At 33.6% G+C, this 72089-nt stretch overlaps 3 protein-coding genes and 1 long non-coding RNA gene across 5 annotated transcripts in view; all 4 read right to left on the reverse strand.

The window, feature by feature from the left end:
* Window positions 1–13612: 13612 nt before the first annotated feature.
* On the reverse strand, window positions 13613–17576 carry LOC133203228 (probable serine/threonine-protein kinase pats1). The gene is made up of 3 exons (XM_061339053.1): window positions 17284–17576; window positions 15850–15983; window positions 13613–14941 (listed from the first exon to the last, which is right to left on the reverse strand). The coding sequence occupies exons 1-3, from the start codon at window positions 17513–17515 to the stop codon at window positions 14090–14092; spliced, it is 1218 nt and encodes a 405-aa protein (XP_061195037.1). The 5' UTR covers window positions 17516–17576; the 3' UTR covers window positions 13613–14089.
* A 106-nt stretch (window positions 17577–17682) lies between these two features.
* On the reverse strand, window positions 17683–50536 carry LOC133203248 (uncharacterized). The gene is made up of 3 exons (XM_061339067.1): window positions 50438–50536; window positions 44368–44853; window positions 17683–18011 (listed from the first exon to the last, which is right to left on the reverse strand). The coding sequence occupies exons 2-3, from the start codon at window positions 44618–44620 to the stop codon at window positions 17683–17685; spliced, it is 582 nt and encodes a 193-aa protein (XP_061195051.1). The 5' UTR covers window positions 44621–44853; window positions 50438–50536.
* On the reverse strand, window positions 29346–31506 carry LOC133203304 (uncharacterized). 2 transcript variants are annotated; one of them, XR_009723385.1, is made up of 3 exons: window positions 31438–31506; window positions 29577–29692; window positions 29346–29431 (listed from the first exon to the last, which is right to left on the reverse strand). It is a non-coding gene; the product is annotated as an uncharacterized LOC133203304 (long non-coding RNA). The 2 variants fall into 2 exon arrangements; XR_009723386.1 differs by having other exon boundaries at window positions 29557–29692.
* Window positions 50537–71208: 20672 nt separating the features above from the next.
* Window positions 71209–72089, reverse strand: part of LOC133203249 (uncharacterized) — a 1935-nt gene continuing 1054 nt past the window's right edge. The window contains exons 2-4 of the mRNA XM_061339069.1: window positions 71725–71829; window positions 71561–71627; window positions 71209–71473 (exon numbers count right to left, since the gene is read on the reverse strand). Of these exons, the coding sequence (XP_061195053.1) occupies window positions 71209–71473; window positions 71561–71627; window positions 71725–71829 (437 nt within the window). The remainder of the gene's footprint in view (window positions 71474–71560; window positions 71628–71724; window positions 71830–72089) is intronic.

Below are 72089 nucleotides of genomic sequence, written 5' to 3' on the forward strand. Positions count from 1 at the left end.
AGCTATTGAAAAACAAGTTGTTGAAACAAGGATATCAACAGTCTCTTTTGAAGTCAACATTCCAAAAATTCTATAGTCGATACGACCCTTTTGTCAGCAATTACTATCTATTATTAAGTCGCATGCTGACCGACGTTTTTCATACTAATTGATATGCTATCATTTATACACTTAATTATCTACGGATCTTTCCATTTGCCCGATTATGACAAGGAGCACGCGACGGATGTGACCGGCTGACAAGGGGATGCTTACTCCTCCATGGCACCTGATCCCACCTCTGATGCCTCTAGAGGTCTGTGCTTGCTCCCCTCCCAATTTGAATTGAATATAAAAGACTTCTGAGCTTTATTTCTGTTCGTTATCTCCATATTTCATCCACTAATGTCCCTATGGCTTATTAATATTCTTTATCCATATGACCTCTAGTTTAATATAATAATGAATACATAAATGTTCCCGCTGTTTTGCAAATGTAAAATTTAATGATTTATACACAGATATCCTTTATTATATTTTGATCATTTATACACACAATGTCCCCTGAATTGTGTAGTGATGATTCAAACGCACATGTCCACGACTGATAAGCGTTCCACTCCTGTGTTAGATATATATACACTTTAAATTATAAAACATTCAAGTGCCTATTGAGACAGCGACCCTAATCACTGATGAGAACGGTTGTATTTAGTGAATAAAAGACACAGAAGAATTTTTTTTTTAAAGTCCCCGTTAAGATACAATAAATCAAGTACTGGTGTAGGAATGTCAATGAGGTCCCCGTTTGTGTTGTAAAAAGTACTTGGCTTAAAACTTCAGATATCAATATATTCTCATTATATTTGTCATCAAGGTTATATGATAACTAGTGTTTCTGGTCAGAAGTCGATGAAATAAAGTAAAGAAGATCCCACTTTAACACAGTCTTTAACCCCTGTGTCCGTTTCGCACGCTTCGCATGATTGTGTGTGTGTGGGGGGGGGGGGGGGGGGTGGGGGTGGGGGTGGGGGGTTAAACGACTTGTTACATCATAGCAAGACGATACATCAGCGATGTCTAAATAGTTCATATTTATACAGTACTTAATAAAAGAATACAAATGATTGCCTCACGCCATTTCAGGTTTTTTGCCTATTAAGTTATCCCTTGTAGGTTCGTTGTAGGTTTGATGTTAATAGGACCTAAACATTATTTACAAATTTTCTACCATGATAAGGAAATTGACTGTTCTTTCAAGCGGAAATGTATAATTTCTTATTTACAAATCTTAAGTCACGCGGGAAGAGAATTTCTATCAGAGACAGATATTTCATCATACAGGTTTGTCTATTTTATATCCAAATACACTTTTCAGATATTCGTATATAAAATTCCGGGTTCATATATAGCTAAGGATGTTTTCCTGAATGACAACCGCAACGTAATCAACTGGGTTTTAAAAAGAAAAAAAATCTTTTTACAATGTGTAATATATTTTCATTTCACTATATATTCAATATAAACTTTTCATAATTAAACGCATTAATACGGATATTCTAGAGTCGATAGGTATTTTTTCTAAATGATAACGTTTAAGTTCACTACGGTGTAGAAATGAAAAGTCATGAGAACGGCTCTTACGATTTTTTAACGTAATAATCACATTTCAATTATTGTTTAATTTACGTTTCAGTACGCTTATGAAAAGTTGTAAAAACAGCTCTAATGTATTTATGTGCATTTTTCGGTTATTGGAAGAAAAAGACACAGTATTCTTGCGTAATATTCTCTCTTGATAGAGTGTACGTAATACATCAATGTAACATTATGTTTGAATAGATTGTAGTTGCTTAGCGTAGTTTAGTATGTTACATAAGGGATCGAGATTCAAAAAAAAAAAAAAAAAGATAAGCATACTTGTTATCAAAAAGGTTTGTTTTTTTTTTTTTGATTATGCAATATGCTGTTTTTTTAATTATTCGCAAAATATCGATTATGCAATCTTTAATGTACGAGGGTTTTCCATAAAATTTGTGGACAAATGCTATCATTTTTAAAATAAATTCCGCACTGCCAAAAGTGTATGTATTTTAAAAAGAAATTTAAAACATGTAAATCTGTACTTTTTTAAATAAGCATGGCGTCAATTTAAATTTGCAAGGAAATCACCCTTGGCTATTTGAACCCGGTTTTTATATACTGTTTATTACGTAACTGCCGTCAAAAGGATATTACTCTTAAAGAACAGCAAGGGCTACAGAATTTATTTATAGAGAACGATTTTAATAATGTCTGGGAAGACGTATAAACATATAATGTGTACATTTATCCTAATAAGTCCTTCTCAGATTGACATTTATTACTTATAGTGGCCTCAGTTAATAAAAAAAAAACCTTTACAAATATTCAGTAAAAATTGATATTTTATTTAACATGTATTAACAACCAGAGATAAAAGAATGTTTGCGTTTCAGATTTCTGCTATTCAACTAATTGAAATACCTTCTAAAATAGTCCCTAAACATTGATACAATTGGATACGTATTAAAATGTAAACTAAAGATAAAGGACTGTTTGCGTTTCAGATTTCTGTTATTCAACTATATCACGATGCATCGGAATGCATCACATACCTCGATTCTCAGAAGCAATTTACGTAGGACTGTGTCGTGAAGTAGGGTGTCCTATGCAGAAGTAAAGTTCAGGAGGGAAAAGATGGACACTGAGGAGATGGTCAATAAATCTGTGTACATCATGCGGGGATTGGACAGAATGACGAGTGGGAGTAGGCGTGAGGGATTCAGACTACCTACTTCAGATATAGATTACATGCATTGGTAAACATACCAGAAGGTTATTTGTTATCTCTCACAGATCAGTTTCTACCGTGTCCCACAGCTCACCATGATTCTGATGGAGTGTGAGGACTTACGACCAGGATTGCCATACTTAATCTAATGACTCCATCAACTAGTCAACAAATCAGATCCTCCTGTATAATGAGAAATAACGAAGTTTATATATCAAGTATATTATTTCGAGAGAACCATTTGCGTTTATTCCACGGCTGGGCCTTTCCTTTCCCTCATGGACCTTGTTCTACGGTTATCCTACAACAAGAAAAAGAATTAGACAATGCATATTGTTTACAGTCACAGCAATGGCCGACAGACAGTCTACCATGGATACAAAGATGTCGACAACAATCTTGGCCACGAAAATGTTGTATCGGATATATTAAGCGAAGGATTCCATGTTGTTGCCATCGGTAGCACACCTGAAAATGGAGAAGAATGGAGAATCTCATTCTCACAAGCGGAACAACAAATTTGTTATTCAATGAATCACTGTCAGTTTTTATGTTATGGTCTCTTTAAAAGTTTTCTTAAAGAAGTAATTAATTTTCAGAACAGTACACCAGTTCTTTCTTCATATTTCATAAAAACAATTCTATTTTGGGTAATTCAGAATAAAAATTTTTTGACTTGGACACCAGATAACTTGTTGCCTTGTTTTGGGGAATGCTTTAAACTTTTGATACACTGGGTACACATTGGAGAACGTCCAAACCTTTTTTTATTCCTCAGAACTATATGTTTCGACTGAGAGTCATTGGTTGTGTCCAAATCTCATTGTTCAGTAACCTGTATGATTTGTTTTGTAAGGGGATATCATGTTTCTTTTTAAGTCAAACCTTGAGACCTTACCTCAGTAAAGCCATATTAAACAGAACATTGCTGTTCTGCAGACTGTCGCCTCTGTACAGTGATGTACAGAGAAGAGCAGTATCATATCTAGCAATGAGTTAGATAGTAGCTTTTTAAATGAATTTGACTCTGACGGAAGTATTTTTTTGTGTTGAGGAGTTCTACACTTTCATGAAACAAATAGAAAGTGTTATGAGGGAAAGGTTGACACAATATAAAGTTGCTGTATCACAGAATATGACATAAGTGGTGTTACGGGGCATTACCAACTTGATACAGAGATTTATATGTCCGAATCAAAATCATAATAAGTTATATTACAAAGCATCTACTATAGTATTTGTATTGCTAAAACTGTCATGTTCGTTAGGAACCGTGTCAGACATTCTGCACCTTGCTATGTACTTGTACAGAACATGTAGATATGAACATTCACTCAATTGTTTATATACAGCAGAGTAGAATACAATTGGCTTATAATATACATACTGCTGCAGTTAATGAAGATGTGTACAGACACTACATGTTTGGGATATCTTTAGGTAACAAATTCAGAACTCAAGTAACATGTATTAGGTTACAATGTGTGTACAATTACATTGATGAACTAGTTTTAGAGCAGAATATAAGTAAGAAGAATGGCATTTTTATAGTATATATCCCACCTGTAGTGATGTTACACATGTTGTTAATACTGAATTACTACAGACGTGGTGACTCAGTCAGATCTCGGCAATCTCTGCAGGATCTACAGACTCTGATGTTCTGTGATGACGGAGTTTTTATTCTCAATTATCTAAGAGATATATCATGGCAAATAATTGGAATTTGCCAGCAAATCTGTGGAGACGTCTTAGCGTCTTTAGAGGCTTATCAAAATTCGTTACAACAAAAACCATATCACAAGATTCAGGAAGCGACAATGATAAAAATGAACACACCTCATGTATGAGATGATGTAATTTATTTCTATGTCAGTGTAACTGTTTCCAGATCATAATTCATTTTCTAGAAGGACCTGTGTAATCATCCATTGATTGTTATTTATTATTTCTATCTTCTATTTTCAATTGGTTACATTGCTAATATTTGTATGCTCTAGTACATGTTGATGTATCACCGATATCGTACGTTATTTTATGTAAGTAAAGTTGTTTCTAAGTTTCCTTTTTAAAACAGATAGTTCATTTTAACTTGTCTTACGATAATGTACAAGACGGAGAAATAAAGAACGGTTCATAGTGTCTCATGTATCAACGCCCATCTTTCTTGAATGTCTGTCATAGATATTTTTTGTTGTTAATAGTTGAAAAATATTTAAATATTAAACATTAATTTAGGTTACCTGTGTCACCTAGGTGACATATTGCGACTTATTTATTTTATCTTTTATTTTTGTGTCATTGTGCATCGTTTTTATCGTATGGATCGTAAACTTTCAAATATTTTTTTTCCATCACTGAACAAATACTACTCAAAAAATTGGTATAGAGCAAGCATTGTAAAAGGGGCACAAATTGTGAATGTTTTGGTCTCTGCCTCCCAGGGGCCTAAGGGGTGGTGAAAAAACCATCCAAAAAAAATTTCTGCAATCTTGGACAATCTTCTTCTTATTCCTGGACATCATGCTGCTAAATTATTAGCATGGTTATGATAAGCAAATGAACCCTCTACCAAATTGTAAAAATCATGACCTCTGGGTCCAGGGCTCAGAATCCAAAGTTGGGCTTTTATGGTCAAATCATAGTCTCTGGGTTCAGTGTTAAGACGCCAAAGTACGGCTTAGTTTACAAAAATGCAATTTATCTGGAATACAAATATTTTTCTTTACACATGTTTACCTAACAGTCAAACTGATTGCCTGATTGTAATGAGTACTCAACCTTTTACCAAAATTGTGAAATTCATGACCACTGTGTTCTTCATTTGTAAAACATATTGTGTGATGCCTATGAGTGGACACCTTTTAGCCAAAAAAAAAAAAAAAAAAAAAAAAAAAAAAAAAAGAATTGACTTTATATCAATAACGTACATGTAAATGGAGGCCCATTTTTAAGAATATACCAATATCAACAGTGACAATTTTTGCAATATCAGTGCTGCTGAAATATGATTAACAAACTGTCCTATTTATGCTTAACAATACTAAACAATAAACAACCAACCAACTTTAGTGTAGATATAAACTTCGCTTTGAAATTGGATATGAAAAACTTTCTACTGCATTTTCGTACATGTATTATTATAGCTATTCCAGATTCAAGATGTATATACATTCATTTTAGAATTTGTGATATTTTCAGAGAAAAAGCAAGTATTTGTTAGGCAAACAAAACATTTTATTGATAGAAAAAGGCCAGTGAGAAATTGTGAATAACATGTTAAGCAACAGCAATAAGCAATACAAAGTATCTGGATCCGTGCCAAGAAAATCCATACAAGCAGTAAAGTATGACGTGTACAAAGGTTCTAAAATTATTATTACAATGTGATAAATATTTTCAATAAAGAGAATCTTCTGTATCATTTTAAAGAATAAGCATTCAAATCTATTCCATTCTTGCATTTTAAAAGGGGAGATTTTGTATAAGATCGATATGTAGATGTTTACAAAAAAGATAATAAAAAATAAAATACGCCATTCACCAAACTTTTAAGCAAATTAGGATGAGAATCTTTTATGTGGCCTAATAATAAATTTTTTTCTGAAGCAAAAACATTCGACAATCATCAGATTTTCTATTCAGCTAAAATATCCAATGGTAAATATGGTGATGTAATTAATTTCTTATTCAATGTAACTGCTTACAGATCATATCATTTTCTTAGACACTGTGTAATTTTCCATTTATATTAATTATTTCTGTCTTTTGTTATCTTTGCTTGCATTGTTAATATTTCCATGCTCTTGTACATGTTGATCTTCTATCACTAATGTTATACATGATTTTTATTTCATGCAAGTGGTGATGTTTTCTATATATTGTTTTTTGGATAAAAATAAACTATTGATTTTATCTTGTCTTGTGGTGATACACAAGATGGAGAATGAAGGGACGGTTCTGACTTCATAGTGTCTGTGGCGGTACATATTGTCGTTTTGTACATATTGTCGTCGGCGACAATATGTACCTACCCTCACTGCACATATTGTCGTCCATCGGTACTTATTGTCGCCGGCGACAATATGTACCGAGACGAGCCTTATTTTTCTCCTGCATAATGGACGACAAAATGTACAGTCAAGCACCAGCACATATTGTCGTCGGCGACAATACGTACAGTCAATGTCGGTATATATTGTCGTCGATATATTGTTTTGACGAATATTTACTTGAGAAAAGAAAGAGAGATTGACAAACACACACACAAAAGCTCGAAGGGAGACAGACAGCATTCCTCGCAATACTGTAGGGAGAAAATTTTTTGGTAAGAAAATTGTGTCCAGGATTGATGTACACCACTATGATATGTCAAAATACCGTTATTCTTAAAATATCTGATAATTTGGCCTTTCCCTTTTTCTTGTAGTATGTACTTGGAGATTAAATACATGTATTAGTTTTTTTGTTCAGTAGTAATGATTATTTGGAAATTATTTTTTTGGGTTATTCTTAAATACAATCATGTGCCGATATAATTGGTGTAGGGGTTGAGACCACCTGAACTGGAATTCAAGTCAGCTTTTCTGATCACATTCTGTCTGACCGTCCCTCTGTCTGTAAACTTTTCACGATTTCAGCTTCTTCTCAAGAACTATTGGGCCAATTTCAAGCAAACTTGCCACAAAGCATCCGTGGATAAAGGGAATTCAAGTTTGTTCAAATGAAGGGTCATGCCCTCTTTCAAGAATACTAGTTAAGAATTAGTAAAAATTTTGACATCTTTTAAAATTTTCTCAAGAACCACTGTGTCAGAAAAGTTGAAACTTATGTGAAAGTTTCATCATGAAGTGTAAATTCAGGTTTATTCAGATCATGTCCCTCGGGGGAAGGTTGTGGCTACAGTAGGTGATCAAAGTTTTTCATAGAATATTTAGAAGAAAAAAAATCTTTCATTTTTTTCAAGAAGTACTGGGTCAGAAGAGATGATACTTATGTGAAAGTTTCATATATAGCGTTAGTTCAGTTTTGCGGTGCTGGCTTGAAAAAGATCCCTCTCTGCTTAATGACCCTGAGTGCCAAGTATAGGTCTAAATTTGAAGCCCTCCACCGGCAAGTGGTGACGTCTACTTACGAATGAAAAAATTCTCGAGAGTGACATTATAACAACAAAGAAACAAACAAAAACAAAATCAATTTTGTTCACATCATGACCCCATGGCCAGGAGTAGGGTAGAACCACAGTGGGCGATTAGTTTTACTTAAAAATATATGGGGGAAATTACTCTTATCAAAAACGGCAAAGCAATGATTAGTCATATTTATATGGATTGATTGATTGATTATTATTGTTTAACGCCGAGTCGGTAATATTTCAACCATATTTCGGCGATCAAATTAAGTGTATATGACCATTTTTGAAGTTTTTGGTTTCTCTGGTCATATTTATATGTATATAGATCATTGCCGTGCATTGTCATGCGACGTGTTTTGATGGACGACAATATGCGTAGTTAGGGTAAATGTGTATGTACACAATGTCACGCCGGCGACAATATGAACAGGACGACAAAATGAACCATCACAATCACGCTGCATGGAGTAGCATGAGACACGTCGGTGTGGTTCACACACCAATTACATTCACAAAACTACTAAAAAACAACAAAAGAAATCTTTAAGCAACAATGTATGTGGGGCGACAATATGTACAGTGAGGATGAGGCACATAATGTCGCCAGCGACAATATGTACATCGCGGGTATGTTAAGGCAGTACACAGATCATATTTCGGCGAATTTAGACTTTTTTCGTTAAATGTAACATTAATAAATCGGAAAAGCCATAGATAAAACATTTACTATTATTATCCATTGTATAGACGTCATTGAGTCAGAGGCTAAAGAAGCACTCCACTACGACGTCATCACGTGATGTCTATAAATAGAAAAATTACCTTAATGAAAAAGTGAAAAGTTCAACACTACCCCGGGGATAATTCATTTCTTTTTGTGAAAATAATTATGTAAAAACATCACTGGACCATGAAAAGTGCTGCTAGAATCCTACTCTCCAAACACAGAAAAAATTATTCCAAAGTTTTGCGTGAAACCTTACCAAAATTTTTACATTTTACACATACGATCAAGGAATTGGCATCAATTTATGTTAACCACACGATTCTAGCAGCACTTTCCAAGTACTTAAGAATACAAGCTTTCGATACAAACAAAAATTATGTTTCACAGTATGCGGCGTAGTGTTGAACTTTTGCATCTTTGTTGTTATAGAGCGACAGAGGAAAGGCTGATCGGGATTTCAAAGCACTGCGTCTGTTCATTATAAGAAAACATGATAAGAATATATCAGCGTACCTGATTCTTAATCTTTAACTCCTTATGAATCACACATAATATTCAATAAATATGCTTTAAAACTCCCATTTCATATATTTGTTTACATGATTTCTCGTCACATTTCATTTTCACTCGGCAAATATTTGATCAATAGTTATGACGTCATGGGTTTGGTATTTAACCCCCGTGATAAATACTTAGATATTTATACCACCCAAGAACGACAAGATTTAGTTTATATTATGTTATTGAATGATTCCGTTTATTTCTTGGATCTGAAATTAAACTTTAAATATAGATATTAAGAAATCATTATTTCTAAAGATCACGTCATACAGCTTACTATGACGTCACACTGTAAAGGCAAGTAGGATATCTCTGGGTGTAGCCTTAACATACCCGCGATGTGTAACTTTTCAGCCGGCGACAATATGTACCAATGGACGACAATATGTGCAGTGAGGGTAGGTACATATCGTCGCCGACGACAATATATACAAAACGACAATATGTACCGTCACATAGTGTCTCATGTCTCAAGATGGCAATATAAATGTTATGTGAAATTGTTTGCATAGATCAATTTGGTCAAATATTATCATAGCCAAGTGGTTAAAGTATCGGTTTTGTGAACCGCAAATCACATCCCTACAAAGGAAAGAGAGCGGAAACTTATTTTTTTCCCCATTTTTTCTAAGTTCAAGAGGGATAACTCTTCAAAAATCATAAGACCACGACAATTCAAATTGACCTTTATGTTTTGGTAAAATACCTGCATAAGCAAAATATCAACCTTATACATACACCCCTACAAAAGCTAAAGAGCGGAAACTGAAAAATTCTTATTTTTTCTACGTTTTGAGAGGGATAACTCTGTCAAAATTTATCAGACCATGACCAAATTCAAACTTGACCTCAAACTTGACTTGCATACTTCTATGATGTATTCATATGTCAAATTTGAGTTGAATGTGTGCATCTGTTGCCGAGGTAATGAAAGGAAAGTCAATGATGACGGAATGAAGGATTTGCAGAGTGAGGGAATGACGGAACAAGGTAAAACTATATGTACTATCCATTTTATGGGGGGGGGTTAAAAATATATAAATAATTAACGTTCAGTTAAGGTTACTTGAGCCATTCCAGTGACCTATTCCGATCTTTTTTCGTGATTGTGTGTCGTTCTGTCGATCGTAAATTTTCAAATATTCTCAATTTTTTTCCACCACTGCATCAACAAAAATTGGTAAAGAGCATTCATCGTAAAGGGGGACAAAATTTGCGAGTTTCATGTTTTCTTTCTCCCTTGGGCCTAATGGTCGGGGACAAAACCATCTAAAATTAATGCAATCTTTAACAATCTTCTTCTTCATTTCTGGACTTTAAACCCTCTACCAAAATTGTGAATTTCATGGCCTCTGGCAAAGACTCAAATGTGGGGCTTTTTTGGTTAAATCATAGTCTATGGGTTTAGCCCTAAAGTGGGGCTAAGTTGGTAAAAATGCATTATATCTTTTAAAAAATCGTTCTCTTCAGACATTCTAATATAGCCGTCATACTGACTGCATGATTGTAATGAGTACTCAATCTTTTTATAAAAATTGTGAAATCCATGACCAGTGTGTTCATCGTTTGTAAAGGACTTCTAGTGGAAAAACAGATTTAATGATGACTGTGAGCGTATACCTTTTCGTCAGAATGAATGGTTTTTGTATCAAAAACGTACATGTACATGTAAATATAGCATTTTTAAAAAAAGCGTTATACTAATATCAACATTAACAAATTTTGTAATATCAGTGCTGCCAAAATATGACTGAAAAACTGTTGACTGGGTGCTAAACAATAAACAATCAATCAATATCAGTCCTTTTGCTTTTAAATATGGAAAACTTTCTATTGCATTTACATACATGTAATATTATATCTTCCTATATTACATCTCCCTACTGGTGGGAAGAAATGAGGTAGAGACAGACAACAAGACCACCTAATACAGGGGGGGGGGGGGGGTCTTGAAAATAGTGCTTTGTTATAAATGAAGTATGAACTAGATTTTCCAGGCAACAATATGTAATGGTACACATTGTCATTCTGTACATATTATCGTCGGTGACAATGTACATCTATACCCTCATTGCATATAAAGTCCTCCATTGCCACCTGAAAAAATATACTCTACATTTTGTCAACACCAACAATATGTTCATACCCTCACTGACCGTTCACGGTAGCTCAGTCGGTAGAGCGCTCGCTCCGTGATCGGGAGGTCGTGAGTTCGAATCTCGGCCGCGACAGACCTAAGTCGATAAAAAATAGGTAGCAACTGTTCCTTCGCCATGCGCTCGGCACTTTGAAGTGAAAGTTGCGGGTCCTTCGGATAAGACCTTAAAAACCGAGGCCCCGTGTCACGGCAGGCGTTGGCACGATAAAGATCCCTCACTGCTCAATGGCCCTGAGTGCCGAGTAAAGGTCAGAATTTGAAGCCCTTCACCGGTATATGGTGACGTCTCTATATGAGTGAAAAATTCTCGAATGGGACGTAAAACAATATACAATCAATCAATCAATCATACCCTCACTGCACCTATTGAGGCCCCTTTTTGCTAAAGGAGTGTTTACTTTTTGTTTTGTAAATATAACTGATGTGTAAATAGTACAGTCTTGTAATGTATGTATATTTTATGAATAACACAAGTGCAATATTGAGTTTCTTCTTGTATATTACAAAATGTAATAAGCTCGCAAGTTAGCACGAAAATGATATTCAACACCATTTCACAATCATTCAGTAAAACAAAGTCGCAAAGCAAATAAAATATTATTGATGATGGTTATGACGATTTGAAATTGCATGTTCACTTAAAGATAAATCAATGCTTTTTGAAAGAATAATTGTCATTTTTTGAGTTCGAATGAAGCAGCTTCAATAAAATGCTAAATTTTAAAATTGATCATTTAGAGATGGAGATTTGGAAATGGAGAATCGTGCAATTAGATATAAAAAATAACGAGACTCACAAAATTTAGCACGATCTTCCACCTTAACCGATAAGCGCAGTAATAAATTAGCACATATAATTAACAAAAATAATATGTATTAGGTGTTATCAGGCATTGACGTGTATATGTCTAAGTGGACAAGTGAAATACGATGTTTACGAACAGTTCTCAAGCTCAAAATTTAATTGAAACAATACAAATTGGGAGCAGCTCAGACATGGTGCTCTTAATTCATTGGAGGTGGGATAAGGTGCCATGGAGAAGTAAGTATCCCCTGTCGACCAGTCACACTCGCCTTGTGGTCCTTGTCATTATCGGTTAAAAGGAAAAAATCCATAGACAAATGTGAAAATAATGGCACAACAGTTTGCATGAGGACTAACACAAACATTTCGATTGAGAGATAGGACTAAAACTTATGTAATCTATCGTATTTCTGAATTATGCGCAAGGCTAATCCTGATCGGTTGAATAGTGTAACTAAGCCTAATAAACCTATTTAGTCCAGTGGTGTGCAAGAGTAACCAAAATCTGTCAAAAAATTTTTAACCCTTAATTTTTGGATTTTGAAAGTCTGACAGCGACCTATTTTGACGATATAAAATTGTTTTCCCAGCATCATCAAACATATAAGTCCATCAGACTTTAGTATGACCATCGCACTTTTGCGTCATGCATATAGACGAGGTCGTTTTTGCATATTTTATTTAGCCCTTACATTTGTACATGTACATTTCTATGTAAAATGTACAACATATGAGGAAATTTTTGTCGAAACGTTGCCGTATCCCAATAATTAAGAAACGTCTCGTGCAAAAAGTGGATTTTATTCATTTATTCAAAAAGACGTGCAAAATGTAGAATGTTATTCTAAATACACATGTACATCTATTCAGACTGACACAAAATACTTAGCAAGCTTTAATCGACAAGTTTCATTTGCGCTTAAAATAAATTAAACTTGTAATTGTACAATGATCACAAAATGTCACAGAAATAATATACAAAGTGAAAAATTAATATAATGAACATATTACAGACATTTAGATCCATTGAGTTAATAGGTCATGAAAAATAATATTGGTGAGACACAAATCAATATCCAAATGATCCTGGTCATTTATTTAAAAAAAACTTGTCAAGAAAACGTGGTTGACTGATAAGTAAACATTTTAATATTTTAGGACTTTAGAGTTTAAAAAAACCCAGAGCTATTTAATTGCTAATCATATTTAATGACATTGTAATAGGAAAATGTACACAAATGTTGAATTCATAATTCTGCTTGAGTAAATAAAGTTATAATACAGAATATAGATGAATGATCCTGACACTCCATAAAATTATATACATTATTTTGAATTTCAACTATTGCAATATCCTTACAAATCCAAAAAAATATTAAATATAACGACTTTCATCTTAGTTAAGCTTGCTCAAATGAGATGAAAACTGGGCTGAAATACATACACATAAGGGTATATAACAAAAACCGTAAAAAATGTATCTTGATCAAGCAGGTTTTGTACCAAATTGAATAATCATTATATTACCTTTTTTGCAAACAAAAAAGAAATGACACCTTTCTAGACCCAGAATTGCAGTATCCTTTGTTTGTCAAAGGGATGCACGTTTTCCATGGCATGCTTTGGACAAGGCCTTTGTCCTTTACCAGAACTTAATCCTACTTTTATAACGTCACTTTCACTAATAAAGAAATCTCCATCCTCGTCTGTTATGTTTATGTCTTTGCAGTAATAACCAATCTCATAATCAATTTGTCTGTGAAAAGTTTGTGTTATTTTTGTAATCAGTCTCTCAACTGCTTTTCTTATTTTTACGACACATTGAATCTGCAAATGCATACCTTCGGGAGTAAAAACTTGCAATTGAATAGAAGTTTTGTTAACAGCAATAGCAATGTAATGGCTAGCGTCTTCTACCTTGTAAAATGCTGCGTTTTATACAATTTCTTTTCGAGAGCCTCCCATTCATTTAAGCAATTTACAACCAGTCGAAAGAAGAAAAAATGAGGCAAATATGTTTTGAAACGGAAAACCATTATTGAGGTTTTCTCTCTACTGTTGATTGTATATTTATATGCATCAGGAAAATCAGTTCTGTTCATGCTTGGAATGTAATATTTTAGACCACTTGCGTCATCCTGAACTTCTGTCATTAAACCAAGTCTGTCCATGTACGGTAAAATGTCGTCTTTATGTTCAATATAGGACTTGTTTTTAGAATTCTCCCATGTTTCTTTCAGCTCGTATTCTGTAATTCTCCCTGTGTTGATTAAAACGTTTTTGCTACTTTCTCTAGCTAAATGTTTTTCATCAGTTATGATGTATTTGAAAGCATCAACAAACCACTGAACATCAATAATTATCACATCTTTCATTTTCTCCTCAGCAAAATAAACGATCTGACCTATTTCGTGCAGAAACCGAAGGCCATAATCAAGATCTTTATCGCTAGGTAAATCTTCGTTTTTTAACTTCAGTTGCTGTACTAAAATAATCTTCATTCCACTACCCTTCATCTCATTCAGGACTTTCTCAAGGTTTGCCCATTTCAAAGGAATTACCTCTCCCCACTGTGGCATCCTTTCTACAGTTTCTACTATACATTTTCTGAGGCATTCCATTGTGTCCAGCTGTTTTGGTGACAAATTATTTGGTGGACATTCGACTTTAAGATATCTGTTTGGAGATATGAGGTTTTTCAAAGATTGTTCATCAGATAAGCAGTTTTCCAGTTTTTCGTAAAACATTTTCTGTAAATCCTCTTTCTGTTTTAAAAATAATTAAATATTGTACTTTTAACATGTTTGTATACAAAAGTAATAAAAAATAAAAAAAAAAATAGACAAAGCATAAATAGAATTACCATAAAAAGTAATACCATATTTACAGTTCTAAGATCAACCACTAATTTATCAAGATATTAGTGGTTTAAGCTGCAGATACTTGTATTTTTAAAATGTTTAATTTATAGCGGTTTTGGACGTTGGTATTGACAATTTATGATGTAAAATGGGGAAATGTATCATTAATGGACGTATGTGTAGATCATGCATGACAAAAGCACATCATTTCTTGTTAAGTTTTTGCAATTAATGCAACATTATATAAAAAGAGGCCCAAGGGCTAAACGTCACCTGAGTATAATGCAACACTGTAAATGATCTATAGAAGTATAAAACAAAATTAAATGATAGAAGAAGCAATGTTGCCAAAGAATTTCAAAAAATCTGGTAAAATACCCTTCTAATTGTGACTTGTGAGACGCTAGCGACCTTGTTGGGATCCTACACTGTACTTGTTTGCAAATCTTACAAGGATGATATTGAATGCAAAAAATACAAATACAATAATGGACACTTGCCTAATGTTTAAAGTATTCAATATATACAAATATGTTTTTGTCACTCTCCTAGTGCTACAATTAAGTACTCAAAGTCCGATAAAACAATAATTGTGCGCAGAGCAAACACGGACCTCTAAAAACAGAGGTTGGGTCATTTGCCATAGAGGAATGAGCATTTTCTGTCAACCGATCATACCCGCCGTGCACATTTTGTTATGCTCGTATAAACTGAAAAATGATACTAGATCATGGATTAACTTTTTATTAAGCATCAGCAAACTCATTGATTATGGTATTGATAATTTTTTAGGATTTGTATTGTTTTCTTACCACTTTGTCTGCATGAGACGCAACAATAATAACAGGATGAAAGCTGCCACTTGAATCTGTGCTTTTCTGGACTGTGTGTGTTTTTCCGACATCACAGTATGTCTGTATGGTTTGCAACCAGAAATGAAAATAGTCTGAAAAAATCAATAATGTATGCAGTAAAGGAAACCCCCAACATCAAAGACTACGACCGTATAATTTATGCACAAGTTTAGAGTTTCATTTATGACAATGGCCTAATTAATACAGTATCATTGTGTGTCGGTAAAAAATTAAAATAAGACATATGAAAAATTACTTTACATACTGATCAAGGGATTAAAAATAATTATACCAGCATATCTTCATCTGATGCGTTCTTTAGATCAATTAAAGACTGCATATTCATAGAATAATCGTACTTCACACAGGTAAATCTGAATGTTGACTTATAATTAAAGATATACGGTAAGTTTTTCAAAAAATACTGTATAACTTTGCCACGGTGTCGTAAGATCAATCAATTATGGGCAGTGAGCTGGTAAAATAAGTGATATTGCTAACATGAAACCTGATTAAAAATGTAATCTATAAATTTAATCCCATATACATTTTATTCATTTGGAATTCATTAGAATTTTTTTTAACCATTTAACACAAGGTTGACCCCTAAAATTTTTCTAGACAAGTTGGCAATTATTTTAAATTGACTTGGCGATCGTCAAAATACTTTTATCATTTATAATTTACATTTTTCTGAAGAGGTGAAAAGAAATCTAGAAGAAGGGAAAAGTACTTCTAGCAATGGATATGTCATGTTTTCTTTGTCATCTTGTTTGTTGTTTCTGTAATTTAAAAGAATATTTCATTCGGTCAAAGTTTCTTAAAAAGAAATTATCTACTGAAACGTGTTGAATGTTAGAGTTTTACATATATGCTTAAGATAAAGATTGTATTTAAATGACCTATATTTCATGCTGATTTTTTTTCTTTATGACTTTTAAATATTTTATATTAATTACATGTGGAAAGTTAAAAGAAAGTGTTGGGTGGGGGTGGTGTTCAATCAAATATGAATATTGAATAGCAAAATCGGTCTTCTTTCAATTCTACATTTTCTTCTAAATTATCTCCTAAATATTATCAACCCAAAAGGGGATGGGGGCACAGAAATACCCTTGTTACAAGCGAAATGGACACTACACACTCCCATCCCACTATCCCCTCATGAGTATATGTATTGATTACTATCAACTTTTAAAGTTGGCGCCTAAAACAATTGCCTGGCGACTAAAAATTTGCATGGGTCACTAAATGTTTTTATTAGGTGTCAGCTAGTGCCTAGAGACCTGTGTTGTGTAAGAAAGGGTAACACATATAAAGTAGTATGAAGAAACATTCAATAGTGTCTAAAAAAAGGAAGGAAAACATACTAAGATTTTTAATGGAAATCACCTTTGTATTTCCAGGAATGGAATAAGGATCCTTCTGGATTATGGCGATCAGTGTGATAATTTCCAACTTCTTCTTCCAGACCCTTGGACATGTCAATGACCACGATATAAAACGCTCTCCTTGACAAGTAAACCTGGTGACATGCGTAATAAGCTACTTGTCCAGCAAAATCTGTCATACTGATAAGCTTTGTACCACGGCTGCTATGATGAAGAATGCCTTTGATAACCATTTTCTCTTTTTCTGCATTGTGCGGAAAAAATCTTGCGATAGGAATATCTCCCTTTTTAAGGCTGAAATCTGATTAGATACGAAACAAGAAGAGAAAAATAGAATGTTATGAGTCAATTCTTTCCTAATGTAACCAAAAGAGAGTGACTTTAAGTGAATTTTAGAGTTTCAACAGAAATAAATGCATATGATTTGGAATCGGTTGAAACCTAATTTGAAACATTGCGAATAAATAAGAGAAGAATTACCATATAAGGTGCCATTTTTAATTTCAAATAAGTCTTCATGGACCTCTAGACCGATTGTTGTCTCTGTAGCTTGATTTCCCTCTGCGTATTTCCTTTGAAGCATTCTAAGGAGAGTTGTTTTACCTGCGCCTGCGCATCCCACAATCATACCTCGTGCACGGAACATTTCTACTTTTCCATGGCGGAGACTCTCAACAAATCTTTTTCTTGCACTTGTATCCCATTTCAAAATTTCCTTCGGTATGTTTACTAGATGAAGAAATAATTGAATCTCTTTATTTGTTTCTATCATTAGCATTAACTAACATCGATACCTAATTTTCTTTCTGAAATAGGACTCGATATGCGTTCTTCTAAAATCCATCTCAGTAACAATGGATATGATTGGACTGTGCTTAATTGCATAATAATGTGTTAAGTATGATCTGGATATGAAAATGTATATGTATTTTAATAAAAAAAAAATCTATTGAATATTTCCTTATATCTGATTCTAACATACTTTTTGAATTTATGAGGCTGTAGAGTTCCAAAAAAGTTGACTGTTATCTGCTTTCTGATTCGGATCAACTGACAAGGTTTGACAATTCTACGTCCTTGTACGCGTAAGTATCGATATGATACAGACAAAATATCATTAGAGTTACAGGTTTCCAAAGTGAGGTCACCGTGAACTTCTTTCATTTGACACACAAGAAACATTTAGTGAATTTTTCATGATTCAGGGACTCAATTTGGGCAGGATATGGTCTGGACACACTACTGTAACTAAAAAGCACTGAGAATCTAACAAAACCCTGAGGAAGTACTGAGTTGTACTGAGAAAACCCTGAGTGGTACTGAGCCTGGTACTGAGAAAACTGAGGTAGTCCTGAGGAGCACTGAGGTTTTCACTGTGGACACTGAGGACATACTGAGAGGCACTGAGGTTTACTCTGTTGGTACTGAGGGGGTACTGAGGGATACTGAGGTGGCTCTGAGGGCACTGAGCTGATACTAAGTAGCCCTGAGGTTTAAAACCGTGGCTACTGAGGTAATCCTGAGTGACACTGAGGCTATTTGTTTCAAAAATTACTATTTTCTTATGAGTTTTATTGTAATATAATGGTCAAATTTCTTTATTTTAAACTCTCCTCAAATCAAAATGTGTAGGTACAAGTATTTTGAAACCTAACGTCAACAATTAAACTGGAATTGTTTTTGCTTCTCATTCATTGAATTAAATAAATTATTTGCATTTGGAATTTTAAAGGGATATTTAATTAAGTGTTCTATGCATATATTTTTTGAAATATGATATCTGATTTATTTGTCTTTGATATCAACCAATTACTTAATTATTTGTGAAATTTCTTTTTTTTTTTTTTAAATTTATTTAACCAATATTAAACATCATGATAAATAGTTTATATTGTCCAATAATTCTCGATCCACACCTGAATGTTTAGAGTGAGTTACGATTCTTCTATGCAAATACAGGAGTCCTTAATGTCAGGATAATGGTAATGTTTCAAACATATTCTATTGCACGGCACACATAAAAATTTTGATGAACATGTTGCAACCTTTCCTTGTAAAAGATAATATCAGTTAAAAGTTACAACGATTCTGAAACATCTTTTACTTGAAAGTTGTTCGTTTCTGATGATCAATATCATAAAAATAAATAATAAATAGATAAAATATTATTAAATGAATAAATAAATAATTAAAGCAAAAACTTTTTAGATGATCTTTAATGAATTAAAGCAGATATATATAGAGAAATAAAGCGGTGAGGTGTCACAACTTAACTTAACAACTTATTAAAATAAATTTTACTGTATATTAAAATTATATGAAATAGATGTATTTTGACTGATATTAATCATTTATTGCATATTTTTAATGCTATTACTTTTATCAATATTTAACGAGGTTCGCTCCTGAGCTTTTGAGCAGATTCTTATTTTAACTTATATTTAAAAAAATCTGAGTAATGCTTTAATTCTTACAATAAATTTGGATTCTACAATGCCAAATAAACTATATTCAGTTAAAACTCCATGATTAAATTCCATACCAAAAGCATTAAGTGAGGAACTATATTTTGTGGCGGAAGGTTTTTTAGAAGAAAATGATCATTTTTTCTCTTTTGAAGTATTTAAAGTATGTTAAGTTTGGATTCCTATTTTTACATGCAGTCTGCACACAGAGTTATTTTGTGCAGTGAACTGTTTTATACTGGTCCTAAATTATATATTTAATAAACTGTCATGAATTCAATCATCATATTTGATAAGTAAATCAAATATATTGTGAAAATCAAGAAAAAAAATAGCCCTAATTTAAGCTCAAAATTAGCACTATTTTAGTAATATCTAAAAATTAACATCACAGACCCCCACTTTTAACTTTCTTTTCTGAATATACAAGATACTTTTAACCATTCTTCTTAAATTCAGTAAAATGTCATTACTTTTAAATGAGTTTTTTGCTTGTTAAATTTGTAATGCTAGCAAAATGAAATTTTTTGAGTGCAAAAAGGTCAAATAATTGAATGTGCGGAGTAATTTAAAAATTTTTTTCGTTGTCAAAAATTTTAATGGGTCTATTCAAGATGAAATAAAACTGTGTTTGTTCCCATAACTTATTTGAATAAAAAATATCGGAGGAAAAACTTAAAAAGTTGATTTATGTGTAAGACGTTTTTACAGTGCAAAAAGGTCAAACTATATGCTCTGTAGCGCCAAAAGAAGCGCATTGACCCCAGTTTTTTGTTTTGATTTTTAATTAAGCTATGTGTATAAATTCTAAAAATATACTTGATAAAAAATTCTCATTACTTTTAATGTCAGGATCCAACCTCCTTAAGCTGTTGGTGCGACATCTTAAAAAGAAATATTTCGAATTCCAAAATCATATCCCATATCTCATTGCATTGTCATGTAAATTTACCGGGTCAATAAGTAAAAGTAGCTGTCACTTTGTAAATTTTGTATTTACTGTCACTCGGTTAATTCAAAATTTTACAACTTGCATGAAAGCATTTGAAAAAAGTTTTTCTTTACCTATCGCGAATTATGAAAATTATTTTGAAAATGAACATGGGGGATAACTGAAAGTTTTGTTATATGTGCTTGTTATTAATTAAAATGAACACCGACAGCAGTAAATAATACCGGTAGGTTTTGTTTTATGCTCAGGTGATATTTTGTAAGAAAAAGTTTGCCGATTATTTCAGCACACACGCAAATGAAAGCAGAAGAAAGAATCGTTAAAGGAATTAAGATATTCAAAGTTTAAAATTTTGGATCTATATGTAAAACACAATGCGCTAAAATTGTAATAACATGTAGTTATATAATATCAAATCAAGCAATCTTCGTTGTTTGGAAAACAATTGATCTGTTAATCAGACTGATGGCAAGTATACTTAAATTATATAACCCTCGCTTGATTTACCAGGAACTTATCATTGTCATAGCTGCGTATACATGTTTTCTTGGTGATAACGCAAAAATAAGACATTAAATACAGTAAATGAAAATAAATTATTACTCCGTTTAAAATCCAATTTTTGTTTTATTTTGACTAGTTCTAATTATCCTACAGTATTTTTTCAACTGTAATTAGGTCTTACTGCCCATCTGTTATAATACTGTACAGTACATATAATAGTCACGAATGATTCAGTAGACATTCTAAACTTTAGAATCTTGTATCCTTTCATTTTGAAAAATAACTAATACCTTCGGATTAAAAAAAAATCAAGCCATACTATGAACGCTATTAAAAAATATAGCTTTATCGGAAATATTGTTTAATGTATAATTGTGTACAATTAAAAGTGTTTCTTTAAAAGATGATTTTTATTTAACACAGCAGGGTATTCAAATACCATGAATATGGATATTGTACACAAACGGAAGCCCATTGAAGTTCTACGCAGACGCTGACAAACGGAAGCGCTGTGAAGTATTATACAAACGGAAGCGCTGTGAATTACACAATGCGGTAGCGAGAAAATAAGACAATAGGTGTCACTGCTGTATATATACAGATGAGCACTTGCCGGATATCACAAGCAGTCAGTTACGCAATGTTGACGTGACAGGTAGACTCAGAACAACCCCCTCTTTTTAAATTTTCCCTCAGACATTACAGAAAATCATTTCAAAACACAAAAAATCTAAATTAAATTTGCGATACATTAATTTTTTTTTTCTTGATAATTCAAGTTGGGAGTTTCAAGATAAAATCTAATTTTTATTAATTTTTTTATTATTATTTTTTTTTTTTTTTTGAACTACTGGTTTAGTTTTAGTTTATCTCTACTAATCCGATCAGTTATAAACAAATATCTAAAATACAGTGTGCTTGATTAATTAGAAGTTTTCAGTAAGCGATACATATTATCCAACCTCTCATGATCAGGGTCCCCTTTCAGAATAAAGAAATCAACTGAAATAATCGGAAAGAAAGAAAAACTAAATATATTTGAAAATTCTTTTTGATGAAAATGGAGAATATTTCATGTTTAACTTTGATTTTCATAAAGCAAGAATTAAGTACCAGTTTTCTTAGTCAGATAATATGTAAAATTCAATCTCTTCTGATCTGATCTGCAATAATTTCTATACATACTTTACACTTTTGTTAATATGACAGCTGCAATGTTTCCGTTTTCTTAACAGAGCTTTCTAAATATCCTGTTATTGCAATAGTCATAATAATAAACATGTCACCATAAAGAAAAAAGAAGAAGAAAAAAAGAACACGAGGCTTGTATTGCCTTTCATGTTAAATCAAGTATACAGTATAATTAAGTGTTTGGAATTAATGTGTTGTATTTATGAATTTCTCTTCAACATCGTTTACATGTGCGGTGTACTTAAAAAATACGGCAAAATTTTAGTAAATTTATTTTCTCTCCATTCAGGAAAGGTAATGTGATTCGCTGTTCTACACGGTCGGATGTCTCCGTAAATTTCAGACATCGGGAACGAGCATCAAAATACTTTATTTTCAGCAATGGTTTTGTTTAGAATGTTAACAGGCGACAGTTAATGGCACATCAACTTTTTTTCTAAGTGGTTACTGTCACAGATAGTAGTACTTATTCTTGAACTAGTATGTAATATCGGTATATGGACAGTTTAATGGAAATAGAAAACCATGTAGTATAAGAATGACAAAACAATTAGAAAATACAAATTACATAGTAGTTTCATGCAGTCCTACATGTATAACTACCTGGGATTCACGACACTTTTCACTGAAAGACTGGAAAGGAAATAAGCATGTCACCGTAAAAGTAATTTTTTTTATGGCCAGGTTATTGACAAGCAAATATTGCTGCTTTTTAAAATAGTATTTATTTATTTAGATAAAATGGTTCTCGAAAATAAATGAATAATAAGTGGTAATTTAAAATAAAAATGTCCCTGTACATCTGTATATTTCAGTTAGTAAGTAAACAAGCACCTAATTCCATGCTTGCAGACAACCACGTGTTAAACATGTTAAAGCCAGGTATGCATGTGACCTTGACATGACTGTTCTAATTCATGCCGATGAAATAAGTAAAGAAAATCATGTACATGGATGTAAAGCATAAATATATTGTTTTATTTTTGACAGTTCCCTATTATCTACACCGTAACTGGCGTTATTAACAGGTATCTAGAAACCACACTGTTATATTTGATTTCTATGGCAAGCCCTTTTACTATTTATTCGTAAAATAATTTTTTCTTTCAATAAGAGAGATATCTCTTTAGCTTAGAGAGATATCTCTTTAGCTTATAGAGATATCTCTTTAACTAAAAGAGATATCTCTTTCACCAAGAGAGATATCTCTTTGACTAAGAGAGATATCTTTATAACCTAGAGAGATATCTCTATAAACAAAAGAGATATCTCTTTTTGCAAGAGAGATATCTCTTTTACTTAGAGAGATATCTTTTTAAGCTAGAGAGATATCTCTTAAAGCGAGAGAGATATCTCTTGAAGTTAGAGAGATATCTCTTTAACAACGTTAAAAGAGATATCTTTCTAAGTTAGAGAGATATCTCTTTAGATTTTCAAAAAAAGATATCTTTCTAAGTAAAAGAGATATCTTTCTTAATGAAAGAGATATCTCTTTTCAAGCTATCCTTAAAATGAAATAATTATTCCTCCCTTACAATACGAAAGCGAGGCTAGACACCACATGGCAGGAAGTGTAATGTTTGATGATCATATATACGGTAGATCTCTGCCTCTGGAATAGATTCAGCATGCCCAATCCCAGAACGAAGTATGTAGAAAGAAATGCCAAATCCCTTGTTTGAAACAACAAAAGGATAATGACTACTTTGTTGATAAAAATGCCAAAGTCTTTATATTTAGGAAAACGAAAGTAGGCTAGCAATAATCTCAACTGCGATAGACCGAATTTTCTCAGCTTTTGAAATAATCAGCTGTTTCTAATTTTAAATCTAGACAACACTGAATTGCTTGTCATATTTATTTAAGTTCTATTATAAAAAAAGGTCAAATTTAAAGACTACTTTAATTAACATCCTCGTCAAAATCAAGTTGGAGAAATCGGGTGGGGGCCTATTCCGTTGAACAGTGAACTTTTGCTGAATATTTTTATTGGGCGTAGTTAATGTTGTTTTGTGGAAAAAAAGTGGGGAGATTTGCTCCCAGCCAACCACCAGCAATTCTACAGTTAGCCCCATTAGGTTCTGATACTCATGGTTTAATGCACAGGTGCTTGGGAACAGGACCTCCCCCCCCCCCCCCCCAGGCCCGTTGCAACTCTAACGGGTACTGGGTACGTCGGCCCGGAAGCTCAGTGGTTAGAGCACCCGCACAGTTAGTGGGAGGTCCAGGGTTCGAATCCCAGTCTGGCCGACATTTTTCCCCGCCTGTTACATTTGGCACCCAACAAACCCACGGGTGGTTTAAAAGAGTCTCGGTGAGGTTTTCAGGATGGAAAACTCAAGAAAAAGGGGGGAAGAGTGTAACAGGGACTGGGTCCATCGGCCCGGTAGCTCAGTGGTTAGAGCACCCGCACAGTTAGAGGAAGGTCCCGGGTTCGAGTCCCAGTCTGGCCGATATTTTTCCTCAACTGTTACACAACAATTTCAAAAGGCAAAGGGGGGGGGGGGGGGGGGGGTAGCAATTTCTCCAAAAAACATTGATGGCTCTCTGAATTATTTTTCATGATTTTTTAAAGCATTTTGTTGATATATAATGCACTATAAAAATTCACAATTGATGGAATAAGCTATACATGTATATGTATCCAGAGATATATATGTCTCTGGTATCTGATGTATTCCCCCCCAAAAAATATAAATAACCTCTCTATTTATATCATTGGTATATTTTTATACATATCTTATTAATGCATTAATTGTGAATTTTTATAGTGCATTATACATCAACATATATGCTTAAAAAAAATAAATCAAAAAATAACTTGTGGAAGCCCAAAATTTTAGAGGGTTGGGGTGGGTCGTGTTCCTGTTCCCTTGAAGCACCTGTGGTTTAATTATGTACATTTTGTCTCTTGTCTTTTATACAATAAGCTGAACTCTGATTGATTGCAAAGATCAATAATATGCGCTAGTCATTATCTTTCAATAAATCGCACAAAAAATTAACAAATTTAAATAAATTCAGTCTAACTAAAATTAGATCTTTATTCCGCTCCAACAAGATTGCTACACATTGTGATCTAGTTGGGTCTAATTTTAATTTTTTCTGCTCTCACTAAAGGAAAGGGATCAAGACATTCTTTGATTTTGATGCAAATTCTATTGTGTGAAATGGAAATAAAAATTATAATAATGGATTGCCAAGTCATAATTGCAACACTTCTTTTATGGAAATCTATAGCTTGAACTTGTTTTTTTTTTTTTCAGAAGTTTAAAAATTTGCCTTAGCAGAATAGAAATACTTTCCTTGTCATCTGAAATGTAGGAGAATATAGGTACCCCTTAATCTTCAGAATTTTTATGCCCTCGCCATAAAATGGTCCGGGGGGGGGGGGGCATTTAGTGTTACCCTGTTCAGTCATTCTGTCATCATTGAATTTCCGTTCATTATCTCGGCAACAGTTGTACACATTCAACTCAAATTTGATGTATGGATACATCATAGGAATATGCAGGTCAAGTTTAAATTTGGTCATGGTATTGACAGTTATCCCCCTTGAACTTGGAAAAGATTTAAAAATTCTCAATTTCTAATCATTATCTTGGCTACATATGTTCAATTTACAATTTGCAATTTGAAATTTTGGCTGTCTGCGGGGGCATTTGTGATGTTACCACACACATCTAGTTTGTAAAATAAAATCCTTGCCCTTTGGTCTTTGTTTTCATTTCCCAGCAAAATTAATCTATCATGGTACATGTACATTCTCAGACAATTCCTCAGAATTTTTTTTAAATATTTTTGAAATCAAATATTTCTGAAATTAAGCAAAGTTTACGGTTCAGTGCAGTCATTTAGGGTACATACCAGTAATATTCCAAATCACTTTTCATTTAATTTTACTTAAATGCAAAAGGTGTAAATAATTTTATGCCAGAAATTGGCTGTTTGGTATTGACAGAAAGCAGTTTCAGTGACTATGGCACAACTCATTGAGTATACCTTCCATAAAGTAACCATGACTGGGAGATTTTTTTTTATCTTTGATATAGTGTAAAACAGGTCACTTCAAATAATTTGTGTGTTGCAGGTTGAGAAATCTGAGTTGTGTCCCCTCCTTTGTCATTATGCCAGCTAGTGGAAAGCTGAGATTGATCAATGTACTCTAAGCTAACTTAGGACTGTGCTCTAGACCTGGTGTATTCCTAAGGGAATAGAGAGCCAACAGGTATTTATTCTTACTGATTGCATGACTAAATATTAATAAAATATATTAATCATATCTTAATGAATTCCATCTGTTCAACAATTTTTGATTTTCCTCATTACTTAAAAAAATGTTACACAGAGGAATTGTCCATTACAGAAAGACAACTATAGTTACAAGGGTCCAATCACTGTGAATAGATTTCATTGAACATTTATATGGGAATGGGATATAACTCCGTCAACAATATTAGTTTTTTTATAATATCCTTAGCTTTCAAATTTTATACATATTTGGCCACAGAAGGAAGACACATGTAGTTTATGAGATCACACAAAATAAGTTTGTGTGTTTGTAGACCATTCTGCATCATCACATTTATGGTGATGTGTTAAATACACATAAATGAATACATGTATAACTTTAATTCACTCTAACTTACAAATTAAAACCCTTCAATATTATATACAGAAGTAGATGATGAAAGGTTGACACCTACATACACTGTAAATGAACTTAAAATTTAAGAAATACCAGGTACATGTTCTAAGATTGAATTGTGTGTCTTTCAAGTTTGTTTGCTTCCATTATGAATTAATAATTAAATCCTTAGTTTGGCCCTCTCTCACTTTCATATTTTTTAAAATTTTATATTATCTATTCCTTTATTTGCTTAGCTTGACATTGAATGATCAGTTACATTACTACATTTTGTTATATTTATTTTTGAAATAATAATTTCACAGGTGAATCACAAGAAGCAAGTACCTAAACAAAGTTGAGAATCTGAGGGTGTCCTACCAAACCTATCCTGTCCTGTTTGAAGAATTCCAAGCCAAGAAAAGTGATGCACAGACTTCTACACTCTCTGCACATTTACTTGTTTTTAAATGTCTAAAATTGTTTGAAAAAGTTTAATTACTTACTGGTACCTTGTATATGCATGTATCCACATTTCAACAATGAAAAAGCAATTTATTCCCAAGTCAATAAAACAATGTATCAGTGTTTTCAATATCTTTATTTGAATTCAAGATAAAAAGGTTATTACATGTACATACCAATACTTGTTTTTTTTTTGTACTGGTAATACATGCTATGAAAAATCATAATATCATAAAGTATAGTCACCCTGATGCTTATACTTATGTGACTTTTTTTTATTTAAGAGGTCTTCCCAAGTTAAGTCAGTAAAATCTAAATCTGCAAAAATTCTATCATTAAGGATTCAAAAATATCTTCCAGTTATGGCTGGATTGTCATGGATTCTACCTGCATGTATACTATAATTGAACTATGTCTATATAATTCAATAACTGTGAACAAACTCCAACATTATATCCCCTATACATTTTTTCTTTCTGATAATGCCAATATCACTTTTCTAAATGTGACCTTGAACTTGCCAAAATGATATACTGGTTAAGAAAGAAAAGATGCATCTTCTATTCATCATAAATCTTTAAATAAAAGGGAGATATTTACTGTTTCTCCATTAAGACATTATGGACCTGACATGAGCAATTTTTTTTTGCCAATGACCTTGAACTTGCCACAATATCATGGGTAAAGGTTATGATGTACTTTCTGCTTACAAATAATCTTTGAAGTTTCCAGTTTCAATACTTATCCATGAGGGAGTAATGAAATGAAAACAAATTTCACACATTTACTGCCAATAATCTTGACATTGGATAAGGTCATGAAACACCATTTAGTCATAAGCAATCTTTGTGTCAAGTATCATTTGCAAATTATGCATTTGACAAAGGTAATACACTTTTTCTGCCAGTTACCTTAAACTTGCTTAAAAATGACCTTGATTTAAGATCAGTCATAACCGCAGGTCATGCTCAATATTTGCAATAAGTATGAGCCTCTAAATGTTCTCAATTACAAGATATAGTCAAACAGGAATTCTAGATTTTGATAAATTTTTATTTTATAAAATCACCTCACACTTCATCAAATAACCTTGGGTCAAGGCCAACACACATATATTCAATTTATGCATGGGGCACAAACTTCGAATGCTTCTTCAATAGGAAATCGGGGTTTGGGCTACAGTCAGCTTTTTCATTCAGCCCTCACTCAAAAAAGTGTAAGGTAAATATGAACAACATAAAGAAAAGAAAATGAAAGAAAAGACAAAAATTTTATATTACTTGTAGATGAATGAAAAATGAAACTTATACTTGTGAATTGGGAGCTAGAATTGAAAAAAAAAACAACACAAAAATCTTAAGTTATAAACTTGACTGCCATTAAATTGAATGTATTGTGTAAAAATATTATACATGTGAAATATTCTACCACTCTCTACCACTGGCCCATACATGTCTGAGAGAGGAACAAATGACAACTCTGCATAGGATATTGATATCCTACAAGTTTAAATAAGGTCCACAGTATCAGTAAACATAATAAAAAACTAAACTAACATCACATGTAATTTTTTTTTTCTGTAGCCAGAAGATTAATAATAGGACAACAATTTCTTCTTGGGTTGCAGTTTTGTTGAAGTGTATACAGTGAATTGTTAAATTATGGTCACTTGACATAGGTGGAGTAAAACCTCTCTTATTGATAAAACTTGGATATTTCAGAGTTCCACAGATCCATATAGGGCATTTAGGTGGGTTCAATTTCTGGTGGCCAGATAGTTAAATTGGTAGAGCAAATGACTACTGATTCAGGGGGCCCTGACTTGAATCCTGGTCTGGTCCATACACCCCATCGCTTATCTCTTTTCTGTCTATGCAAAGAACTTGACAATGCAGACTTTCCCTCAATGATAGAAGTGCTTGTCTCTGCAGACTGTACTTGTGACCTACACATACACAAGGAAAAATCTTTTAAGACTTTAAGAGAACATAGTGTCTTTTTGAATTGATCTATTTCACGTTTCAATGTTGTTAACAGCATATTTCTAAGTTATAATAAAAAAATACATACACATGTAAAAATTAACTCACACTTTTTCAGGTAATCATATTGACTTGTTACAATCACTGGAATCTTGGACATCCTTTGCATTCAAAGACAAGTGTCACAGAAAGTGTGTTGGACATACCCTTGTTGCACTTCATATCTGAAACAATGGCAGAAAAAAATTGTAGGGGATGTTTCATTAATCATTACATGTAACTGATCTTTTCAAATTAAATACAGTGGTCTGCAACTGCACTAGAAAAACATGAAATCAAAAGGCCCATGGTCACAATGATCACCTTAGTCACTATGGCCATGTTGTTCTTTATAAGCAGATCCCCCCCCCATCTTCTGAAGTAAAACTTGATTGTTTTGCCTGTTCTAGCTGGCTCAACCCTAGCCCCTGGAGACATGAGGATCCCAGCTTCCTTAGAAATATTACTTATCTTTTTATTGTTCTTGAGAAGAGATTTTTAAAGATTTGTTTCCATATACATTCCTTTGTAAAACTTTAATTGCTCATATTGACCCCACCATACCCCCCATGTCATAATTTGAACAAATTTGATTGAACGTACAAAACACAACCTAATGCTTCCATGTAAATACAGTTGAACTTCAGTATCGAGAACACTGATATCTTGAATACCATGGATATGTCGAAGTCCCAATTGCTTATTGTTTAAGTAATATACCCTTGATATCTTGAATCCTCAGATATCTCAAAGTTTTTTCTTGGTCCAATCGAGTTTGAGATAATGAGATTTTACTGTATGAACAATTATGCCTTAGCTTGATTGAGAATATTCTATAAAAAATTCCTACATATTCTAAAGTAAAACTTGATCACACAATGTTGCCCCGTACTACCCTAGAGGGTCAATTAAGCTATGAATGATCGTGAATCTACACTATATCTACATCTACATAGTACAGCATTCCATCAAACCTGATGATTATATGCTGGACATAAAGCTTGCACATAAGTTTCATCTCACCTGGCCCAGTGGTTCTTGAGAAAGATGTATATTTATCAAAATGTCATAAAATTTTCACTAATTATCTATTATCTCATACTGAAAGAGAGCGGGACCTTTAATTTGAATATCTTTCATTTGATCCACAAATTTAGATCAGGCCCGGGGGCCATAAAACTTAGACGAGCTCACTTTTGATCTCAGACTCACTTTGCCACGTATAATTCCTTTCGTAAAAGTGAGATTGAGATCAAAAGTGAGCTCGTCTAAGTTTTATGGCCCCGGAGCCTGAATTCAAAGCTCAATTGAGCCTTCAGCACAGGAAAGCTAAATATGTTTCAAAATTAAGGGAAAATCATTTCATTCTAAGAAGGGGGGATAGAGGGCTATATTTCATTTCAGCTTATTTCTTTCCATACCAGTGAGGGACAAACTAACTATTTTCAAGATGATAAATACAGAAAATTATATATATTTTTTCTCCACTTTAACATTTTAACACCCCCCCCCCTTACACACACACACATGGGGAGGGGGGGGGAGGACAAATTATTTGTTTTCAACATTTTGAGGTTCAAATTATTTATTTCCAAAATCTGCAAGTCACTTCCCCCTTTCAGAATCAAATGGTCTACTCGCTTTCCACAGGCACTTGTTTCTATAATACTTTTTTAACCCATAGTATGATACATGTAGTATATTAATAACATAAGGTATCAACTCGTATGCAGGTAACGATCACAGGGGGTGCTTCCGGAATGTAAACAATGTTAATAAAGAGAAAGAAATATTTGTAGATCTACTAAATTGTATCAATCATCACAATGGGTTTTAAAATATTTATATTTTTTAAATTATATTGTTTACATTTCGGGAGCAAGCCCCTGTGATACGTTTACGATGTTTCATGATCGGCTTAGTTTCTTACTCTGAACTTCTTTCCATAAATCAGTTGATCAAGCACTTGTAGAAGGACAGCTCCCTTTTTGTGTCGTATCTGTCATTGTTACACCTACAAGTCAATAATTTGCTCACAAATACCATAAAACACCACATGTTCTACTTTCTCGTCTCTACTTTCGTTTTGATTTAATGCATTTCCGTGAATATAAAGCTTACTTCCGGTAAAGGGAGAAGTCATTAAAAATGCTTTTTAAATAAAAATAATGTAGAGAGATATCTCTTTACAGTAAAGAGATATCTCTTTTTGCTTGAGAGATATCTCTTTTGGACACTTTTGAAAGATATCTCTTTCACTTTGAGAGATATCTCTTAAGATAAACTTAGAGAGATATCTCTTTTACTTTGAGAGATATCTCTTTAACTTGGAAAGATATCTCTCAAAGTAAAAGAGATATCTTTCTAGGTGAAAGAGATATCTCTCTAAGTGAAAGAGATATCTCTTAAATGCTAAGAGATATCTCTCTTAACGAAAGAGATATCTCTCAAAGGAAAAGAGATATCTCTTTAAGTGGAAGAGATATCTCTCTAAGTGAAAGAGATATCTCTCTAAGTGAAAGAGATATCTCTCTTAGTGTAAGAGATATCTCTCTAAGTGAAAGAGATATCTCTTTCTTAGAGAGATATCTCTTTAAGTTGAGAGATATCTCTTTATGTTGAGAGATATCTCTCTAAAATAAGAGATATCTCTGTAATTTTGAGTGAAAATTTATTTTACGAATAAATAGTAAAAGGGCTTGCCATAGATTTCCGTATCACTTTCAATTTTTACATTGTACAGAGTGGTAGAAGGAAAATTTTCAAATTCTGTGACATCTCTACAAAGTAACAAATGAATTAATTGACCGTAAGAAGTAACGCGCATACATTTACATGTAAGTTGTATAAGCTGTTTATTATATCGCATAAAACATAATAAAATGAATACCGGTATTATACAGTGAACTGGGGGGGGGGGGGGGGGGAGGCACTGCATGATTGACGGGTCTGCATACAGTGTATAACATGCGCGGCCTAATAAAAGTTTAATGCACAAAGATATTTCTTATTCACAGAAAATTTACGTTACACGTATCAATTTTAACGTGTAACAGTCCAGTAGAAACAGTGACGAATTATCATGTACATTCACATGCACAGCCCGACTTTAATACATGTAGAGCTTTTTGGTCATCGCGCTGTCATATACTTACAGGCTCCTTTAATTGGCGAATGCTTTAAATTAAAAATTCTGTCTCTATCCGTTTTATGCATAATTGTCACAGAAATACTAACGACGATGGGAGTTTGCCATTAATTCAAGTGTTTACCCTTCGATTAATTAAAAACATGTATAATTTTGACAATCTAATGCAAGCCAATGTGTACGTAGTGCTAAGGAGGGGGAAGGGGGGTATGTTCCTGATAATGTTCATAAACTGGAAACCCATTTTCTTAACTGTGATGAAGGAATTAAATCTTGCATGTACGGAATTGCGATGTACACTGTGCATGTATCTGTCAATTTACATTTGTTCATTTTTTTTTTTTTTTTTTTTTTTTGGTTAATCATGCTGGAATTATCATTTTTACGTTGATGTACATGCATATATTTCATGCCTCTTATGATAGAGATGCCATAATAAGTTTTACTAAAGCTATTCAACGCTTTAATTTCCAGTATTTCTTTTTCATGCAAAGGTGAGAACAATTTCATACAAGATGTGAGAAATAAAAAAAAAACATAGATTAAATACATTTTGGCAAAGATCACAGACGTAGTTGCAAGTCATGCAACCCCCCCCCCCCCACCCCCACCCACACACACACACCCGTCTTTCTCTCATGAGAAAAATCATTTTAATTTATACTAAGTAAAAGAATTGATGAATTTAAATATAATTCCATCAGACTGATTTTAAACTTACTGATCATTTATAAATATTCTGTCAGGGCATTGATCCTTGCTATCTGTGTGATTGTTTTTTCTTGGGTAGTTTCAGTTGACTTCAGTTTTGAACATTTAAAGTACGTGTCTGCGTGCGTAATTTTTAATAAAAAAAAAAAATCTTCCTAAGCATTCTAATTCTATATACCCACAAATATTTCGTTTAATTGTGGATTTTTTTCTCTATTTAATCTTTTAATTATTGAATATTGCAGTCATCTTATAAAATATCATTGTAGAAAAATTAAAAACGACTATGAACTTCACAATGCCTCAAATCGCCTAAAATTGACAGGTAGGATCAATTCAGAGAAATGGCTACCTCGGAAGTCAACTTGTAAATTCTGTGTACACTCTGAATTTCTATGTTGCGTAATTACATGTAAATAACCTCTGTCTTTGTGTATTTTAGGCGACACCTATATAGCCCTTTCCCTGCTACCGTGCATCACTGACTGTCCGTTAGCTTATTTCCGGCTGCGTTCGGCACCCGGAAAGAATTAAACTACTTTAGTTAACTCATTACTTCACTTTAATCTTTGTTCCCAATTTTCAGCGCCCTTATAATGAAGCTGCTTAAATCATTGTTTTCATTATAAAAAGGAATTTTAGTAGAAGTATTTTTAAATCATTAGTATAATTTTATGCCGAAGAAAAATTTTAATTTTACGCAAACTTTGAATGCAAATTATAAAGTAAATCAGATTTGTTGTAATTACGATAACTTACATCCCCCCCCCCCACCCCCACCGAGGCCTTTTACTATATATTAATCTTACTGGAAAAAGATTTTTTAAATTAAAACTTTACTGAAACATGATATTGGATAGTGTTAAAAAATTTTCATGCTATAATTGTGATATGTAGATGCCATGTTATTACCATTCACATACCATGCACTTGAGATATTTTGTAACACTGGCCACTCAAATTAGAAGCCATGTTAAAATATTATTTTTTAAGTGTGCACAAAAGTGCATTAGTTTTTTGGTAGCTGCTTACTTCTTTTATTTCTTGACATTGAATCCCTTTTCACAATTTCAGATTTTATTTAAAATTTCATGATAATAATCCTCTACATTTTCTTGAATATTTGTTCGCTGCATTTTATTTCCGGGATTTTACACTGCTTTTACGGCAATTGTTGTTTTCATTTCTGACAATTTTTACCTTTCCAGAAATTTATGTGGGAATAAACTTTAACAAAAGTAAATATTACCTTAAAAAAAAAAAAATTTACACTTATTTTAAACCATGTTTTCCGAATAAAAATATTACAATACACTGTATATAAATGCAGCCTAATTAAAGGTTTTGCTTGAGTTAAATAAACACGTGTTTTTCCCCAACTAAACACAATGTCAACCGAATAACGTGTCAAAATTATATTGGATATTGATGATTTATTCTATCAAGTCTTTTAATCTGCTTTTATTGCCAGGAAGGTACTTTATAATTAAAGTCGTAGAAATTAACTTTAAAATGTCGGAAATGAAACCATTAATATTTTACAGGATTCATTCCATTTTTTCACTTCAAATTTTCAGATACTACTGGCTCTTCTGAAGAATAGATATTCAAATCACATGTAATACAATTCCTCTACTTTCAATAAGCTCTACTTATTTCTGCATAGAAATGCAAAACCTAGACATGGTTAGATCACTTGATTCTTAATAATTGATGCTTTTATTTAAGGAAATTATTGTTTTCAATAGTCTACTTAAATTTAAATTGAAATAATACTACAACACAATCTTATTAAAAAAAACTAAGACCTCAGAGTGTCTCAGGATTACCTCAGCAGCCACAGTATTAAACCTCAGGACTACTCAGTATCAGCTCAGTGCCCTCAGAGCCACCTCAGTATCCCTCAGTATCCCCTCAGTACCAACAGAGTAAACCTCAGTGCCTCTCAGTATGTCCTCAGTATCCACAGTGAAAACCTCAGTGCTCCTCAGGACTACCTCAGTTTTCTCAGTACCAGGCTCAGTACCACTCAGGGTTTTCTCAGTACAACTCAGTACTTCCTCAGGGTTTTGTTAGATTCTCAGAGCTTTTTAGTTACAGTAGTGACAACAGTTGTTTTAGAAATATCCCCCTAGGCCTCATAAGAAAGCGGAAAATGAAAGATGGAACAAGAAAAGGAAGAAAAACAATGTATATAGTTTTTGACAGAGTTTTAAGACCAAGACTCTAGAAGACACAGACTGATTTTCATTCTACATCACATAAGTCATATTTTTTTCTGATACAGAGTATATATTGTCTTAGTGGTTCATATTTTTATAATTTTTCCCTTATTTCATTATTAATGGAAGCTAATTCTCCGGCCGTCGAAAGGTAAAGAGAAGACGGCAAAAGTAGGTGTCTTTTGAGAGCATAATTGACAGTGCTAGCATTAAGTCCTCAGTGTTCGTTGCATACATGAAACAACAAGCAAATGAAGTGGCTAGTAACATTGATTTCTTGCAAGAAGAACTAGGAATTTATTTTATTGAAATACCAAACACTTAGTCCCCAAATAAAGAAGAAGGTACGTTATGTACCAAAATCCGCCCTGTCCCAAATTCTGATGAAGATTTTTTTGAAACATGTCTCAGATGTCTTCTTTTTAATTCAGCTTAATTTTTTTAATTATCTCAAATCAATTTTCCTATAAAGCTATCTGAATATAGATAGTTTCTTTTGGAAAATAACGCTATGACGTTATGACGTCAACCTAACGACTCTATATGCAAATACGAGGGTTGTTGGAAAGTTCGTAAAAATACTTTCAAGAAATATTAAAAAAGAACATATTTTCTTATATGTAAATATTTATTTTGTTGATGCGTGAAGTTTCATTCCATTCGATTTAACAGAAATCAATTTACTTTATTTTAAAATCAACATGTTTGGGAACCCCGGAGTTACATTATTACGTCAAAAACATTGCGTCATGGTGTTTTCCAAAAAAAAAAAAAATCTCCCTGTATATTTCACACAGTTTGGACCAATAGCCACTTCCTAAAAACCTTTCTCTATCAATTTTAATTTATTTTGTTAACAATCGTACCAGTAGCATAATTTTGTTTGTCCATGTTTTTTTTTTTAATTATTTTACTGCGTAACTGTACATTTACAAGATCAGCAACTGTGAAGCGCCTTAATTTCTCTTTCCATGACTTTACCAACGCAAAAGTTTCGGTTAAGATTTTTACAGATAATCCATTTTCTCACAGACCACCCTTGTCTGATACAGAGTTTTAATCATTCGAACACAGCCTTTATCATTTATACATATATGCACAAATCACATTTGCTCCCTACAATATTCTCAGAGTTTATTCTAAAGATTTCCAGAGTACAACACAAAATTTTGTTATACCTTTAAAAATTGGTATCTATATAAATCTATACACATTTCCAATGTTGTACTGAGCGGTCATAAAAAAGTCTATGTTTGGCCGCAAGTAAGATATTTGATCTGTCGATGAGAAATTGGACCGCTTACGTCAAAATTGTGATCGAGATCAACTAAATCTCATTTGCATTCGTTGGTGTTCGACAGTGACGAAATTGACCAAGTTTAACCCAGTGTGATTTAAGTAAATTTACATCATGGAAGTCAGCATAGGAAACAAGGGTATAACAAAACATTCATTAACTATGTGTTCGGGACAAAATGCGTTTTGACGACTCATCGATCGGTTAAATAATGGCCTCAGACAAACAGATTGGTTTTTGGGTCTGACAATATACGTACAAATGAAAGATTAATTTATATGATTTTAAAACAAGAGAGAGAGAGAGAGAGAGAGAGAGAGATGCGTAACGCATATTTAATAGTACGTTTATTTTAAGTATCCGATTATTCTAATTAAAGCAAGAGTTTTATTTTTAAAAAACTAAAATATTTCTTATGCGAATTACTTGGTTTGTTTTTAAGATTGCATTAAAACTTTTAACACTATTTAATAGAATGTCAGATTCCCTATAAAATTTTATGAGAAAGTATTAAAGATTAGATATTTTCGAAAAGTATTTGAGATTTTAATTAATAGATAACATTGAAAGGGCAAATTCCCCAGACCATCCTTTCTAACGAGTCGCGGCGTCATTCACAAAAAGAAAAAATGTGTTTAAAACGTTTCTGTCCTGTCATCTGAGAAAGTCCCCCCCCCCAAAAAAAAAAATGAAAAAAATTCGATTTATAATTTTAAATGTTACTGGATGGCCCTTCTCAAATGCACGGATCAAGTAACCCCCCCCCCCTTTACAAGCTGGTAGAAATGCAGCACTTCTCTTGGATAGTTGGCATAGGCAACTTTCTATCGCATTTTCTTCAACCAATTGAGGCTTTTTTCACCAGCTTATTATAGCTTTTCAAACAAATAAATGAATAAAAAAATAAATAAAATAAAATTAAAATAAACATGTATAAACATATACTTTCTTTGAAGAACACTTTTACGATCTTTTTTTAAAATACGTGTACACTTATAATTATAGATAAATACAGTAGCTTGAAGTTTCGACTTTGTTGCTTGAAGTTGCGCTCAATATGAGAACCTATCTTTAATTAAGTATTGTAAGCCTTCGATGCCAAACCTATGGAGAGAAAGATCAAGGCCTTTATGTCTGTTTTTGATCCATTTCAGGTAGAACGCTCGCTCCGTGATCGGAAGGTCGTGTGTTCGAATCACGACCGCGACCGACCTATGTCGATAAAAAAAATAGGTAGCAACTGTTCCTTCGTCAAGCGCTCGGTACCTTGAAGTGAAAGTTGCGAGTCTTTCGGATGAGACCTTAAAAACCGAGGCCCCGTGTCACGGTAGGTTCAAACTTTTTTTTTACACGTTTTTTTTCACAACGGACCCCCCCCCCCCCAACAATATACTAAATTCCTAAACTCTACCTATGCTACAACAGATAGAGGGGGGCAGCCTCTCAATGAACATTTTCAAAGTTTGGAAAAAAGTGGGATGGGGCCCTGTTCCCCTGATTCTTCGTGCCTGATAAATAACTTGTTTTTAGACTTGTCCACGCTGACAGATAATTTTGTTCCACTGTGACAGTACTTATATTAAATTGTGTGATACACATACACCGCCGTAATGGGGTGAAAGAATTTAGTGACAGGTAACCTTGCTGAAAAGTGAACCCCCCATCCGATACAGCTTTTTTTTTTGGTCCGAAATTCTTTTTTGGACCTTTCTGTCGCTTTCTCATTCGATCCAGTCTTCTTTTAAATTCACTGGATCCTCAACAGATAAGAAATTACAACTTTGGTATATGTGGAATGATCTTAAGCAGAATATACGGGTAAAAAAAAAAATTTACTAGGTGAAGTATGAGCCTTTGTCAGGCCCGTAGGAAGCAATTTCTGTTTGGAGGGGCACAGCCATACATTTTCAGTTGTGGGGGCACTACCAAAAATTTCTTGACAAGCAAAAAAAGGGGGAAAAAAGGTCATCAGACGTTTTTATTGAGGGGGCACAAGCATATAGTATCTCTGTTTTCTATAGTAATCTATATATCGACAAAATTATTGGGGGGCACGACCGTGCACTTGTATAAATGACTGAAAATACAAGACTTCAGAATATTAATTAAACTGATCAATCCTGACCAACGGCATCCAAAAGATTGGAAATTTAACCCCCCCTTTTCGAAAAAAAATTATTGCAAGGGGACCTATTGTGACGTCATCTTTGAGTTAATTGCGTAATTTATTTACGTGTGTTTATATACATGTATGCAGACGTCAACTAGGCCGTTTCAGTACCAAAATAAAATAAAGACTAGGATTTAAGCAATTTCTTTTCTGCAATAATACTTTCAGTGATTTCATTTGTCAACTGAACATTTTTATTTTATTGCTTTAAATTTAGTATATTAAATTCATCTCTTCCCTTCTTGCTGGCAACATTTATCAAGTGTAAGGCTTATCTGTATAAATAATATCGCAATTTGTCATTTCTATAAAACATTTTTTTAGTTTTTATGCTATTTTCATGACAAATATATTTGTATAAGCAATATAAACATGATCAATCAATGATAAATTTATTTTTTAACATTATTACACGAAATATACCATTATTATTACTCCTAGATAAGAATTCGCCTCTCGACTAACTCGGTATCCGACACCGGAAATAGTCATGAAATGTCAAAATTAACATACTGCACATTCCTCGAGCAAATTCTTACCATTATTTTTGCTTGTCTTTCAACAAATTATTTTCAAATAAATATGTTTTAATTTGCTCGAGGGGTGTGCACTACTTCAATTTTGGGAATTTGTTGTAAAAATAATGGAAAAAATAGCAATTTCCGGAAAGAACGGATGTTCAAATCCTGTGAATATCTCTAATCAACGTACTTGCGAAATTTTGTCATGCATATATCAAAACTACCAATCTTCTTCTACATGTACATAGTAGTTATATTTTTGCAAAAGTGTATATCAAAGTACGAAAAATTGTGGGCCTTCGTATAATACGTAACGTACTTAGTTCTTTACCGACAGTGTTTAACAAAGTAGCAATGCTGATGTTGAAGTACAGATATCATAATTGGTAGCATTTGGGAAAAAAAAACTGAAACTACATTACTCACAACTGCTTTACGGACATCGGAATCTTGACTTCGGCCTAAAGATGAGGAGAGGGTTTTACATTGCAAAATCAATGAAAATTATAAATGTATAGGCCTCGCAACATAGTTAATGTTGCGGGAAAATTTTATTCTAACGCCAACAAAACCGTTCTTTTCACTGAATAACTTTGCAATTTGGACAGAATGGATGTAGATGTATACTTTTTCTTGATCAATACTGTACTTAAAAACATATCTATGTTGATTATTTTCCAACATATTTAAGAAATATTATACCGTTGCACTTTTCAGTATAATGTCTTCTGCCAAAATCTGTTCTGCCAAAATCTGTTAAACAAATGGAGCAATTCGCTTTTTAATGCAGTAGTATGCAATCGCAAGTTTCTTTCTACATATTTTTGCCTCAGCCTTCCTTCAAACGTTGTAGTTTATTAAAATCATTTTTTCCTTCCATGCATGCACTATATATAGACATTTATCTAATCACTGTAGCAGGGGTGCGTTGTTAACATCGATTTCTCATAGACTATAGGCCACACCCCGTTTTGGCAAGCCCAATTTAATATGAGCGCATTAATGTTTCAGGTTGTCCTAAATATGGTCACTATAGAGAGTTATATTCATTTAAATTCATGAAAGAAATTGAAATAGTCGTGCACTCATTTGTTATTTACAAAAAAGTTCAAATACACGGGCACTTGTCTCTATAGTAAAGGCACCTTGTTTACAAATTTCAACCCGTCTTTGATCTCATGAATAACAAAGCACTGAACACATGACTCAAATCTATTCACTTTAACCATTGAGCACACCTATGCGACATCGTGTCTAGTGCCTGCGATCTATTGCCAGTCAAATCTTTTTTCATCGGGTTTAATTCTGGGAGAAGACTTCTATTTTAAAATATACATGTATTAGATAAGTACATACTTGATTTATCTATATGCTAAGTTAAATTGTTTTATTTACATGTTATGATACTTTTTTGCCGATTTCCGTTGGGTTTTTCTTTCGACAAGTACATGTATCTATCGATCTACTACTTGGGATCTATAACATACATCTTAATTACTGCTTATATTTCATTATACAGAATTAAAAAAAAAACACTCTGTAGATATTGCCGATACCGCTTTTGTTTTGTTTTTTCCAAACTTTCAAGAACTGTTTTTATATATTATATACGTGCGTCTGTTCCTGAACAATGTTGGAAGATATAATACTTTTTTTTTTACTGTTAAAACTGTCATTTTAATCGGAAAACACCCATTTAACATGCCTAAATGTATAAACTGTGTTGTTTGTAAAAAGCGCACAAATAATTCTTATCAAAGAACCCTTAAGAGAAATAAAAACAAAGTACGGAGGACTGGATCGGGAGAAGTATTATCGGAGGAAAAGTCACTGGGGATGACCATTTTTGCGAAAAATTACCCTCAGTTGGAATAGAGGGAAGCTTCCGACTTCTTTAGGCAATGTCGAAGTTAAAACTTTTTACATCGGCACAAAGTCGAACAAATATCTTGCTATTTGAAGATAACGAAAAATGTCCATGAAAACTGTTTTTTAAGGAAGCATGTACATAAATTTATAAAGCATAATGTTATATTGCACAAAAAGCAGGTGTATGCCCCTTTCACATGTCTAATGAACGTAGAAATTCATTTTAGATCCTTCCGCCCCAACCAGAATTGAACTCTTGATCTACGGAGTCTGTCTCCTAGCAGTACAGAAACAGCGTGCTAGACCACTCGACCATCTAGGCATTCTCGTGGCGCTGTCCTACGTCGAGAGTTAAACCCCGGGTTGGGCCGGAAGTGGGCACATGTATCCTAATAAAATTGAATTTCTTTGTTCTTTCTATATTAATATTTCGTCACTCAGGGCAGTTAAGTTAGTCAATCAGGGCAGAAATATAATATGTTGACGGTGCGACTGTTAGGGTGAGCGCAGATACTTATTCAAATTTAATTTAGATCGGACTCGATCGTCAAACTGCACGTGACATTTGGTGCGTCTAGACTCTGACGTCACATGACGTCGTATTTAAGTTGCATTACCAAGTCTAAGCCTGCACATTGTTGATTATAATGAAGAACGTTTTATTTAATATTTATCTGCAATATATCCATTAAATCAAGCCGAGTTTATTTTTTTGATAAACTTTAAATTGTTTTTATTCTCGCGAGAACGTAGCTTAAACAAGCGATGCATTGTGGGTCCAGAAGTTACTGCGGAGAAAAAAATTCGTTTGGATCAATGTGCAAGTCCGAATTTTCTCTTCGCCCAGACGCTGTCGTTAGAGCTCGCTGCGCTCGCTATTAAGTCACATTTCAAGAGAGGACATCATAGCAAAACATACATCGATATATGTGCGCGAACTTCTTGCCTCAAATGACACTGAACGCTCTTCATGAAATATTCCGACCTGAAGCGTTGTAGTTCATGTCCTTATATTTACATCCATTGAATATTATTTCCTTTATTTCTTAAGAAAGCCATTGCCGTTTATCACTGAGTAAACAACAATAAGCAAGCCACCTGCATAGATTTCTTCAGCAATAACTGTTCTATCAATTATACATACAATGACATACAGTTCTATAATACAATATTTAACATGTTTAATAATACTTTGATTGTTTTTTTTTTTATACAGATATAAATATAAACAATAAAATGACTTCCTTTGTTTGTTAGTACGGGAATTAATGTCGCAGCTATTGCAGAAAAAAAATTACATAACCCGCTTACGCGGGTTATGTATTTTTTCTGCAACAGCTGCGACATTAATTCCCGTACTAACAACCAAAGAAAGCATTTTATTGTTTAAATGAATTCTCAAAACTTGAATTCATTTTTTAAATGTATTTTATATTTAAATTACTGCGCAATCTTTTAACCCTTTCATACACAGGTAACTCATGTATGAATTCTCATCCACAAGAACTTTGTAATACATTGCTTGCATTTGAACTCTAATGCAGCTTGATTCAAATAAGCTAATAATTGAAATGTACCAATAAAATTATTGATTGATAACCTTGACATTCCATACGAATTGCAACTGATCAAATAGCGTAACTGCGGGGAACGGAGTTAAATGCAAATATTTCAAACACTGCTTTTAAATCACATTATTAAACTTATGTTATATGAAAACTAATTCATAGTTTCTGAGAACTTGCAAATAAAAACCTAACAGAAATCCAAAACGAATGAAGAAGCTTAGTAAAACTAGAGTGTTCCAAAGAACGCATGTGTCGCCTGCTTCTAGCTTAATTAAAGATGTAATTAAATCTAAAAGTGGTCGGCTATTTATTTGCTACTAACATTTAGTTCATGCAAAAAATCCAGGGATATTAAGATTGCCATAGAATCTGACACAAATCAGATACAAATACTCAACGCCTCAAAGCTAAAATGGATATTAAAAAAAATTAAATTATTATAAATAATTATTTATCAATAAACTAAATAATTAATACGTGATTTCAAACAATCCTCCAAAAGAGACTTCAGTCTGTCTTTAACGCAATTGTCAGTCCACACCATCCATATTGGAATACCAATCCCAATGTATTCTCATAGTACTTTTAATTTTCATTCTTTTGTGGTTATTGTATTTCATACAGTGTCAAAGTACATTGACATGAGATCATAAACGTGTATAAATGCTAATTATCAAATCCCTGCCTCCCTAAATTCAAAAGACATAAGTTAAATTTTACAGTATATTTTGCAAAGTAGGTGAAAGGTCAAGGCCAAGTGGACTGTGACGCTAGTATTTTTCGAAAAGTTTTATGACAAACAGTACACATGCTAAAAAGCATAGACTTACTTCTTAAATGTCAAAAAGAAGTTAAATTAGGTCAAAGGTAAAGTTCAAGGATAACTAGGTCGGTAATCATGGTAAAATACAAAAGCCATAGTGCCAACCTATATGTGTGCAAAATATCAAGTACACACCTCTTACAGTTCTTGAGATATAAGGTGTGACAGACGGACAGACAGACGGACAGACAGACAGACGCCGGGTAAAGTGATCCCTAAGTGCCGCTCTGCTCCAGGCGACACAAAAATACTTCAAACTTCGCTCTGAATTTACCGGAATTCATATAATATCTTTGAAAGTATCATCTTATTTAGTCCAAAATATTAAATAAAATAATTTCTTATTGAACCATTATTCAGCATATACTGCTTACAATTCTGAATGGAATTTATGTACAAGATTGATCAATGTTCCGCAGAAAATTTAGGAAGTGTATGAATAAAAATCCACGTTTATTTCCAAAGCAGGTATTAAATTGACTATATCACTACTTTCTTAGCAAATAGTAACTATGCTAAATTGATACTTACAACGTTTACTGATCCTGTCATGAATCCCCCTGTCAGACAAGGTACAGTGTGTGATGATGTCCAGCTGTAGTTTGTCTATAAGGAGGTCGTACATCTTCTCCGGCTCCTCCGGTACATACAGACATCTCTCTCCCTCACTCCTCTTATACCACCAGGACCTGCAGTATTCTGATATCACGTCACGTGACGCCGTGGTCAGGAAAAACTCCAGATCACTGTCCTCCACCAAACACTCCGTAACAAACGCGTACATGACTTCATGTCTGATGCCGTCTGATATAAAGGTTATCACACCATTATGTGTTTCTGTGGTTCCATCAGGAGGATCCACAAAGCCATCATCAGTGATATCAGGAAAATATCTGTCTCTGATTTTATCACTTGTGATTCTGTGTGATTGTTCATTGAGATTCAGTTGATATTTCTCAGCTTACAGTAAGCAGTACAGTAGACATCTGACTTCCGGTGAATAGTTACGGTAATTACCTAATAAAGAAAACAAAGGATAAATAACATTAAAAATCATGTATACAAGCAAAAATCCATTTATAACTAGTCATTATCTTTCATTCAATAACATTTTACAATTTTCTCCTAACATTCAAAATCATCTTTTATTCAGTAAAAAGCTAAAAGATCGGAAATGAATGTAAACAAAAATATTGTTTGATTCGTATTCTGCCTTGTAAGCACTTTTAAAATCATTTTTACTAGTTTATTATTTTGTTTGTTTGGCGATTTTTTTTTTTTTTTTTTTTTTTGGTATGTCTTTTCGATTTGTGAAGATCGGGCTCGGTGTTAATTTGATAACGGGTTTTATTATTAGGGGTACATGTATGACGGAAGCTTAGATTAATTCCGGATATCGCTAGTGTATATAAGAGTGCATCCCTAGGTGATTTAGTCATTCTGCGTTTGGCTATGGAAGAAGCAGATACGGTGACTGTAATAAATAGGATCTTTTTTCATTCGTTCTATATCTAGTGCCTGGCTTCCGCCTGTAATACATACAGGGAAACAGCCGTCTAATTACACGTCATAGGACAGCTCCGTGGGACATATACCCCAGACAGAGTCCTGTCCCATATCGTGATTCAAATTGATTGTGTTTATTATAAAGAGATAAATAACCTATAGATAAATGTATATATTGACTCGTTGCTTTATATTAGCCGTTATAATCAATTTTTGTTAATTATTAGTATACATCCCCCAGACTGATCTAAGTAATCGGACACAGACACGTTACAGATTTATCAATAATATATGTTACGGATAAAAAGAAAACGTTTTATGATTTCCATAGATTACAGATTATCGCCCTCAATTAATATAAAATTTTATACGTTTTATATAAAATCAATGCTGAGTATGTTATAGTTACACTATAGATATTAATTGGTTAGCTGTAAATACACTCACAGTTTTTCATTCACGAGGGGCGGAGCCCCGAGTGAATAAAAGCTGTGAGTGTATTTACAGCTAACCAATTAATATCTATTGTGTAAGTTACTTGTACCAGAGGACCAATGAGAGAAAAGCGAGTTGATAATTAGCACCGCCTACTACGAGGTGTCAGGCCACGGTCCGGAGTCTGTATAAATAGCTGTCTCCATCTGCAAGGATCATACTTTACTGCTGCACTGCTACTACAAGTTGTTGATAAAAAAATCGGTATTGGTACGTGTGAAGATATTGTACCTTTGAAATGTTGAAGACGCAGAAAACATGATTTTTGTCAGGTACAGGTATAGGGTAGCGATTGTAGGCTTTTATATTCAAGCCGTCAACTCTGAAAGAAAAGTTATCTTTCTAGATCGTTTTTTTTTAAAAAGGGGGGATGGATATGGGAAACATCGGCATTGAACTTTTTCTTTATGGCAATCGGCGTACAGAAAAAAATGAAATGATTTGTGACATTTTAATGAAAGTTTGAAATGGTATTGGAAGTAAAAAAAAATGCGGGGACTTCTGATGTGAAATTGCTATATGTATTTGGAGACGGGAAAGAAAATGACGAGAATTCGAGATAGGACGTATCATTTACTGATTAAGGATACGCGGAGAAAACATACAGAACCATTTATGAAGCGGACACCGACAAGCTAAATAATGTTAGTATTTTTGAAATTTAAAATGTTGACTTAATTCATTCATCAGCCATTGCCTTGGTCTTGAAATTGACATCATTCATTCATTAGTCAAGGTCTTGACACAGTATGGCTTGATGCCAAAAGGTGGGCGTGACTTAAAAAAAACTGTGATTCTTCTGGCAAATACACCACAGCAACATGAAAGCAAAATCTAAATTTACCGCCAGTCCTATGGTACAAAATTTGTTTAAAGAATCGCGTTATTCAAGATTCTGACTTTGCAATGCATATAACGATTCACTCCTTGGCTTGTAATGACAACTTTATGGATATCGTTGACACCCTTACTCCCAGTTCTGTATATCAATTATTTGCAAGATGAATGCTACATGTAAAACTTACAGACTCCCCGTTTTAAAGTCATTAGATACTCAAAGTCTGGAGAAAGTGTTTTTATAAAATCATACATTTATATTTTGTTGCTTTTATGTTTATTTTTTTCCTTGGTAAGTGTAAATCTATTTAAGGAGGATTTTTTTCCCATGTTTTTGAATTGAATGTTAGAGTAGATATACATATATAAATTTGAGGAGAAAGAAAAAAATAAGGCAGGTTTGTTACGCTAAACGTAATAATCCAAAAAGTGTGCAATTATATTTTTGTTATTACATTCTGCGTTGACGTAAATTGTAATAACACAGAGTGTAATAAATCAGTTTATGACATTTTTATGGTACGTAACACTTCTTTGATAGAGAAAGAATCGGGGGGGGGGGGGGGATAGGATGAGCCAAATGCCCATGCCTGTTTTGCGCTATGCAATAACGTATATAGGAAATTCTCAGTTGTACGAATTTACCTAGGCATATAAATTTACACAGTACTTGTCAAATTGGTGATATCAAGTTAAGATTCTAAACAAGCTAGACACTGCAGCTGACCTCCGTTTTGGGCATCGGAAAGAGACTTCTATTTTGTACTCTGTATGTAGAGTGTTTATACGTATTTTGTATATTATATTATTTATGTTCATACATTGTATATAATGATAGTGGTGATATTTTGGTTTCGAACGCTTTAGTAAAAATGATTTTTTTTTAAAATGTGAACATATTTATTCCGATATTATTATAATTTTTATTTGGCATTTTAAATAATTTATGGTAATTATTATTTCATAAATACATGTATTTTTTTATTTTTAGTGATTTTTTTTATTTATTTCTAAAGTAACATTTCAATTAAGTACAAGTCTGTGTAAAAATCATCTGAGGGTTCCCAGAATTTAATGATTTTCCACACATAGATTTCTCTTGCCCTATGAACCATGTATCAGGCCTCTAATTATTTATAAGTGAACTTCAAAATTTAGGCGCCAGCTGGCTCCTAATTAAAAAATGCAAAGTTTTAACAGGGACCTATATACTAACGAGATAGGCAACTCTCGCAAGTCTCGCGATATCTCGTAAATTGCGGGATTTCGTAGGTCAATTTTAATAAAATATATCTCTTTTGTTATCAAATATTTCAGAATTAAACCTCAATTTATCTATCAAATAATTATTCAAGATTTGTTGTTAGCACCGTTTTTACTCCTTATCTTAATAGTAATTTACGTTTATTTAAAAATCAGTGCGTGCCCCTGATCGGCCATATTTCCGAGTATTCGCCGATTTTGGTGGTTGTTTACTATATAAATAACTAAATTATTCTATAACATGTGCTTTAAAATTTATGAAATATCCATTCCGATACACAAAAAGAACAGATTACATTAATCAGAAAAAAAAGCTTTTTACTGAAAAAAAAAACGTAGTTTGAAAAACTTGCAGTGTTGTGTGTTCCGTTTTATGTAAATAAACATGGCGCAGAAGGAGTTGCCTATCCCGTTAGTGTATAGGTCCCTGGTTTTAGTCGCCAGACAAATTTTTCTTAGGGTCCAATTTTAAGAGCTGAAATGGGTCCAAATAAAGATATATGGGGGTAGACAAGGGAAGGGGTGTCTAGTGAGAGTATCTTTGCCCCCCCCCCCCACTCCCCCAAGTCGGAATAGTAAAATAAGAGATACCGTTACTAGGCAATGTTCAAAGTAGAAATGAAAAAAGACCGTTTTTGCTTTGCAATATTTTATCCTTGATTGAACCCCCCCCCCCAATTCTATTCACTGTCCACATACAATCAATACATTCGCCAATAAATAAATAAATAGATAATCTTCAAATCTTTTAAATTGTAAAGTAAAAATTACCTTATCATGAAATATATGCTAGTTAAATGCTAATCTTATTTTAACTTAGGCAAGCTTGAAAATTCTAATATTAAAAAAAAATAAATAAAAAATAGTAATCGATCATCTCTTTTTTAGAAAGTTGGATCTTATGAAATACATGTAGTCTTTAAAGCTATAATAATATCGAAAGTTGTTTACTTGATTAATATAACATTGTATGCTCATCCGTACAATTACGACCAAACACTAATGTGTACCGTAGACGATATTTCTAATGAGTGAGTATTTAACTGACAAACAATTGACCACATCACCCTTCCAATTTACTAAATTTCATAATTGTTCTTTCACAAGTCTGTTTTTCAATACTTGGACTCTCAGGGGAATTTTTTTTTATAGGAAATGAAAGCACTAAGTCTACTTCTTTATATCGCTGTTCGAAATTGGACATTGGGACTTGGTCAGTTAATAGGCACATGGACAGGACCATTTTATATAAGTTAGTGAACCTACCTCTTTATTTATTTTTATCTTTCATTATGTAGGCATATAATTTGGCTCATTCCCCAGTTTCTTCCATGATAACTACATGTATGTGTTTTACCATTAATAAAACAGGTTCAAGCTGTGTTACGAATTTCTATGACAAAATGTTTTGATTATTCCATGTCGTTCTGTCCAAACCATAGGCTTGAGAGCAGCCAGTGGTATTTTATAGTCAAGCCTTTTGTCCCTCCATTTTGAAGTGAGACCCGATATATTAGTTCTGCTTCAATTTGTCTTTCTATACTTAGTTATATGTTCCATGTAGAATAAAATTCTTAAATAAAAGTATTGAATATGTTTGATATACTTCCTCTCAAGACTGTCTTTTCTTTGTAGAAAACAAAGATATTTTTTTGTAATCTGCTGGTAATCTAACTAGCTCATGATTTAATAGCTGAAAGAGATGGTTAGCTAAAGCTTACTGAGATATAGTACTCAACATAAATATGGTGTGAAACATTCAAATTTTATGTGTTTCTGTTGGGGAGGGGGTCTGATATTTAACCCATTTTCAAGTCAATTACATGGACAGGTTCAATAGCTTAGATTACACTTTTGTTAGGCTACGTATTAATGGACTTGATATAGAGGTATAAAACGAAGATCGTAGGCTACGTATTAATGGACTTGATATAGAGGTATAAAACGAAGATCTTAATTCTGATTAGTAGAGAATAACCTTAATGACAGGCTAATCATTCCTAATTACAAAGGACTAGACCTCGAACCATTTACTCCTTTACATTATCATGAAAAATTGTTACATTGTACCAATAAAACTAATACCAAAATAGTGCAAAATAGTGCAACCTGGGCGGTACTATTGTATCTAACATGTGTAAGTTTACCTATTTTACAACCATGACAGAACGTGTGACTTTTGACACTTTTTTTTAATGTTGAGATGTGCTTTCATCTGGCAGCAAAGTCCCTCCAGAAAAGACTACAATTGTCTTTAGATCTGTTCGTATTTAACATAACATGTTTACATTGATACTAGTTGTTGTTTTTTTTTTAATTATGAACCCAAATATTACGCTCCGTATTATAACACTGTACGGTATCTAATGAAGGACGTCTGATAAATCTAAGGACTGGTGTACTTAAGTCTGTTGAAATGAACGTGTATTCTGTATAATTCAACTGTAAAACTGAACGTTATAAACCTAAATAAAACTAAATAGACTACAAATCTACTTACTTGGTTTCCTGTAAGCTTTGTTGTCGATGATGTTAATGTCCCAGTGTGGATGGAGGCCTATACAGGATCTCACGATATCAGGTCTTCCGTATCTCCAGAGCCATGTCACGTGTTGTACACTGTCCCGTGATCTTCCTTTGCGATGTACCACCTCCCCTTCATTTCTTAAATCCATCACAAATTTTTCTCGTTCATCTATACTGTCCTTTTGTACACTTTTTTTAACATTCACTGTAGAAAAAGACAAACATTAATTATGTGAAATTTAATAAATCGAACAAATAAAATCAAGCTAGTATAGATATACACTTAGGTACATATATTTCTAATCACAAACGAGATTGATTAAAAAGACCATACAGTTTTTCTGTCAAAATACATTTACGTGTATGTAAACTTTGTAGCATCAGTGTAAGCTCCGCTGATTAACTATGAGCCAAATCAAAAATTATTTACAGTAATGCTGACTCTGTCTTATGTCTAAATATATCAAACTGCAGAAATCAATCAATGATTTGAAACATTTTCTGTATTTGGAAAATAATTACATTCCTTAACAGTGACTTACATATCCGGTATATCCAATCATATATATTCGTGTCCTCCATGGTGACGTGAGTCAGTATGTTCATCTGTAGACGGCGTATCAGTAAGTAATCATAGTAATCAGTACTCAGTAAGGAATCATAGTAATCAGTACTCAGTAAGTAATCATAGTAATCAGTACTCGGTAAAGAATCATAGTAAGCAGTACTCAGTAAGGTATCAGAGTAAGGACCACAGACACTTTTCTCTCCAGGTTTTCTGTTGTATCTCACTGATCTCAGGTACACACTGGCTGTGTTATAACTACTGTAATAGAATGGTATACCACTGTCTATTAATGCTATCCTATACATTGTCTCATCCTTTGTGTCCTTCGTTATCTTGTCCTGATCTTCCCAAAGGTAATCACGTGACTTCAGTCTGTCCAGAGTCTGCTGTGCTTCTTCACTTGTTACAGGATTCTCTTTATGGTACACTCTCCGTCGTATCACATTAAGCAAGTCCAGCCACTCTTTGTCAGTGAAGTCAGGAGGACTGGAGTCAGAACACAGAAAACAAAATAACACGGATACCTCGTCATCAGTCAGTGTGGAAAATTGATCTAAAAATGTAACGAAATTTTATAAGCATTATCAGCCCATTAGTGTTATCTCACATTATAGCTTAAAGGCTCAGAATTATTTTGTAGAAATTACTACTTTGTGAATATTTGATTTCTTATGTTTTCTTCTAATTCACCTCATGTTCCTTATTTCGTATAAGAGATTTGTTTTTAGTTACTTTTTCACTGCGAAACCAATGGTGGACTTGTTAATTCCTAGACAGTTTAAATGTGAATCTTGAAACCATTTAATATGTATGAATTTGTGACCTTGATCTCTCATCTCCTAAACTCTAAATCAGCTGGAATCTTCTTAAGCCATATAAGAGTTTATGATAAAAAAAAACCTGACGTCGCCCAAAGGATTGAGGGGGTGGGGGTGGGGGTGGAGTTTTTTAATGTCAAAGTAGCATTTTTTAAACGCTCAAAGTTAACGTACAAGTGTTGAAATATACATTACATCCTTCATATTGGGACTAATTGGTTTAAAATTGCCCCGGTTGAGTTAATTATAGTTCGACAATATCTATTGTTACCCAATCCATTGGTGTCGTTTTCATAATCTTTAACATTATGTTTCATCATGAGTGAAAAATATTTCCTTGTATTTAGGGACTGTAACATCCCCTTCAGTAATGCTGACTTCTTTGAACGACCCCCCCCCCCTTCCTTTTATTATCATGTCTTCTTTCATTTTCTATTTTGCTTCTTCTGTTGTTTTGTACTCATCATTATTTTTTTTCCTGTGGTGACAGGTTTACTTAGTATATTGCTCTTTAATATGACAAGCGCGCACCAGGAAATCCATTTTTTTGTATTATTTCTTACGTTTTCTTGGCATGCAAACGTTAAAAATTGAATGTCAACATATTAGACTAGATATCCAATTTTTGCTGATTTCTTTAAAAAGTTTAAACTCGTTATGATTTTAATATAAATTGTATTAATTTGAAAATAAGATTCTATCTCTGATAAGTCTTCTGTTTAAAATATCAAAGAGCTCACAGGTTTCTATGATGTACATCTCGAACTCGTAAAATATCATAACACAGTAGGCTCACATGTAATTGTGCCACAGTAGCAAAACTGACTGGACTCAAAAATCGTTACCAATCTCTTCAAAAACTTGCTTATTACTTTTTTAAGAAACATATAGAGTACCGATCAGACACAACTTAACACCAGAGCGAACCCCAAAAGCGAACCCCGAGTTCGCTTTGTTTTTGCTCAGGGTACGCTATTTACCCGGTAAAAATCTGTTTCCTCTTTGAGTGCGCTCCGGGTTTGTTGTGCGTTAGCTCGCGGTCCCCTCTGGGTTTGCTAGAGCGAACCCGGCGTTCGCTTTCATTCAAGCGTGAAGCGGACCCCCGTTTCATCTTACCGCGTGTTAGCTCCGCCCCTTACATATTCGAATCCAAGTATATATACAGTAGCTGAAACGATTCATTGTTGTTTAGTGTCGATCGGAAGCACGTATATGATCCTGCAAGCCACAATAGGAGAACATTAATAAAAAGAACAGAATATTACACTATGTTGTTCTTCGCATAATGTTCACAAATCGAGAATAATTTCGGGAAGATTACATTTTTTTGTTTGTGGGTTTTTTTTTCATAAGTATTTTGATAACTGCGTGAACAGTGGTTATTCAAAAAAATAGCGGACAGTGATCTACAGGAAACTAGATTTATAAGTTGAGAAAAAAAAAACTTTTCAAAATTTTTATCAATCAATCAATAAATCGCATTAGAAAAATTAAGCGGCAGACTAATTAATGACATATAGGTATGATTGTTTGTACACTTCAGTTTTGGTTAGGTTCTAATATTTTTCCCCGTAAAGGAAATGCATATACAGTGTATACATGCATTTATACGCATTCAATTCTTTTGCTTCGACTTTGATTAAGATATGCTTTGTTTCTTAATAGTATTCCCCATTATATTCTTCATAAAAGTCCCTTAAATGGAAAATGCGTTGTCTTGGCCAACAAACAATTATTTATCAACATTTTAGTTTTCGTAAGTTTAAAATTCGAATTGCAAGCATACGTTACCCGAAATGCTTTGAAAATGAAAATGAGCCCCCCCCCCCTCCCGATGAATTTTATAATTATTTTGTCTTGAAGCAGACTTTGTAGATGACGATCGTTCATTTGCATGTATATATATTTCAAAATTCAGGCGCTGCAAAGGTCACATTCATTAACGTACGTGTTTTCATCAATTTCAAACTTCATTTTAAGGGTTATGCAAATAAATGATATTTTTTTCTTTTGTTTTCCGTCTGATGAAGGGTGGTTTAAAAACAAAACAACAGTTAAATAACACCCCCCCCCCCCTGAAAAAAATGCCTTTTAACAATAACGAGGAATATTATCGCTGGTTTAATTTATTAGCAGTACGCGATCAAACAGAGTTCTTAATCATTTTTGTGTTAAATGCAATAAGCATATTTATAATGACTGAATAAAGATGACTGAAATCCAAGGTAATGTAATTCTACTTTTAAAGGGCTAGGACGTGGTTTGATATTTTCTGTATAATGTGTACAAAGTCGTGTACCTCGCCTTTTAGCTATTTCCGGGTTATGTGGTTTTCAATATTGATATATACAGGTCAAGCAACTTAAAATCTTTTTAGGGATAATAAAAATATACTAGTTTTATCATCGTACATGTATTCAATTAAAATATATAGCTACATGTACAAACATAAACCCCCTTCCTCGCTTATGACAACAATTTCATTGTATATTACTTGTACATGTAATTCTCATTTTGTTCGTGACACGATGGTGTCAACGTTTCTTTCGGGACAGTTTAATTTTAACATTCTAAGCCGGCGCCATACAATTTTAAATATTCGGAAGTTATATGTAACAGGTAATCTAAGGGGAAGGTGTGAATGTACGTGGAGTGTATACTTCTTAGGTACACCGTGACCATGGTAAAGGGATATATCGTTCAAGAAGGTGTCGGTTAAAAAAGAACACGGAACCTTAAACTATGCCTTCGCATCACCAAATAACTCCTAAACAGGTTCATGTTATACAAGTAGATACATGGTGGCCATTGAAATTCTTTCAAACAATCAATGTTTATACGTAAGTAATAGATTGCTTGAGGTAATTTAGAAAAATAATGTCAAGACTAAGTAAAAATAGACTGCAAAGTTATGCAAATATATCTATACTCTGCTCCTAATACTGTACATGTTATGTATTTTGGTAAAGATAAAACAAAAAAATATTTATACGAACTACACATTACAATTCATTTAATGATTTTTTTTCCCGAATTTACGTACGTGTATATACATAGATAAAAACATATTTTATGTCCGTTGAAGAAAAAAAAATCGATTTGTAATAAATATAAATCGGAAATATAAACATAAAAGAAATAATTTACAAATTATTTAGTGAAAACACCTTTCTCCAAAAAAAAATAAAATGGAGTAGAAAGGTTAGATTGTAATTATCTTCTGTGTTAGTCACAATCGTCTTAAAGTTTATCTTTTTCATACAACTGTCTGAAAAAATGCATTGCATTGCAGTGCATTATTTATATATTTTAAATAAAATAATTCATAAGTTAAACAATAAAAAAAATTTGAAATTTCAAATTTATTAATGTAACCTGGAGAATTATATAATTTATAAAAATTAATTCCATAAATAAAAGTTAATCTACACATATTGTATATAAACACGCAATGCTTATACACTTACAACTTTAGGTATACAAATGTCTTGATTAACTTCACATGGCGTACTGCTTGCGCCAATTGGTCAACGCAGTAACTTGATTGACAGTTCTGTTACGTAATACTGAACGCCGGACGAGCATTCTGGATGCGCTTCTGAAATCCTGGTTCGATACCGGCTTTCGCTCTGGGTCCGCTGCGGGTTCGCTTTGGGTTCACTCCGGGTTCGCCTGAGGTCAGTCCTAGCGGACCCAAAGCGATCACGGAAAGCGAACCCGGGGTTCGGTTGGGGTCCGCTTTCTCTTAGGTTGTGTTTGGTCGGTACTGTATATACTTCTTGATTTGGATATTTCATTTAGCCTTTTATGTTTATCAAAAGAACTTGTTCCATAATAAAACTTCTTTACCAAACATTCCATTTGTCCTTGTCAAAATCACGGCATATTACGGACTGCTACTGTTTTTATGAACGAACGGAATCGGTCAGTATTGGAAATTTATTTATGAATTTTGTATGACATCATCACAGGGCATTAAAGAAGTTATGTGCAAATTGACGGAAAAATCCCTGCATCCAAAATGAAAAAAAATTCAAAACTACTAGCGCTCATCTTTTAGTGTTGCACGATACGCAATTAAAAACACCAATACTTATGCAAAATCTTCGGAACTTTTAGAGATATTATTCGGAAACTAATGTCTATCTTTTCATACTAAGAATAATAACTTTAGTTCTCCTTAAGACTTTAATTATAGAACTCAAATGAGGGATCTTTTTAAGAGATGAATTTAAAGTTTTGAGAATTCATGAGGACATGAACTACGACGCTTCACGCCTGCATATTTCATGAAGGGCGTTAGTGCTTCATGCTAAATATGCAGGCGTGAAGCGTTGTAGTTCATGTACCTCGTGAATTCTCAAAACTTTAATTCATATCTTATATTTACATTATTTTTCTGGTGACTTGCCACATATTTTTGTCATTCAACGATCATTTTTGCACTATTTTTTGACTTCAATCACTTAACAATGGAAATATTCTTACTCATCTAACGGTAGTTTATGAGAACATGAAATTTTTCTAATTTGCAAAGAATCTTAAGGAAAAAAATATTTTGAAATGTAAATATTCATATATGAACTTGTGACATCTTTGGTCTCAAAATCAAACGGAATCTCTCTGAAATTAATGAGAGTCCTCACTTTGAGTTTTATTAAAACCTAAAAGAGAACTAAAGTTATCGTGTAGATATCATTGTATGCAATATATGGATATCTTAGATACGTACCTGTTCCTTTCAATAGATTTTTAGTCAGTCTAAGGTTATGATATAACATTTCAATACAAATGTATTTTATGATATAAATTTCATTCACAAAGCGGAACGAGTTTTTGATATATCATCAAGAAACCAAACAGTTACAGATGATCGGACGAAAGGACTGATGAATGGACAGGTCCAAATCTACATTCCTTTTTTAACTAAAGAGGGAGAGAAAAATGTGTTCTTTTTAAAGTTTAATCATCAAGAAATAAATAGATCGCGATTATTTGACATCCGTATGTGTTGCCATATATGGTGATAAGATGATTTCTGTACCAATGCTCTTACTAAGATTTTTAGTATCGCGGTGCAATGTTTATCAGCTATACATATAATCGATAGCGGTTTTGAGTTCAGCTAATCAAAACGCCAGCTATACACATATCTTTTGTCAACATTTTTCTATGTACTGTGTATCATGCGTGGATCTAGAGGGAAAACGGGTGGGGGATGTCTGCTGAAATTTTTTAGTCATTAAATTTATATTATAAAACAATAAAAATGCACTCCATAAAGGAATCACACAAATAATGTACGATGTGTAAAATGCAGATTGTGAATAATTTCTAACACCATGAAGTAGATAAGCTGTTAAAGCAATGAAAATTATGAACATGTATGAAGTCTTCTTTTATTTAAAGATATTAACAGTAAGTTTCTTTCAGAGTCCACCAACAAAATATAATCTTTATGACTGTACAATAAGAATTCATTTTAAGAAATGCATGCTAAACTTTATATAAATAATTTCTAGCTCTGCACAGATGCTCACTTGAAACATTTGTCTTCCATATGTTGTAATCATCTTTAAACCTCAAAAAACCTACGAAAGAGAAAAAAAAAAAAAAACACTGGAATAATTCAAAAAAATCATAAAAGTCTCACTGTTGGGTTGTAATTAAGAAATAAGATATCTTGTTTTTTTTTTTTTGTATGTTGTTTAACGTCCCTCTCGAGAATTTTTCACTCAGATGGAGACGCCACCACCTGCCGGTGGAGAGCTGCAAATTTTGTCCTATACTCGGCACTTACGACCATTGAGCAGTGAGGGATCTTTTTCGTGCCAGCACCTACTGCGATATGGGACCTGGGTTTATACTGTCTCATCCGAAAGACCGGTCTCCACGTCCCAACTCCTTACTTCGCGACTCTGAAGCAGACGCTCTAACCACTGCGCCACGCGGACGACAGAAATAAGATATCATATTTAAAGATTCAATGGGATATGACATGAATTGGTCATGTGATCAAATCCTATAACGTCCGAAAGGCTTGTTACAACTTTGTACTCCATTTGCGTCCTAGATACCCGGGAGCAGAGAACATTTTCATAGAAATAATGCATATTAACTATAAAGATTCAATAAAAGCCCTGTCTTAACAGCAGATCCCTGATCCTGGCTTCATAACAATCACAATTATGGAAGAGGCAAATTTTCTCAACATAACTGTCCACTTAATTTATCCGTTTAATACCCAGAAACAGAAAAGATTTCCGAAGAAATAATGCATTTTCACTCTAAAAGAAATAGAGCCCTGCACTAACAACAGAGCCCCTGACCTGGATTCGAGAAATTCATTATTTTGGATGGGATTCTCCTGCTCATCTTAACCTTACATTTAACTTGTTTTTCTGAATACCCAGGTGCAGAGAAGATTTTCAAGGAGATAATACATTTTCACAACATAATCAACAGAGTCTAATCCTAGCATAAATCCCTGACCCAGGGGATTCGAATTTCATGATTCTGGAATAGCCTCCTTTCTCATCATAATAATGCGATTAATTTGTCTGCTAAGTATTCAAGGACATAAGAAGAAGATATTTAAAGAAAATATGCATATTCACTATCTGATCTATAGAGCCCTGTCCTAACACTAGAATCCATGACCAAAAGGCACCCTTGCTCATCATGAAGATGCACTTAGTATATTCGCTAAATACCCAGAAACAGAGGAGAACGTTTTCAAAGAAAAATGCATTTTTTTTATATAATCAATAGAAATTCTCCCCAACAACAGAACTTCTTACCCTTTGGAAACAAATTTTACAATTTTTGAAAATGGCACCCTTGCTCACCACAACTATGCATTTAGTTTATCTGGTTAATATGCTGGAACAGAGAAGAAGATTTTCAAGGAAATAAAGCATTTCACCATATAATCAATAGAGCACCACTCTAACACCAGAAACCCTGACCCAGGACCCATGAAATTCGCAATTTGGGAAGAGGAACCCTTATACACCATAACGTTATACTTAATTTGTTTGTTTAATATTCAGGATCGGAGGAGAATTTTTTAAAATAAAATTTTGCATTTTTTTTTATAATCAATGGAGCCCCCCTTCCACCCGTCCACCAGAACCCGTGACTCTTTCAGTGCTGAACACTAAAGAGCAAAAAAAAATATTTTCAAGGAATTAATGCATTCACTGAAAATCATTTTCACGATATGATGAATAGACCCCCATGCCTAAAACCCCTACCAAGGGGCCAGGAATTTAATAGATTTTAAAGTGGCACCCTTGCTTATCATCATCATGCTCGTAATTCGTCTGCTTGTGTACTCAGGAGCAGAGAAGATTTTCAAAGAGTATATATTAAATATGCATTAAAGAATTAATGCATATTTATTATATACTCAATAGAGCCCTAACCTAACTCGAGAACTCCTGGAACTGGGAAGATAAATTACAGAAGTTTTAAAATTTAAAAAAATTGAAATAGGCACCCTTGCTTATCATAACCATGCACTTAGTATGTCTGCTTTGTACCGAGGTACAGAAAAAAAGAACTAATGGATTTTCCTATGTGACCAATAAAGTCTAATCCTTACACCAGAAACCCCCACCCAGGGGCTACGATATTCGATATTTTGGGGAAGGCATTCTCGCTCATTATATTTTTTGTGTTTAGTTTGTCTGCTAAGCATACCAGGGAAGACAAGATTTTTACAGAATTTATCCATTTTTATTGTATGAACCTCTAAAACTGGGGCCATAAATTTCACAATTTTGGTAGAGGACTCTATGCTTACTGTGAAATCATCACTATTCGTGGAAATCAATGTTCGTGGGTAACGCAAAATTTGACTGGTTTGTTTAGACGTAATTTCTTGTGTAACATGCGTATTTTATTTAAAAAAAGTAAATTACATGTATTGTTTGTTTCAATGTTCGTAGAGACATTAATTCGTGGTTAGGGTTACCCACGAAAACCACGAATAATGATTATTCTACAGTTTTACCATAACGCCATATTTTGACTGCTTGGTGTTCAAGAGAAAAGAAGAGAATTTTTAAAGATTGCATTAATTTTTTAAGTTTCGATCCCTGCTCTTAAGCCCCTGTGGCAAATAAACTTTGTTCTCTCTTTCAAAAGTTATGGCCAAGTATAAAATTCCTGCGATAGACTGACGGGAATTATTGCAGCCCGGAGGACCGGGCTGCTATATACATATAAATTTAAGTGTTGGTATATGGGGATTGAGGTGGGAGAAGTTATTCAGAATTAAAAGTTTTCTAAACATTAAAAAGATTGTTAATCAGAATGTTCTTTCCCTTTATAAATTACGAGATACACAATATATTTACTTCCATAAAGTGAATCTGTAAAAATATTATGTTTTTCATATTTAATATATAAAGTTGCTTATCATTTACTATCGAAAAAACGACAGATCCCTTTTTTTAGAACATCGAATTTTACTTATCGCATAAAAACGTAAAAACGTACTTTACACAGTTCGAGTTTTATAATCTTAAAGTGAAAGACATTTTTGAAAATAGGTGATGCATGTGTCTGGTTTCAAATTATATTTTATGTAGCCAACATTTACTTGAGGAATTGATAAAGTTTAAAAGGGTATCGTTTTTGTTCGATTTTCATCCGACGATAAGTTTTTAAAATATTCTCTACTATCGTCTCCATCATTTAGACGCATGCCTTTTTCACACATATCGAAGCGGTTTGATGATCAAGACTCATTTCCATTGTTTACTTTATTTATTTCCCGGGCGACAATTGATGGTTACATCAATGTTTTCTTGTTTTTTATTGCACCAGTTATACCCTTTTGACACTTAAGATACTTTTACCAATAGCGAATCCAGTGAGGGTTAGGTTCATAGGGGAACGCCAGATTTTTAGAGTAATAAAGTTTCCTAAAACAAAATAACCTAAAAGATAAAAACAGGTCTGTTCGACGTTGAGGAATATATTACAGTCAAAAAAAAATCTACCAGAGAGGGAAAAAGTGTTGGTGAAGTTGGGATAACAGCAGAAATGATGAAACAGTGCATTATTGATAACATCTTACTTTGAACAATTCCGCAATGCAGTACTGATTTAGAAAGACTAGCCTGGACAGTGGTCCATTCTAAACAAAGTGCCTATACCAAAACAAGAGGCCTAAGGGCCAAAACGGTCACCTGAGTATAATACAACAATTTACAAGTTAAATACACTGATAGATGAAGCTTTGTTGCCCTAAAGCAAGAGAAGTAGGAAGATCAGGATCAACAAAATAATTAGTCTAGTATTCAGTACCAACTCATAAATTAAGTTCTAATCTGTCCCCCACTTAACACTATCACCATGGAGACTATTAACAAACTATTAGCGCTTCTGTACTATTTTCATATCCATATTAAGACCTCTAACATTGACCTCTCTTATGGTCTTTGAAGAACTTTTAATAAGATAAGTTATTTTTGTCTCATTTTTATTTATCTATTATTTACAGGTCTACCTGATTATTAAAACTAAGGAAGAACTTTTTGAATTATACAATAAAATTTTTTGCATAATTATCTTATTCTATAAACCTTTGAAATACATTATTTACAGTGATTAATTATCAAAGGTGAATAGAAAAGGGGGAAAAACTTCTTTCAGTAGAATACAAATTAATAGAGCCCTGCCCAGGACCAGAATGCTTAACCAAATGGTCCAGATGTTCAAAAATCTGGTAAAAATACCCTGCTTTATATCATTAAAACTTTTACTCAGTTGCTTCCGATACGCCCAGAAGCAGAGAAGAATTTCACAGGTACAATGCATTTTAACTACAGATTCAACAAAGTCTTTTCATCATAGCTAAGCAATTTATTTATCAGCTAAACAATAAGGAGCAGACAGGATTAATTAATGATTAATTAATAGAATTAATGCTTTTTCACTATATAATCAATAGAGCCCTCCCCCTTCCACAAGAACCCCTAAACCTGAGGCAATATATTTCAAAATTTTGGAAGAGGCATCCTTGCCTATCATAATCATGTACTTAGGTTGTTTAAATAATCTCCAGTAGCAGAGAAGAAGATTTTCAAAGAATCAATGCATTTTCACTATATATATCTCAATAGAGCCCCACCCTAACATCAGAACCCCTGACCCAAGGGCCATGACATTCAGAATTCTGGAAGAGGCATCCTTGCTCATCATAACAATGTACTCAGTTAGTTTATTTAATACCCAGGAGCAGAGAAAAAGATTTTCAAAAAATTAATGCATTTTCAGTATATAATCAACAGAGCCCCACCCTTACACCAGAACCCCTGACCCAGGGGCCATGACTTTCACAATTTGGAGAGGCCCACCTTCTCATCATAACTATGTACTTAGTTTATCACCTTAATGCCCAGGAGCAGAAGAGAAGATTTTCAAAGAATTAATGCATTTTCACTATATAGTCAATAAAGCCCCATCCTAACACCTGAACCCCGGACCTTGGGGCCATGAAATTCACAATTTTGAGAGAGGCATTCTTGCTCTTCATAACTATGAACTTAGTTTATTAAATATCCAGGAGCAGAGAAGAAGATTTTCAAAGAATTAATGCATTTTCACAATATAATTAATAGAGCCCCGCCCTAACACCAGAACCCCTAACCCTGAGGCCATAAAATTCACAATTTTGGAAGAGGCACTCTTGCTCTTCATAACTATGTACTTCGTTACTTTATCTAATACCCAGCAGAAGAGAAGAAGATTTTCAAAGAATTAATGCATTTTTCACAATATGATCTATATAGCCCCACCCTAGCATCAGAACCCCTGACCCTGGGGGCCATGAATTTCAAAATTTTGGTAGAGGGCTCAATGCTCATTACAATCATGTCAACAGTTTGACTGCTTGATGTCCAGGAGTAAAGAAGATGATTTTTAAAGATTGCATTATTTTTGGTGGTTTTAGCCCTCTCAGGTCCCAGGGGGGCAGGGACCATGAAATTCACAATTTTTGTTTCCCTTCACCCATAGATGCTATATGCCAAATTTGGTTGAAATTAGTTTAGCGGTTTCAGAGAAGAAGGTAAAAATGTTCAAATGTTAACACACGACGCACGCCGACGGACGAAAATGGATAGCAATAGATCACCTGAGTGACTCAGATGACCTAATAAGGTGAATTAACTACAGTAGGGAACTACAGAGGAAAAAGTCTGAGTTCCATCGTGGAGAAATCAACAGGCCGATATTCAATTGCATCCGGTCAGAAATTGATAAGAAGCTCAGGAATAACCAAAACGGGCTCTGGTCTGGCAAAACAACAAACCAGTCAGATCCTAGCTGTTAGAAGGATCATTGAAGGTATGGAAGAGCACCAGGTTCCAGCCTTTATCATCGACGTCGTCTTTGGTAAAGTATTTAACTCGATATGTGTGAAGGTTTACGCTAAACCTAGATATTCTAGTTGCCTACACAAATTATATCATATTTAGCTATATGATGATCTTAAGAGATAACGATTTCTAGATATATATCTCCAAGTCCTGGAGATGTGTGGAAACATGCAAAATATAATACAAACTAAACCTTGTCATAGTTGTTTGGTATAAATCGCCAAGTATTTGTCAAAAGGGTCTAATAACTAAGTAATGACGTCATAATTGTTGATAAAATAACTGCCGAGTGAACATCAAACGTAACTAGAATTCAAGTAAACAAATATATGTAATAGAAATTAAAAAAGCAGATACTGTGGATATCATGTGATTCATTAGATATTAAAGTATAACAACCAGGTCGCCGACGAATTATTTTCATCAATGAAATATATGGAGATTCTTATAATGAAAACAGGTAGTGATTTTGAAATCCCTATCAGCCTTTCTTCTACCGTTCTTAATAACAAAGATGCCAACGTTTAATACTACGGTGCATATTTTGAAACATAATTTTTATCTATATAGAAAGTTTGTGATCTATAGTACTTGGAAGGTGCTGCTTGAATCGTATTGTTAACATGAATCGATAAAAAAAATCTTTGATGTATGAAATGTAAAAAAATTTGGTAAGGTTTCATGCAAAAATTTCTTTGACAGGAAAGAATGATTGTAGCAGGATTTTTAATGACCTAGAGATGTTTTCATTATTATTTTTATATGATATGAATTTTCCCCAGTTAGTGTTTAATTTTTCATCAAAGCATATTTTTCTATTTATGACGTCGTAACGGAATGTTTTACTTAACCAAAGACACATTGACGTCTATACAATTAAAGTAGTAAATAATTTATCTTCTGTGGCTTTTCTGATTTATTGGTCAATGTTATAGCTGACGCTTACACAAGTACCTAAGCTACATTGTAAACCTCGAAAAAGATGACTTTGATAGAAGAACATGAGGGAGATACACTTGCATCCTTTCTATCATCATTGTCCTTGACTATGTAAGGAGGGTAGATGGTAGAGAGAGAATTAGGTGTACAGTTCCAACAGAGAAGAAGCAGACGATGTTCTCACAAATACCTAACTGACTTAGATTTTGCTGATGATATTGATGTTATATCTGAAGAGTTACAACAGAAACAAGAACTGCTTTTGAGAAAGACTCAGCTGCAGCCAGTGTTGGCTTCGCAATAAATACAGAATGCACTGAAATTCTAGCATTCATTGAAAAAAAACATCAGGTTGCACGGAGAGACTGACATTAAAAGAATAAAAAGAATGGCATGTAGACAATGCAACAAAATTGACATGTTCTAAAAGTCAAGCCTGAACAGAATCTTAAAATTGAAGACAAAAATATAAGCTTTACGACTGCGAAGCATGGGGTCTGAGTGAAAAGCAGAAAAACGAATTTGATGACTGCAACAAAAGAATGCTAAGTAGAGGATAGAACATGACCTTGAGGGATCGCATCACAAGTAATCAGGTATTGTGAAAACACCTTTTTTTCGTAGGGGGGTTAATTTTCGTTGTTTTCGAGGTAAGAGGAGACCCACGAATTCATGTCCACCACGAAATGTTAAATATTAAATGCACAACTACTCGGTTTTTCTTCATCCATGAAATCAAATCCCCATGAACTCATAGTTTTTCCTCAAACCACGAAAATTTTACAGTATATGGGTCTCAACCAAAATAAGATTGAGAAGGCTGAGGTTGTAGTTCATTGCGTCAGACACCCAGAAAAAGAGCGTCCAGCTATGTGCCATGGATGCGTCACAAAAGCTTTTACTAAAACTTTACTAAAGCTTTTACTACAGAGGAGTGTTTAATCCTAGGAATGTAAGCTGAACTTAAATGATATTTTAGTAAAATTATTTTTAGTTAAGTTTCATGTATTTTATGTAAGATTGTAAATCCCCATTTCTGTTAAGCCGTGGTGCCCCCTGTAATTCCATCCTTTTGAGATAAAAGAAGTAGCATCATTTTATCTACTGCTATTGTGAAGAGAAGACGCCTAATCATTTCCTTATATTATTTTTGGATTACCCACCTCCATCCCCAATATTTCCTTTACTGTACATTAGGCCACGTTCCTCAGGTTCAGACATTACAAGTTTTCTTTGTAATTTAATTTCTTTGTATATGTACATGTATTGTATTGTCATTTTCTTATTTAAGGCCGGATTATGTTGTTTTTAAGCCAATTCACAGGTATTAGCTACCCTATATGGCGGCCATATTTTGGAGGCCCCCTATTCTGCCAATTTATATCGATTGAACTTCGGTCCCAATGGATTCGAGATAACGAGGTTTGGCTTTATATAATAGTCAAGTACTGGGAGACCAATGATTTATTACATAATTGTTTACAATTTTTTTCAGGAATTGTATTGAAATGTTACATGGTCTCCCAGTCTTTTTTATCCAGTTTTATGTATAATATTATATATTGTTATTTCATAATAAATGACATTGTTTGGTACAAAATCTGTTTTGTGTTATTTGGCAAAAAACAAACTCAATGTAGTCAGAGGAGTGTTTAATCCAAGGAATGAAAGTTGAACTTAAAACGCTTTTATATTGACATATCCCTAGGTGGGCGTTTTTCCCCTATATAAATTAGATATCATTGGTCCTTTTCACAAAACATCTTGCATGTATGAGACACATAAGACCAAAAAAAAAATCTTCAATTCACCAAAAGCATCAAAGTGTAGTATGCCACATAATTTTATATTCATGCTACCTTAGATTACAATATATTTTAGAAGAAGTTAATATTTTTATTAAACAAAGGATTTTTGAGTTTTTAAATCTTTATTCCATTCGTAATATTTTTGCTAAAAGGTCCACATGCCCTGAAAATCCTGGGTATTATTCGGGGGGGGGGGGGGGGGGGGGTTACAACAAGATTCTATTTTTTGGTTAAAGATCATTATTTTGTTTAATATCATAACAATTTAAAGCTTGCATGATTCAAATGCAATTTTATGCCCTTTTTCTCTAACCATTTCTAATGTCGCCCGGGGACAGTTGACATTCAACAATTTTATGTCGTTTCTCTATTGGGTTACTGACACCACATTGGAAAGCATTCATTTGCGTGATTAGGGTTAGGGTACCATACACAATTTATATTAAGGATAAACAGGTATTCACCAGTGGGATTAGGGTTAGCCTCGCCTACATCATAGAGATTAGGGTTAGCCTCGCATTCATCAGTGGGATTAGGGTTAGCCTCGCCTACACCATAGAGATTAGGGTTAGCCTCGCATTTATCAATGGGATTAGGGTTAACCTCGCATACACCATATAGATTAGGGTTAGCATCGCATTCATCAGTGGGATTAGGGTTAGTCTATGAATTAGAGTTGGGTGTTAGTCTCACACAAATCATTGTGATTAGAGTTAGTTTTTATCACACCATAAACTTTACTGTTGGTCTCGCATACACCAGAGGGATTGTAGTAAATCTCGCATATACAAGATGAAATATGATTATTCTTTCTTACACGATTTAGTGTCAACTGTCAACCGTCGACCTGTCCCTGGTCGACATTAAAACAGGATACATAAAGTGTCAACTGTCAACATGTCCCCGGTCGACAGTAAAATAGGCTACATAGAGTGTCAACCGTCGACCTGTCCCCGGTTGACACTAGAACATATGAAAAGTGTCAACCGTCGACCGGTCGACAGTAGAACAGGATAAATAGAGTGTCAACTGTCAAACGTCGATCCCGGGTCGACACTAGAACAAATGGAAAGTGTCAACCGTCGACCTGTCCCTGGTCGACACTAAAACATATGGAAAGTGTCAACTTTCAACCGTCGACCTGTCCCCGGTCGACACTAGAACGTACGGAGAGTGTCAACTGTCGACCTGTCCCCTGTCGACAATAGAACGGGATACATAGAGTGTCAACTGTCAACCGCTGACCTGTCCCCGGTCGACACTAGAACATATATAGAGTGTCAACTGTCAACCGTCGACCTGTCCCCGGTCGACACTAGAACGTACGGAGAGTGTCAGCTGTCGACCTGTCCCCTGTCGACAATAGAACGGGATACATAGAGTGTCAACTGTCAACCGTCAACCTGTCCCCGGTCGTATGTATGGAAATTTAGAAATAATTAATTCTGTAAAATTACTATACATTGATGTATGAATACGTTTATATTGGTTTTAGTAAAAGGACTACTTTATCCTTATATTGGAGTTAAGCCAATAATACTAATAAAACTCCGAATTTGTCACACAATAAGAATTTTTTTTGTAAAAAGACTTATTTCCAGTGCACAATGAATTACAAAATTACTTCCCATTTTTACAATATTAGAATCTTGCTTAAATGCACTTCCCATGCACACGAAAAATAACAATTTCACCAACTTTTGCACACTATTAGAATCTTGTCGTCAATAAAATATCCTGTACTTATCCTATGTTTTTTACAGAAATGTTTCCGGTCTTAAATTTTGAAAGCATCACTTTTTGAAAAGCTTAGAAGTACAACTTTACCCTAATCAATAGACTGTTCAGTTCCTGGATATTATTTCATGGGTCAGTTATCTGGAAATCCTCTCAACTTATTCGCATTTCATCTCTCTTCTCATACTTTTCCAGCCTGCTTCCAAAACAGTTTAATAAATTGACAGCAAATCTTTTTCTTCGACATCGTTTTCTTGCATATCTTCACATTGAATATTGTTAATGTAGGTTCCGAATAACGCGGATAATTTTTTATCTGTTTTAGCACTATTAGAAGTATCGTTCGATTGAAACTGCATAAGACTCCAACACTTTTCCTCAACAAAATTAATCTTCATCTTATATGTAATGATAATCCAGGTCGAAAGTATTCAAAACACTATCTGAACCTCTCAAAATTTACTTTATTTTAAAAAAAAATCTTTGTCTGATTCCATGACTGCTCAGTACAATGCAAAGGTTTGAAACGATATAAGCACCAGATTCTTGCTCAGTAATCCACGAATAACAGGGTAAAATGGTTTGTATTGTGCCATTATTGTTGGATATGTAAATGGACTAGATCCTATTGTATAACAACAGAGTTGGATGTATGAATGGATAAATTTTTCTTTCGGGTCCAAAGCATGGAATTTTTAAATGTAAGATAAATAACTCAATATTGATGAACATCCCCCTCATTGGCATTCGGTCCCTCTAAGGGACTGGGTTTTTTTTATTTAATTATTCAACACAATCTCGTTATTTATCCGTTATATAGGCATTAAGCTCTATTGAATGTTTCATTTCCGTAGGATATGAAAATAATATGAAGTAAGTTTTGTTCTTACTATATTTTAACGAACGTTTTCGATCACCATTTCTTCTATCTTCTGCAATGTCAAGACCACCATCATTGTCTGTCCATACTTTGTCTACAACGTTAACATGTACAAGATTTAGATCAAAATAAGAATATGCATAGAACTAAATCAAAGGAATTGCTGACTCGTGACGTCAATGTTATATTTTCCGTATAGCAAAACCTTGCGATTGCGGAGCCCACACAAGGATGTATAGAAACAAACTTCCTGTGAATAAATCAGTATTGATGCATCGTGAATTGTTGCATTTTCCTAAGGAAAACACAATGACAGAGAGCCAGCTTTCACTTATTAAAGCTACCTTAGACGAAATGATCTCGGTTTACTACATTGGAGGTAAAAACTTATAGCTGCAATCGTTTAATGCAGATAGCTGACCATGACGTGACAGGTTCAAAGCTGTATGCTATTTTACGGTGAAATAATGAAAATGGAGATAACGAACAGTATTCAAGCTCAAAGTCCATTAAAACAATACAAATCGGGAGGAGAGCAAACACGGACCTCCAAGAAAGATCAGAGGTGGGATCAGGTGCCATGGAGGAGTGAGCATCCCCTGCCGACCTGTCACACCCGCCGTGTGTTCCTTGTCATGATCGGTATTACTCAATATATCTTGTTTCTTATTTTACAAAATAATGACATAAATTTAACATCAATATTCATTAAAAAAAAAGATCAATTTCAGATCTAAGCTAAACATTTATATAAATAAATAGGGAATTCATGGTGTAAACATTGTAAACTAGTGTTTAGATTACTAACTGTACAAAAGAAGATATCCCGTTGACGAACATTTATGTCTCATTTTTTTTTAATTTAGGTATACTGAATTATAAGTGTTTAATTCAATGTTTCAGAGTATTTTTTCTTTTCTCACAGATTTTTTTGATTGAATCTGTCTGCATTTTGGATGACATAAAACCCTATGGAAAACGTTGATGACATGTACATATAGCATACCATGTATCATCTGGTTTAAGTTATTTGAGGAAAAAATGGCATTCCGATTATCCTGGCATCCAGAATTCACTAGGTTGTGATTTGATGGAACAATGATTGGTTGATTCATAACTGAGTGACAAATAAACTGAGTAACAAATTTTTGTCAAAAGTTTTTGTGTTACCTCGACTTATCTCTTCTGGTTTACTATTGATATCAGCCTTTATAACACTATGCTCTCTCTCCTCTGGTTCACTATTGATGTCAGCCTTTAAAAATCCCAAAAATTTTCCTTCTGGTTTACTATTTACACCTGCTTTTGTGTCACCATGGGTTCTCTTCTCTAGTTTACTTTCAACACCAGTTTCTGTGACTCCATGGTTTTTCTCCTCTGGTTCCCTACTGCAACCATTGTCTGTGCCATCATAAACTTTCTCCTTTAGTTCACTTTTAACACTAGTCTCTGTGAAAACACGCTCCCTCTCCTCTAGTTCTCCTGTTTCCAGTATCATAACTCTTGCTAAATGAAATGAATAATATTTTTTCATATTTATTTTCAATTTGAGAAAAAAATTTCGTTTTCAATTGACTAATGTACAAATAAGTGAATTGCTTTATTAATGCCTTATAGAGATGCTATGGTATTTTGTACTCATTGAATTTATTAATTCACAAGACAGGTAACAATCAATAGAAGTGAAATATTTTCTACATTATAATTTAGTAAAAATATAGATTTAATACACAAATATGATTTGTAATACTCATTCTTACCATCATTTTCAGTATCATTAGTTGGCAGCAATGGAGTACTACAAGTACATTCATTAACAGTACTGGTACATCTTTTATATGAGTCACTTTCAGAGCCACTTTCCCTTTTTCCAGCAAAACAATCTCTCTCTAAAATAAATATACTAGAATCTTATTTGAATAACATGTTGTTTTAAAAACACAGTACGCTATATTTAAAACAAAGTTATATTATGTAATGTGTCCTTCCTGGCAGTTCTTTTAAAGGTTTACATAAAAAAATTAAAGTAATCAAAGCTTTATTAATCAGGCCTTTCACAATACATTTCAGAGTATTACCGATCAGTTTGTTTTTATCAATAGGTGGATAAGAATAAGGGAGACACTAACCAGAATGATAAATCAAGATATCATTAATCCTTTCTAATATATCTTTTGTCAAATATCAACAAATAATAATATTATATGATTGATAATCCCTAGCCCTCTCATTAACTGAGATCAAATATTGTAGAAAAAATTCTACATTATGTGGACATAAGAATCTATTTTGTCTACACTGTTTTAAAAATAGATCGGGAAATTTCAAATTGATGCAAATAATTTTGGAAAGTTATTCACTTGCACCCGACTTCCAATCAGGTGAACATAGCATTTAGGCTCAAAGAATCGAAAAGGGTGTGGGTAGGTTGTGTGGGGATTTCATTGGGCTCTCATTTAATTCATATCATTTAATAATTGAATCATAAAACCCTTTGGGCTCGGTGAATTTTGTACTTCGAAGGTTGCTAAATCATCGAATTGACCCTAAAAAATGAGCAATAATTGTATAAAATTGTTACATATTTACTACATTATAACATTCAAATAAAGCAATGTATACCTGGATCTGATTCTTTAGTATTGCTTTTCCTCCTTCGTTTTCTTCTCCACAGAACTCCTAGGAACAGGAGGACGATGAGGATGATCACCCCAGGAGACAGCCCTCCTACTATTGCACCAACATCGGCGGTTTCGTACTCCTGGATTGTGGTTGTTTGATTATTTATTTCCGTAGTGTTGTACACGCCAAGGTCTAAGCTTATTTCAGTTGTAAATACTCCTGATCCGTAAAAAATATTCTGTGTTCTGTTTGAAAAATTTAATTGATCATGTAATGTTTACCTCATACATCCATGTAAAAGCACATTTGATAAATATATATCCTTCACTTACGTTACTGAACAGGAGGGGTCGGCAAGATAGCAGTGGTCCTGTGTGTTAATTCGTTGACATGCAGGATCTAAATCAATTAATTATGAAGATGGAATATTCGTACAGTAATTAAGTGTTAGGCTGTCATCAAAATATAATACAGATAAAGTTATTTTTGTTCTTACAGTTGTAATTTTCATTGCTTCTGAAAGCATCATCTGGACAGCCTGCTAAAAACCTCGAGCAGTCACTTGGAAACAGTTTTCCTTCGGCTGTCTCCAAACAGTATCCTAAAACGTATGACGAATTTTGTAAATGATGAAGACTTCTGCAAATGTAACAATAAGGTATGAATGTTTCTATTTTACTTGGGTTTTTGTCCTTGATACATGTCTTTGGTAAGTCGTAGGGATGTCAAATCGGTCAATTTTTGATATTCGGTTACTCGGACGTTTTTCCGATCGAGTACCCTGGTACTCGGTAAAAATGAAAATACAAGACAGTGTGTTAATTTTCTTGAGCCCGGTTAAGCTCTCTTAATTCCCAAAGT

Source organism: Saccostrea echinata, unplaced genomic scaffold (genome assembly GCF_033153115.1).
Source record: "Saccostrea echinata isolate AGI-Se365-2 ecotype Australia unplaced genomic scaffold, CSIRO_AGI_Sech_v1 ptg000049l, whole genome shotgun sequence".
Classification (NCBI taxonomy): domain Eukaryota; kingdom Metazoa; phylum Mollusca; class Bivalvia; order Ostreida; family Ostreidae; genus Saccostrea; species Saccostrea echinata.

Bases quoted from the DNA above. Each gene is read 5' to 3' on its own strand.
- LOC133203228 (XM_061339053.1), bottom strand. From the start codon at position 17,515: ATGGTTATCAAAGGCATTCTTCATCATAGCAGCCGTGGTACAAAGCTT. The intron at 15,984-17,283 runs GTGATTTCCATT...TGATTTTTTCAG, and splicing joins CCATTCCTGGAAATACAAAG to ACTATTTTCATTTCTGGTTG. The intron at 14,942-15,849 runs GTAAGAAAACAA...TTTTTAAAACAG, and splicing joins CGTCTCATGCAGACAAAGTG to AAAGAGGATTTACAGAAAAT.
- LOC133203248 (XM_061339067.1), bottom strand. From the start codon at position 44,620: ATGTACGCGTTTGTTACGGAGTGTTTGGTGGAGGACAGTGATCTGGAG. The intron at 18,012-44,367 runs GTAAGTATCAAT...TTCTTCATCTAG, and splicing joins TGACAGGATCAGTAAACGTT to TAAACATACCGAAGGAAATT.